This window comes from Uloborus diversus, chromosome 2 (assembly GCF_026930045.1).
Source record: "Uloborus diversus isolate 005 chromosome 2, Udiv.v.3.1, whole genome shotgun sequence".
In the NCBI taxonomy this organism is placed as follows: domain Eukaryota; kingdom Metazoa; phylum Arthropoda; class Arachnida; order Araneae; family Uloboridae; genus Uloborus; species Uloborus diversus.
In genome coordinates, this window is record NC_072732.1 from 96784573 (window position 1) to 96836076 (window position 51504).

The window sequence follows — 51504 nt, forward strand, 5'->3', positions numbered from 1 at the left end:
TTTTAAATTTACTTACAAATAATTTCCATGTTTTTACCTCCAAAAACTAAATAAATAATGATAATAATACGTTAGATGGCACCAGGCAGGTGCAACTAGTCGGGTCAGGGATCCGCACCCTTTAGTCAAGAGAAGAAAAGAACGTGTATTTGGAAAACGAAGTTACTTTATTAAGAAAAAATATATAATGTTGTGGGGAAAATCTTTCTTCTTTCAAGAAAAAGTCTTTAAAACGAAAACTTTCAACAGGCGCACATTATTGGGCAGCAAATAACGCTCCACTCTCGTTCTTTTATTTCCTCTTTTTTCTCGGCTGTCTGAAATTAAGAGTCTTCAAAACGCTAAGCCCTGTAGCTCTCTTCCACCGCAAGAAATTAAAAGGAATGCTTAATTGTTCGTTGGAGTAACAATGGGAAGTTGATATCATAAAAACGTCTTAAAAACTACATGTTTAGGAAATCGATTTTGAAACAATTCTGGACGAGAGTCCCTAAAACACCAGTCTTTCCCTAGCGTTACTACCAAAGATACTCTGAAATTTGAAATCGCATCTTTAAGATTTCAATTTTGAAATTTTTTGGAGGGAGATCCCTAACCGTCCCTTACTGCTTAATGCCTATAAAGATAAATTGAAATTGCGTTTTTGAATTTCGGAAACCCTTCAAGCTAGGATCCCCGAACTCTTCCTTCCCATCCCAAAGATAGTCTAAAATTGACTTCAGTTTAGAAAACACATTTAGAAGGGAACCGCCTCTCTTTCTCTTATCATTAACAAAAATGTCTTGAGTTGCGCTTCAGTGCTGAAATAATTCGGAAGAGTTGTCTCAAGTCATCCCAATTCCCTTAACGTCCCTAAAGATAACATAAATTCCTATTCAGAGTCATAACTGACTACAACTGTATTTATGTCGAGGACTGCATACTAAGTGCCTTGCCTCCATTATTTTATAAACCGATAGATGGCTGATAACATAAATAAATTGCTTATTTAGAACAGTTTCAGTTAGAGTTCAGTCTTGGTTCAGAGGAACCGCGATCCCCTAACGTCATCAAAGATAGCCTAAAATTAGCTTCAATTTTGAAAAAAGTTCCGAAAAGAAATCAAACCTCCCCTATTCCCTTACAAAACGTTACTATGTTTTACTTCAATTTTGAATATTTCTTCCAGGCAGCATCCTTCTTCCATACACACATCTCCTCCGCCGTTTTATACCTTGAACGATTGACTAAAAAGGTGTTTTTACAACTTCAATTTCCAAAAATTTTGAGAATTTCCATTGGGGCCCCCTATCTCCGTCCTTTTTTCCTCTGACGTAGCCAGAGGTAGATTAAAATAGGTGTATCCATTTTGCTTCAAATTGATAAGTTGGTCTGTTACAATGAAGATTAAACTTATTTTAGTTTTATGAATTCTCCCCTTTTCTACGTTTAAAAATAAATAAAGTGAGAGAGAAAACTTAATAAAAAATCATAAATAGGACTACAGTATCACGTTTTTGCCCTACCTTAGAAAAACTCAAGATCTTTCACTTGCTTCCACCTCTAAAAAATTCACATTACGAAAGAAAAATAGGGGAGTAGCCTAATTCCTTAATCTTGGCCCCTTCCAAAATAAAAACCTAATATATACGCCACTGTTGAATGACATTGCCCTGGAGAGGGGGTGGGGGCTCCTCCTCTGAAAAACTGAGGGATTACTCCACCTCTTACACCCTCTTTTTGTGAGAGCTCTACCGACAATTCTCTGTCTATAAAATGATTTTTAAATCTATGCAATTCGTCAAAATTACAAAAGAACTAACATCATTTAGTTCATACAATTTTCAGGCAACGACTGAGTTTAGAGTAAATGATCGGGAGGCTTCACGGTGCGCCCTCTTCATCTGTGAATAAAAGGCGCTTTTCTGTTACTCTTTTTTGCATTAAAAACAAGTGATGTAGAAACATTTTTTTATGAATACAAAGGAGCAATTTTACACATTAATTTTTTTATGGATGTTTTCCCACGATCGATTTATAAAGCGTTTTTTCTATACTTTTTAACGCCGACCCCCCCTCTCCTCCTATTCTCTTTGTGGAGAAACTTCGAAAACTGTTTTTGTCATGTATGAATTAGTTAATTTTTATTTTTAGGATTTTGCTTACTGATTTTTTCCCTCCTTTTCCCCCCTTCCTAAATTTTATTTTTACAGAAACTCAGTTGTGATACTTTATTACTTTGATTAGGTAATTTTGCGCCCCTCAAATTTTTCGCTCTGTGCCGAGGCACGGACTGACGGAGTGTTAGTCCGGCCCTGGGTGGACAAAAGTCTATGGTTGTATTTTTCAGATATTAATATAGAAAAATATCCGAAAGATCCGCCGAAGCTCCCCATTTTCGTTAACGTCACCAAAGATAGTATAAATTGTGCTTTTAGAAATATCCGCTTCGGAGCTCCAAAACCCTTCCTTCCCAAAAATAGCCTGAAATGGATTTTAGTTCCGAAAAATATTTCTATTAGGAATATTTTCACGTTTCCCTTATCGTTTTCAAATGTAGTTAAAAGTGGGTTTTTGAAACAATAGTCCCGAGAAATTACCGAAGGAAAGCAGCCAGATCCCCTTACCGTCACCAAAGATGGTCGAAATTTGCGTTTTAAACTTTAATTTCGAAAACTTTCGATGAGAGGCGATTGAATCTCCCTCCCTTTTATTAGAAACGTCAACAAAGATAGCTCAAAATTGCGTGTTTAAAACTCCAATTTTGGAAAACTTTTGGGAAGAGTGCCGATCCTTCCAAAGATACAGTCACAAAAAATGGCTTCAAATTGATTTCAATTTTGAAAGAAATTTAGGAAAGAACTCCAGCTTGCATTAGTACTTTCCCTGAAGTCTCTAAAAAGTTCCTGACATTGCGATATTTGGCGTCAATTTCGAAAATTTCTCCATGCACCTTGAATATACCCGACTCTTTAGTCATTGCAACCAAACACAACCAAAGGTTAACTAAAACAATTTTTCATATGCTAATTTCGATAATTTTCTGGGATAAATCCTTCCCCAACCCTACTTCCTCTCCTTCGTCCTTCTTCTGATGTCACCGAAGACAGACTATAAAATGGTACAGATAGACTAGTAAATTTTGGTATATCTATTACTATCTTCAAAGATACAAATTGTACCTAAGGAGTTTCTTACTATAAAACTTGTCTTCCTTTTAGTTCATCGTTTTTTTTTTTTTTTTTTTGTTATTTGAATCAAAATTTGGCATAGAAATTTGAAGAAAGATTTATATGGACGTTAAAGATTAGTCAAAATATGCAAATTACTCTTTGAGGGGCGGCACATTAGAGCTTCGCACACGGGCGGCCGACACCCTAGGATCGGCCCTGCCAAGCAGTAAAATCACATTGCAAGAAAAGATGAGCCGCTGCAAACTGCTACAGAAGTGGATGCAATGAGATTTAAAAATTCAGATTTGTTTTGGGGATCGTTCAATTTTTCAGCTTTAATAGCTTTTACTGTTACATCACTCAAGATTTCTGATGTCTTTGGGCTACTGTTACTTTCTTTGCCCAGAAAATTTTTCCATGACTCTAAATAAATTTCTGCGACTTCGAATGAAAATTTAAATTTTCCATGACTTTTCCAGGTCTAAAATTTGATCCCCCCCCCCCATGACTTTTAAGGATTTCCATGACCCGTATTGCTCTCGCTCTGGTTTTTAGATGTGAAAATGTGAGGAAAACGGGGGAGCGTGTAGCACCTCCAGTCCTTCCCCCACCACTCTATTGATGGGAGCTTTGTTTGAATATGGTAAACTTGAATAAGTAGTAATTTGCTGGGCTCTTACAGACAAACACATGTGATGGATTTCTTACTGATCGAGATTATTTTTTTCGTAGAATAACTAAGTTTTTTAAAGCATATTTTGAAAAATTTATTTCGTCCCTACCACCATAACATTCAAAAGAAAAATACTTTTTATAATCCTCATTTTGTGAGGGGAAAGACATATGACCAAAAATTTAAAAGAAAAAGAGCCTGAGAAGGAAGTGGGTGGAAGGCGATGAGTAAATTAAAATTTTACTTTGAAGATACATTATATAAAAATTATCTTTGATCTCCATCTTTATAGTACTTTGTCCTATGAAAAAACCCTTCCGCACTTTCCTCTTTCTTTTCTTAACTCGGTAAAAATGATTACTTGCACGCAAGCAACAGCAAACTAAGTCCAGTGATTAGAGAAGAAATACTAACTCCATCTCTCAGCAACATCTGAAGCGCTTCCATGTGCATTCGCTTTCGCAATTACCAGTTTAATAAAAGGGGGAAAGGGACACTTAGTCTACCTATCACCTGTTTTTCCAAAAAAATCTTTCGAAGAATCATCGAGTCTTGAACAAATCATTATGTTTGATCATTCCTGTTTTAAGAGGCGTTTCTTTTCCTATTCCACATGATCAGTGCCCAAATTCGACAGTCCTTTTCTCATCTCATCCGTCAACAAGAACTTGTGCTGCTAAAAGGTTTAATGCAAGAATCCCCCCTTCTCCCGTGCATTTTACAGAGGCGGTCAGTCTTTGTAATCCAGACAGTCTAGTTCATCAACAGTATATTAGGATCCTGTTAGTAAATTTACCTTGGAAGGATAAGAAAGTTGGCAAGCGCGTTTCTTCAACAAGAGAAAAAGGGGGAGGGGGATATTTGCGGCTTAAAATTGATAAAATTTATCCTTATTTTAAAAATAATTGAAGATTTAACACATTTTATTTCGGATACGAACTTCGATTAGAGAAAAAAATTGGAACGAGGGGGATGTGAGGCCGTGGGCTATCGTGCACGCCTTGATCCTCCTCTGTACCTGGATCTTACACTGCACTACTCTGACTAACTACAGCTGTGTCCCAAAGTTGTTGACCCGTTGCGATTAAAGTTATTAACCTCTAAACTTTGGCTTTCTAAAAGATCTTCGACGTCAAACGAAACGAAAGCTATTTTTTATTTTTCTTAGTACTATACTGTGGTGAGTAGTTAATCATATTTATTTCCGAAGGTTACTCTCGGCTTTAGTAGATATCCGGGCCTAAACAAGGCAAAAGTAAAAAAGCCGCAGTTTCAATTGACCTTTGCCCTCTAAGCCGTGAGTGATCCACCAAAGTATTTATGGTAGCTTGTACCTAGTATCAAGTAGTATACACATTTGAGAATTCGCTTGGTTCACTCATTTCTTTTTGAGGCAAAAGAAATCCCAGATATTTAATAAATATATTTAGCAAAAAGCAAACATATTTAGTTCTTTTTTTCGCGATCTTAAACTTTGACTTCTACTCACGGACAAACAAATCAGTTTTTTTTAGAAAAAGAAACTTTACTTTTTCTTCTAGTACCACTAACATCCTGAAATTTTTACGAAAATTGTAGACACCAACTATCAAAAGTGTCAAGCTTAAAAAAAAATGACAAACATTCAAATCTGTTAAATATTTGTGAACCAGTACAAAATAGTCAAGGAGAGCTAAACAGCGTATGCGACAGTGGCACGATCTTTGGAAAAGCTGGAAATGCAAAATACACAACAGCAAAAAGTGTTAGAATCATTCTTCGAAAATTTTATGTCCAGAGTAGTTAAAGATATTTTTGAAATTTTTTTATGAGATTTAGAAAAGTATAACAAATTTTGAAAATGATCAATACAAATTAATGTTATTAAAATTTTTAAATTTTTTTTCACTGAACGGAGAGATACTTTTATACCTCCGTTACTTTTTCCTTTATTTACTCAATACAAAAAAACAGATTTAATCGTGAAATTAAAATCATTTGATATTTTAAATAGGTTAAAAGAATTATGTTTTAGAAAAATATAGCATTCATAATATTTCGAATCTTTCTTGCATCCTCCGTTCAGGATTTAATTAATAGAATTTCCTATAGACTGCAGTTACTGGCAGCTCATTACAGAGGTTTAGAACCACAAGTTAGTTCTAACTATGAAGACCCAGAGTTGAAAAGGGGCTAAGTGTGAAAGAATTTCAGCATTCTCTTTGAAGTCAAATAGGTCCTTAACTCTGTGCATTCTCCGTTCTTTAGTTAAAAAAGGGAAGAATTGTTTGTGTACAAAAAATTTATAGTTGAAATTGAATCGCTTTTTTAAAAGTAAATTCTAAATAACATGTTGCGTTAACGCTAAATCAACACGATGACCATAGCAAAACATAAGTATTTGTATCCTCCGTTACAGTATAGATGTAATAGGGGTTATACAATCAGAAATAATGGAGCATACAACTTTCTTTAAAAACCCATTTTAAGATGTGTACATTTTGATCACTTCAAATACAGTGGCTCCCAAAAGTGTTCGTACACTTTGAAATGTTTTAGTAAAACCAAAGTAACTCGAAACTGAATTCGAATATGAAGTAATATATTTCTTCACATCATTCCTATGTCATTCTAAATACAAATCATTGGTTTCTTCAAAATATTGACGGATCTCCTTTTTGAAATGGGTCAGAAAACTAAGAGAAAGAAATAATGCCACAAAAGTCATCGTACACTGAAATATTTTCGAATAAATTCATGATTAAAATTATCATATGTCTTTTTATTTTTGCATTGTGTTGACCCTTAACTGTCATTTGGCTTTAATTTTTTGTTTTTTTATTCCTTCATATTGGGCTTATTACTTTAAAATGGCTGGTATTCGTAAAAACCACAAACACCATTCGAAAGTTGAATTTTTTCCTCACAGTAGCGGTAAATTGGTTTGAAATGTCTCTAAACTAGTTAATTTATTTCATTCTATAGTAAAGTGCTTGATAAAATGATTTAAAGAAAGGAATCGGATCGAAAACAAGGCAAGAAAAGGTCAACAGGCAAAGTTAACAAAGCGTGATCGGAGATTTGCAGTTAAAAAAATTATGAAAAGTATACATTTGAGTGCTGTAAAAGTTTCTGCAGAGTTAAATGAAAATTTTTAAATTTAATTTTCACTTAAAAGTTTTCTGATTAGCTGGATTACACGGGACCTCTTCCTGCAGAAATTTTCTAGGCCGTGCGAAAAGCAAAAAGCTTACGCTTTTCGCCGCAAAATCAATGATAAATAAGCTCAAAACGTTTTATAATTACGCCTTACTTACAGATAAAAATTACTTTAACATTTTTGGTTAAATTGTTGCATAATTTTAAGTAAAAGAAAAATTTAGGAACTTAATCTTAAGAACTTAGTTGGATCAGTTAATCACGACGGTGGAGGTGTTCTAGTGTGAGGGTGCATATCAGCATTAGGACTTTCTAGTTTGGAATTTTTTGATGAAATAATGAATCATACTTTTCCTTTAAATATTTTAAAAACCAATTTTGAACTCTTAACCAAAAATTTGGTTATTGGAAACAACTTTTTTTTTATCAAGATAACAATAAGAAACAGTTTTCAACGTTTGCGTCTAGTGCCTCGAAAATTGTCCTAACGTTTAGAAAATACCCCCTCAATCTCCAGATTTGAACTGAATGTAACGTATTTAGAGATATCTGGAGGCTAGATTACGAAAATAGGGCTTTAAAACGAAAATAGCCTGAAACAGTAACACTCGGAAATTACGCAAAAAAAAAAAGACAGAAAAAGAATAAAATTTATTCCTAGACGCATAAAAGGTGTTATGAATGCTGCATGATGTTCTACTAATTAATAACTTATAAGTTAGATTATTCAATAATAGACATTTTGTAAAGTGTACGAAGACTTGTGAGAAAATTTCCTGCACTTTTTGGTTTTCAATTTTTAAAAAATTAAGTTAATATTTTTTTAAGTAGTTTTGTTAAAAATTGATCGTACATCTTATAATTAAATACCTATTCCGAAATATTAATTCTAACCAATGGATTGGGGCCTATTTCGTTGAAAGTCGTAGGTGTACGAAGACTTTTGGGAGCCACTGTAGTGTTCCTCATACAAGATGCAATGTTTATTTAAATTAAAATTTTAAAAATAACGTTTAAAATTTATATTTACTATCCGCTACCCTCCGTTCACATCCAAAATTTTAACTACAAAAGAAAGTTACAAAATAACCAATAAAGAATGCGACGAACTATGCGAGAGTAAAAAGGTGCCTAAAAGGAACAATATAAAGTAACTTTAAAAAAAATTGAAGATTCTTCTTTCATGAATTCCAACTTCAAAAACCTACGTTTTGTGTATGACCCATTAGCATTTCTAAATCTTGTGTGTGTGGGGGGGGGGGGGGTGTTGAAATACAATCAAAGTTTTCCTTTCTTTAAATTACTTAAATTCCTGGGAATTTAAAAATTCGTTTTTAAAACTCTAGTTTATCAACGGGTATTAACATGGCCGTTAACTTTCTATGCAACACTAGCAAGGACCGACTCTTTTTTAGGAGAAATCCAAGGAGAATAGGATCCTCCTTGAGATAACCTCGTTCTTGTCAGGAAGAAAGTTGAGTTACGCGATTTGTGGATTGAGGAACTCGACTAAAATGACAAACTTCATAAGTTTATTAAATAGATATACAACAAATAACATTTGAAAATTTAACAGTTGAAGTATTTGTAACACTTAACAACTAAATCAAAGAAATGTTCATGGATTGGAGTACACAATAGTTACTGGGCCTTTAACTTGAAGACGAAGTGCTCATTGTTTCTTGGAAAGATACGATTCAGACCTAAAGGGGATAAATATCGGAAGAAAAACTTCATTCGAACATTCGAAAAAACTCTGCTGCAGACTATTTTTCAATTTAATACTTCATCTACACTTGAAATGTAAGAATTTAAAAACACATACCCTTTGTCTCCTCCCGGAAGTTTTCTAAAGAATAAAATCGAGCATCATACCCAACATAAAGCCTCCAGAATTTGCCCCTTTCCGCATCATCAGGTATGTTAGCAATGCTGTACAACCTCTTTGTGCCATCATTTGCCTCATCATATTGAAACCTAATAAAGATGAATATTGATGAATTTTCCATGTTCGGAATTTGAATTTTTACGATTTAGTTCGCAACCTTGAGAGCTTTGAAATAAACCCTTTCCTAAATTAAAATCTTAGCTGGAAGAGTTGTTACACGCTAACAATTTGCAAAATTTTTAATGGCCTGTGTTTAAATAGTGAAAGCTACGATGTAAAGTCACTGCAAGGAAGTTCATTTAATTATGTAAACAAGTTATCCCAGAATAAACGAGCCTACTTTCTTGCGTATCATTTAACTTTCTACTTCATAGATCCTCGTACCTACCACAATCTAACGGGCTGGATGGAGCTCTGAGCTTTTTTGATCCAGACCAGGAACCGAGAAACCCGCGTAATGCGTGATGTAAAACTATTCATAACTAAGTAATTGAGCAAGAGCGACAAAACTTCGAAATAATTTAAGGTTTTGAAATAGGCAGTAACAAATTCAAAAGTGATTTTCCTAATGTAATTTTAGCTCTAATCTGTCTTGCAGGTATTTTGTGCTGAATAAACCAAGGCTTCAAGCTCTGCTGTTTAAGATTGTTGAGCGATAATACCATAATCTGAAAATTATCAAAGATCAACACAGTAGACTCATTTTTCGCGTGCATCACGTTCCACAAAAATGCAGAAAAGATCACAACCGTATAAATTAAGACTTAGCAGTGTTAAAATATTGCACTTATTACATATGCACATCGTGAATAAAGAAAACAAGAATTAACTCGTGTTAACAAATAGTCTTGGCAGTCGAGAATTGTTCTTTGCACTGCTTTGCAGAGCATTAAAGCATCCACGATCACTCGCGTCACGGGAACTTCCTTCAACAACTGAGAAATATCGTTTGCTTTTGTCAATGGCTCAAAATTTTCAATGCGAAAGATTTCGGTTGCGTCCTCCATGTCTATCCTCATTGGTTCCGTCCTCTGTCACTTTAAAAACTTCTTTGAGTTTGAAATTGCTCAAGTTAAATGACTTCACTCCTTGGAAAGAGCTCCAAAAATAGACAGGAAAAACCTCCAATGACCCAAGCTTGCTTATCAGCACGTGAAAAATAAATTCATTGTACATAAGCTTAGGAGTTGTGATTTTAAAAAAGGAAAACTTCTGTTTGCAACGCCACATCCGCGTAAAATGGAAACTCATCCGGGTAAACAAAATAAAGACGGCAAAGACAAAAATCATGAAAGTTTAATACAGTGCTTCAAATATTGTAAAGAGTTGCTTTAAAGTATCTTTCAGGAAAGTCAAACTGAGTTAGGAGCACAAACATTGAATAGCGATGAACTTTCCAGTTTAGATGAGAATTTTTCCGAAACTTCAAAATGGTTTGAGTGATAATTTATTTACCTTTAAGAATTAAGTTAAACAGAAAATGACTATCTTCCTTCTTCAAACTAATTAACCTCAGTATGAGTAGTCTAACATAAGCCGAATTGAAGTGCTTTAGAAAAGCACTCCAGAGAACATTGAACAGCTGGAATTGCATTAAAAATAAGTTTTTTCAATTTTAAAGAAATTGCACCTATGAATGTTTGAATTAGCGTAAGTATGAAAGCTTAATTATTGTGAAAGCTAAAGTGACAAATTTTTAAACTTACTTGAACGTTTCTTCTCTGGGCTCCGCATTTTTCATAATATCGAACAAAGTTTTATTTCCTGTGAAAGTAACTTCTATGGAGTGAATGTTTTTGCCTGTGCTGCTATCTATCCAGACTGAGTAGTAAATCTTCGATGCATCTCTCGAGTCTTCCAAGTATGGAACATTGAGCTCTGAAATGAAAAGTCATATTGAACATGTGTCCAAATGAAGTGAAAATCTAGTTTTTATAGCAAAGTATTTAATATTACTAAAGACTTAAGGCTAGTTAATTTTTTATTGGCATTTTAAACAGCTGTTATTTCGCGAAGAGCGATTTCTTCCCCAAAATAGTTTCAGTCATCCAAGTAAATTAAGATCTTTGAGATTGACCAACAGGCGGGGTTCAGGGCATATGGTAGCTAACGTCCTAGTACTCGGGCATTGTGTTTGTGCCAAGACAAATTAGAGGCAATATATAGTTTACGAACCCTCGCGAGTCAACATTTGAGCAATATGTACCATTGAAGCTAAAAATAAACATTTGCGAAAGTAGCTGTAGAATCTCAAAATAATCATCCGAATAATGAGCAACATTTGAAAAACTTTAATTATTGAAGACTGACCATTTCCCAAAGAACTGCTTAATGCTAACGGCAGTTAAATATTTCCGAAAGTGAACATTTGCAGGTATTACTATAATACAATGCAACAAAATAGGTTTAGTAACACTAAAAGTTTCAGGGCGATTCTGGAAAAAATGTCCCATGCGTAACGCTAAGCCTTTTATTTTGTTCAAATAACTTAAATAAGGAGATTAACTGCGATGCTTTGATAGTATATTAAAGCATGTATTATTCCCCAACAGCATTTTTTGGAAACTGGTTAGCTGGAAAAAATAAACTTAACGTTACGCACGGGACATTTTTTCGAGAATCACCTTTCAGTGGTTTGATAAAAACTTCCTTAAGATTCGCAAGCTTATTTCAGGAAACTATTAGCGTATGTACAAAATAACCGGGCTGGAAGTCGGCGATAGGGATTTCTCTAATATCCCCAGCTTAAGTTACCATAAAGTTGACCAGTATCACTTCTGAATTAACTCTTGGCAGATGTAAAGGAGCAGGTTGACAATGTTACCTGCATTGAACAGCTTATTTTCCCTAACACGGAGAATTGTTACCACTGTTTGAAAAATCTACACAATGAGCTGGCTTTCCGGTCTATGTAAACAGGCTTAATGAAGCTAAATTACCCAGTTACAATCAAATTTACTAATCTGAAATCTTAAAGGTATCTAAGACAAAACTTACTTTGGAAAGTTTTGTTTTGACATCTTTCCAGCAAGTTTACCAAGCTGGAGTTCACTAAAGCAGGGATAACGTAATATGTAGATAGCAAGTCGCCAAAAGAGCCATCACTTTGTTGGTGCTTTAGTAAGAAATTCCCATCAATAGGGCGGTCCATGGAAACAGTTGCCTGAAATGAGAGTTGAAAATATAACCACTGGAAGGAAAAAAATACAATTACTGTTAAATCTGAAGACTGGTTTTACTGAAGAATTCTATTGAGAAAGCTAGTCTAAAACCAGAAGGAAAAAGTGAATTCGTTTGGCAAATTAAAATCGCTTCCGCAATCCGACAGAGTAGCGCAGCCTCGGGAGGGGGTTTAGGGTTAACAGCCCTCCCAGAACTCAAACACATTCATTTCCAAGTGCAAAGTAAGAACAGAAAACAGTATTTAAACTTCCCTAAACAAGATGTTTTTCAATGAAATATTTCTGCTTTTTAAACTCAAAAGCAAAGCAGCAAAAAAATTAATGATGAATATACTATGCTTTTCCCACTTTCCACGCTTTGAAGTCGTTGCTACATCAATAAAAAGATTGATTTTTTAATGTCGTAAATTACAAGTAATCCAGTCATACACAAAAAGGGGCTAAAATCGAAAAACACGATGTAGTTTTGATTCTGTAATATGTTGCTTGGGTCAGTTAGGGTAGTGTAAATCCAAGTTTGCAGTTTTTAAAAACTTGTGCTCTCTGCGTAATTCGCGAAAACCTGCAAAATTTTCGGACTTGCAGTTTGTCCTTTATAACTCTTAAACTATCGAACTGTTAACACTAAATGTTAATAACCGTTTTGAAGCACATTTAATTTTGAACAATAAGCTCAAGTGGCGTTCTGTGCGACAAATAGTTTAGGAGATATCGTACTTCAAAAATGGGCCATTTTTGGCGAAAAAAATTGTTTCGATCACTCTACGCCAAATATGGACATGAATTCTCTCTAATTGAAAAAACTGGGCATACTGTTACAGTACATTTAATTGGTTCTCATTTAACCCAAACACTAAGTCTGTACATTGAGTAGTTCTTTAACAATTGCAAAACTATCATAATCTAAAAATTGAATTTTATGAAACGAGACTAAACAATTTAAGACAATATGGACGATCCTATTCAAAAAAAGGAGGCAAAGAATGATATAATCAGACTAATGTGTGTCTATATAATTTATGTGTACTGGAAAAACAGCCGTTATAAAAAAATCAAATAGGCCAATAGTTGACAGCCCTATGCAGATAACGCAAAAATTCCTTCCCCTACGCGTCTAGGCCTTTAACATTGATGCATTTTCGGTCGTATTTCAGTTTTCGACTGGAAAGTTACCTACCGAGTTTTACTTTGAATAGAGAATAATTTTGGTTTCAGACGAATTTGTAGTGAGATTTAATTGTTCGAAGACAGACGAGCAGAGAAACAAAGAACAAATGAAAGTTCACTCATTCTTTTTGCAAAAACAAATGAAACCGACCAGGTTCATCATATCAAATGAAGGCTTCAGCTGGAAACCTAGAATGCAAAATGTACCCCCTGTACACTTTAAGCGCAATATTATCGAATGTTTACACTTGTTGAAAAATCATTCAAAAAGAAAGTATGGAAAATAGGGATACACCTAGAAAGATTAACCAAAATCCTTCCATTTTTTCACGTAGCAGGTGTCTAAGCAAAAAATGCTCGACTTCATGTACAAAAGATGTGAAAAACGGAATGAATTAAAAGGACGTACACTAAAAGGAACTTCAACGGTTTTACGAATCTATAAATTTTTGCCTCGTTTGTAAGCATACTTGTGTGATAAACAGTTTCTAATGAAACTAAAGGAGAGCCTGAAAGAACTAATCCGTGTGCTTTTTCGACGAGTTAAATGAATTATGTTCATTCTTTCGTCGAATGTCTTTTCATCCATAAGCTCATTTTTTGCATTGAAAAAAGGCGTTCCTTATAACTCCTAAACACGTGTCAGCAGTAATCTGCAATTTGTGTGTTTTGACGTTATTTCTTACCTTAGTTATGTTCATATTTAACTTTATTGGAGAACTGGAATGACTGGGACGTTTTAACTGTCTTCGGATACACCAGGACGATTGCGCGCTAGCGCAATATGATTTAGTATTAGACTTCTTAACATCAGACTGCTCCTTAAGAAACTGTTTCCAAATCGCGTAATAAACAACACCTCAATGGCGAGTTGCTCCCTAGGTTGGAACTTTAGGGCATTGAAGAAAAAAACTAGAGAAACTGAAACACTATCCGATAAGCCATCGAAAAGAGTACATTAACAGATCGTGACCTATGAAGATCATTTTTTGCGTCAATCATTGAAAATATTTCCATCCAGAAAAGTGCCAAGTCCAGTTAATTTGTATGCTTTATATTTTTTTCAACAGGAGAAATGGAACACCTCAGACTTAATTTTTCTTCACGCAGTTACTGGATGTGATATCACATCTTCTCATGTCTGGCTAAGAAAAACAGAACTGGCGGTGTTTTTCAAACGAACTGGTTTAAGGTTGACCAGACCATCATAGCTTTCCTTCCTGAAGCTTAAGTTAAAGCTGTAGAGATGGAGCTAGTTGCTATGTATGGAAATGAGCAACCCCCGGTAGCCTGCGACAGTACTCCGATCCATCTATTCCTCAAAGCAGCATGTAATGCAACTGTGAGCCCTCTTTGTTAGTCTTCAACCAAAAGAGTAGCTTCATTCCATTCGTATCGCAAGTATCGACAAGTAAACAAATGGTTGACAGAAGGATGCCTCAGAGCGGAGTTGATCGAAGACCGACATATTTTGTGACTGGTTCGTAACCAATTACTACATTAAACGATCCAACCTCGCGTCCTTTTGAGATTTCTCTCATTTTAGTGCAAGACGAGTTACATGGGAGTACGCTGTTGTTGCAGATCTGATCTTGGCAGATTACACAAAGGTGAACAGCCATTTGTAAAGACTGACGTCAACAAATGCCATTCTAATGGGCAAAAGTAAAAGAAATAACATGGTAAAAAATCGACCTATCACTACATTCTTTTTTTCAGTTCGGGAGTCTGATCATATTCAAATACACCATAAAAACCAGGATATAAGTGTAGTTAATTTGTAAGATAAAACATGTAAATACAGTTTCAACCTCTTGAAATCCTTTTCTTTTGTCCATATCTTACTCTAATGCGAAGTGTTTTGCACTGAAAGTCTTTTGTTCGAAAATGTTATCTATTCAAAACTCTGTAGATAACTTTCCAATCGAAAAATGAAATACGGCCGAAAATTCATCACTGTTAAAGGCATAGATGCGTAGCGGAAGGAATGTTTGCGTTACTTGCATAGAGCTGTTAATCATTGACCTATATTTAAGATTTCTACAACCGACGCGTTTTGTCAGCATACATAAACACACATTGGAGTCTTATCATTCTATGCCCTTTTTAGAATAGGATCTTCCATATATTCTTGAGGAGTGTTGTCTCATTTTATAAAATATCGAATTTTTTGATTATTTGTTTTGCAATTTTGAAAGAACTATTGAATCTACAGACTGTTTTTGACTTAAATGAAAGCCAATTAAGTTTACTGTATCAGTATGCCCAGTTTAAATTAGAGTCGGAATTTATGTCCATATTTGGCGTGGAATTTGATCGAAGCATTTTTTATTTTCCGCCAAAAATGGCCAATTTTTGAAGCACGATATCTCCTAAACTACTGGTCGTACAAATCACCACTTGAGCTTAAATTGTTCAAAGTTTAATTTGCTTTAAAATGGGTATCTACATTTAGCATCATAAGCTGGATAGTTTAGTAGTTATAAAAAAAACTAAAAGTTCGAAAATTTCGCAGTTTTTCGCGAATTGCGCAGTGAGCACAGGTTTTTAAAACTGCTAACTTAGATTTACACTACCCTAACATTAAAAATCAGAACTACATCGAACTTTGATTTTAATGTCTAATATGACTGGACTAAAATCAATCGAAACTGGTTAAATTTATAAATTTCGCATGACAGTGGACGCCGGTTAATTGAACCAGTGGTTAATCATCCGCTTTAATGATTTAAAAACAGAACAGAGTCTAGCTTTTTTGAATCGGCCGCTTTGTGGAATCTAAACTTAGAACAAACGTTACTTATAAAAGCACAAGAGAGCAACACTTTCCGATTTTGAAAAAACTAGAAAATTTTTCTGGCTGTACTAACTACTGAGCAGATGGAACTTTCCCGAGAAAGATGTGCAAATTTTCCTGTTATACGAATGCAGAGAACTGGAAGAAATGTAGGAGGGCGTAAATAACTGTCCTAAAATACAGACACTGGAATAAAGAATCTTCAAAACATGTCATTAGAAAATAGAGTTTATGGTCCAGTTCACCATTGTTCGAGCTTTGAAAAAAAAAAAAAACGAAAATATTAAAAGCATGATTATTTACGAAATTGTAAACAAGGAAACTTCACAAAGGAAACTTCGTTTTTTAAATGGTTGTTTTTAGAAATTTACTTTTATTTCCAATTTGTTTTGAAGTAGATTCTTATGTAAACTGCAAGCCGGATTTTACCAATTCCAAAAAAAAAAACAGCCGATATTTTCAAATAAACTAATTTCGTTTATATTTTCTCAAGTGAATGTTGACAAAACACCAGTAAATGCACGGAAGAATAAGATGCGAAAATACAATTTAAAGGCGAAAGCAAATTTTGCGGTCATTGGTCACAACGCGATAGATCACGTGATTTGCTACATGCATCACCAGACTGAGGAAAGTCGCGTTTCTGCGAAGCGAAGCCAATAAGCAATCATAATTGCTAAATAGCTTTTAGGATTCATTACTTTTCCCCAATTCGATTTGACACAATATATTGCTATAAGTTTTAAAATTTTACGTTTAGATTAACAAAAGTAGCACAAAATTCGATTCAATTTCCTTTAGAGGGAAACTTCAATCTACTGGTTGGAGGGAAGGGGGATTAACCTACCTTCCTCATCTCCATTTGTGATGAGAAAGAAAAATTATGAAATGCAGGTTTCCACTCAAGCATCTTGCGTAAACTACTTCAATTTAAGTCATTACGTCATTTTAACGTTTGATTAAAAGCCGGGCTGCGAATTCAGAGTCGTGGAGCTGTAGTCCCACTAATTATGATGTAAAGGAGTTTAAGTTGAAGGTATAAAATTTCAAGGGAGTCATTTTCCCTCTAAGTCCGCAACTCTGCCAGTTCTTGCGGGATCATTTACAGCACTCCATGCAAATTTTATCTGAAAACAAACTAAGATCACTTTTCATAAAAAGCATTTAAGTTTTTAAATGGGAGGGGGAGCTCCACCCCAAAGTACGGGCCTGGTTTCAGAAAACCAAAACATTGAAACATTCGAGAGTAATTTGAAAACATCTCGTTGGGAGTATTCAGTCGAGAAAATCAGTTATTCATGGAAAAATTTCAATTCAGTTTACTTTTCCCGGACTAGAGTTTTCCCCACAATGTGCTACATACAGATATTAAGTATTACTGCAGCAGTTATAACTTTCCGTAAAGACAATTTCAGAAAATAATTAGCTTATTATACATTAATTTAAGATGTGAAAAACTTAAAATTCATTAAAAGTTCCGATGTCTTTGTCCAGCTCAGTTTAACTTAAAAAAACCTTGAACCAACTTGAACTAAGTTTCAACCAAGTTCTTTAATAAATTAACTTCTGCCGTATAACCAAGAGAAACCTTCTACATTTCGGGAAATAACTGCCAAATTTAAGATTTCTTATTTGTACTGAAATCTGCAATAGTATCACCTACTTACTTGCAGGAAAAGCGCCTTTGTGTAAATATCAACATCGTTGTTCTTGACGGCCGTTTCGAACAAAGATTGAAAATCTCCGAAGACCCGCCTTTTCTCATTTTCTAGAGCTCTTAAATTAGGTAGTTTGAACAGACAAGATATGGCCATAACCGCTATAGCTTTGGAACCTGAAAGAAAATATTTAAATATTTCAAGTCTAATTTTGAAAATTCAGATGAAGAGGAAAAGAGACAGATTGAGAGGTTCCCTTATGAAAAAACATGAGCGGCAAATCGAACTGCCCCCTCCCCCAAATTATTTATACTCGTGGCTTTTAATGCTGTAACTCTACAGTACTAACAGAGTGAAACATACTATGCTTGATTTGTCAGTTTAAATTGAAAATAGATTTAAAGCTTACAGAACTTCGAATGTAGGTTTGCACAAAGAGTGGCATAAAAAGGACGCCAAAAATTTCCCCAGAAACTAAAATGTTGCAAGATTTAATCTAAATCCTATTATCAAGATTTAAGACCAGCAGAAGACTTCCGATTGACAACAGAATGTAAGTATTTATTCTCAGATTATGGTAAAAACTTATATCTATATTTTCATCACGAAGGGAGACTGAAGAAAATCTTTAGTCTTCTCTATGTAATCTTTTATCTTCTACAAATGTAATCTTATATACATTTGTAGAAAATGTATAAATTGAAAAATAACTTTAAATTAGAGAGAATGAGAATCATAACATTGGACTATTACAATAGTTCACCGTCAAGAATTTATAAGTAAGTAGTCTACAGGACAAGGTCAAAAAGAATGCTTCTTATGGGCAATACAATTCAAGCTGCACATTGTTTCACACTGTACTTTTAAATTTTCGGGTTTTTAAAATGCCGTGCAATTACGTGCTTAAATTTAAAATTTGACCGTAATGATTTAGTTAATTAGAACAAATAAGAAATCGCTTACCTATTTTGTCATTTCGCAAGCGCCAGTATAAATTGTGTAGCACATGCCAGTCGTTATGAATGGATAGTTGGTCCAAACCAGGTCTGTATCGGCGGGCTAAACAGAGGGTGAGCATATTGATCGGCAAACTGAAGTTTCCTTCCTTTATTGCCAAGTCTGTTTCGTGCCTCAGCACTGAGATCAAATCAATTCCTTGAAAGTTGGATGGATCTTGACAAGTGGCATACAAAGCATTTATATAAAGGGACAGCTTGCTTGACGGCAACGTTCTCGTAGTTCGGTTTCTACAGAAAAAGTAGAAACGATTTCGGATAATTTTATAGCCTTATTAGGAAGGAGACATGTATATCAAATGCTCAAAAAATGAAATTCCGCTCATAGAAACATTAAGATAGGATAATTTAGATTCAATAACTGAAGATTGCTTCATAGAGAAGCTTATTTCAAGGGCAGTAACAATCTGCCAACTTTCATTACTCCCGAGTTCCTCGGGAACTAATCTGTCAAAGGAGATAAAGGGCTTTTCCAACAATATGCGAAGCAAACTATTTTGAAAGATATGCCTAATCCGATTTTGAATATTTGCCAATGTCTTTCGAAGAGTAGAGCGTTAAAAGTTTAACACAAAGACGCCCTTTAAATCTCAACAACTCGTCAATCTGTAAACGACAAACGCTGTATCTCGAAGTTAAATAATGTTAGAAGTTCTCCATGCAATTGAATTGGAACTGCTCTAATATTTCTTGTTTTACCCTGAAGTAGTAAAACTCTAAATGGTGTTTAAAACTTAGAATCGCTGCAAAATTGCTCAATCTTGCTCAATTATCTAAAATTTAGGCTATTTAACGCTTCAGAAATTTTTAGAAACTAAATTTATCTTGTAATGTTTGAATTTAATATATTAACGAAACGTTCATACTTTACCTTACACTGAGCAATTTTGCGATAGATATTCGGACTTCTTGAAGGTAAAGGTCTCAAACTAGATATTTTACAGAGTGCCCTTTATTACATTTCATATACATCTATTAGAGATCTGTAAACATTTGATGCAGTTACTAAGAAGTTTGTAAAGAAATTATACGAAAGCACTTGCCTCATTAGGTCAAGAGCAAGATTGATGTTCAGTTGCTTCCTTAACAACTTTTTGTCGTCTTCCGACATCTTTCTTACGTCATCGGCAAAAGACAATGCCACGATTGCTCGCGAGGTTTCGTCATCCCAGCTGAAGTCTTTCCCGCGTTTATTCAAGATCCAATCTGATGCAAGTATTACAGCACTGCTTACTGCCGATGGCACTTGGGTGTGATAGGTGTATGACGGAGAATCGCTAAGATGCGTTAAAGGGCCAGGTTCTGAAATTTAAAAAGTGGAATTTTTCAGTTTAACTTTAGGTAGAAGTTAAAAATCTTGTATTAAAATTTCAGATCGATGGATACCAACCACAGTTTTCGTCTGAAGAATCGTTGCAGTCTATATGGTTATCGCATCGTGCAGAAAGAGGAATGCACGTGCCATCGTTGCATTTGAAGTGATGCTCTAAACAAGCATTACCTGTCAAAATAGCATGTTTTAAGCATTTGAAATTTAAATTTCATTTTAAAGAATGCAGATGATATTTAAAGTTTTAAGTGTTTATCTTCACAATAAAAATTCTTGTGAGCAATTCCAAGTATTCCAAATCAAAAGCAACTAGTTTCAGAACTTAAAATGTAGTTTATTTCAATTATAACAGACTAGCTGCATTGCCCGGCGTTGCACAGTCTACCTCGGAAAGACGTCAAGTGACGCATGTTCGACAAACAGATTTTTAAAAAGTAAAAATTCCGCTTCAACGTGTACACAAGAGCAAATTCATAACTCAAAAAAAAAGGTCTGGTCTACTTTTAAATTCCAGAAATTCAATCTTCGCTATTAATAGGTGTAAACATTGTTTCACGGATTTCCCGACAAAGAACCTTTAAGGAGGCTCATTGGAGGGGAAACCGTACGAGAATATCTGAGCATTAAAGGACTTCAGTACCAAATTCGGCAAAGATCCGTAAACTGGATTCTGGTAAGGAAAACCTATGGAGGAAGGGGGATAATATTGAAAACTCCATGACAACTTCTGTGCAAAGAACCTATGCGCTAAAGGTTGCAAAAATCCGGTATTAAATGGATTTGTATAACAAACATACAAATAAATTTCTATATTTTGATTATGGTCACGAGATTTAAAAACAATCGTTAAAGTAAGCAACTCAAAAAACAGAAGTCCAACATGAAAACCGAGTTTTCAGAAACTCTTCAGTGGAAGAAAATGAAGTTGCCTGCTTGAGGAACTTTTGCGTCCAAACCAATCTATGTGCAGTGCATGGTTCAATCCATTGAACTGAACTATAACTTGAACTTTGAAGATACGTAAATGACTTTCAAATTTGTGCATAATTAGCATTGCATTCATTCTTGTGCTCCTTTTGAGTGAAATAAATGTTTGTCCCTCAAGTAGGTACAAAGCCAAACCACTACTTTTTCGTTGCAGAGAGGACATTCTATGATAGATTCCACTTCTGCACTTGAAATTAATGTATTTTTAAAGTTTATTTTTATATTAGAGTAGTGCAGGCTTGAAACATTTCCAACTGAAGATTAAATAAGGCGAGCCGAAAAAAGGATACTTACGAGAAGCAATTTCTAATAGCAAAAAAAGTTGCTCATTGCTATCCTAAACATAGGAAAAAAATTAAAAAGTAGTATTTACGGCCTTAAATCGCGCACTGGCAGGAAAGTTTGGAAAAAAAGGTAAAAATCGGTCTAATTTCTATAAAAATCCAAATGTTCAAAATTTGTTCTAATCTCGCTTAAATGCTTCCTTTCAAGTCTTTAAATACATCTATGAAAATATTTACATTCCTGTACATTTTAGTTCTTTCATAAGCCGCAAAGTTGCGTGAAATCAACGTTTTAGCTTATTTTGTATATTGCAGTATTTATTCCTTCAGATCTCGGCTGTGCATTTTTTACAGCAAATGTACACTATAGGGCTCTTTGCTGGAACTGCAATTGTAGTGGCTCATTAACAACCCAGAACCCACCCCAGTTAGGTCTATGCACTTTGTGTTTCATCCTGCAATTCCCGAGAACACTGGACGTATTGACAAGACTTACATTTGTAAAGTAACTTTCATAATAACTATAGTTTTAAACAAGTTTCTACGTTTCGATCAAGGTGTGAAGTTGAACTTACTCAGTTTTGGCACTGATGTTTAAATAAAAATATAAAGGTTTTCATATAAATCCATCTCTTCCGTTTAATCCCTCAAATGAATTTCTGCAGATTCATTTAACAGTTCCACAATGCATTCCACTGCCCATGTGTGATATGGGAATTTTGAGAATACATACTTAAGCAAATTCATAGTTTCTAGAAAGGATAATATCCTTGTTTTTACATCATCACTGAAGCGGAGGAAGTAAGCACGTTGACCTGTCAACTGCTGTAGTTCGAAGCTTCAAATCTTAATATTCATTGAAGAAATTCTCTTATGTAGCTACCAGGGCCGGACTAATACTCCGTCAGTCCGTGCCCCGGCACGGAGTAAAGATTTTTGAGGGGCGCAAAATTGCCAAATCAAAATATGAAAAATATTTGCAACTGAGCTGCTGAAAAAAAAAAAAAAAACTTTCTCTGGAAAAAATACTGGCACCATCTACAAATGAAGAGGGCGCATCGCGATATCCCTTTATCTATTCTATAACCGTAGTCTGCACAAGTTTGAAGTAAAAAGTGTTAGTTCTTTTATACTAATTACAGAGATTTTAAAATCATTTTGTCATAAGTAGGATCAACACTAGCAGGGGCGCCTCGAACTTAAATTTTTAAGAGAGAACTTTTCTGCCGAACGGAGCTCTAAACTTTGCAGAATGATAAATTATGGATATTCATACATGTGCTTACATCTTTAGTAAATAATTACATTTAGGCATTTTATTATTTCAACTAGTGGTACCCGCACGGCTTTGCCTGTAATAGAAAAATTAAAAGGTCTTTTGGTTCGCCTGTATATTTACAAATAATGTATGGTGAATTTTCTCGCCACTTGGCTTGCACCCATGTTACGGTTCCACGTTATAATTTAGTATCTCGCCAATTGGCTTGTGTCCATGTTACGGTTCCACGCTATGATAATTTCGAAATTTACTCGTCTATCTTATGATATTTTTGTTCTTAAAATTGGAATAGAAAAAGACCACATCGAATTTTCGAAAAATCGCTTTGAGGTGCACACCTCCATGCTACAAACTAACTTTGTGCCAAATTTCATGAAAATCGGCCGAATGGTCTAGACGCTTTGCGCGTCACAGAGATCCAGACATCCTCCGGATATCCAGACAGAGAGACTTTCAGCTTTATTATTAGTAAAGATTGTCTCCAAATTTTCAGAATCATCAGGCAAAATGTCGCGAATTGTGAAATTTTTGGAAGATTACAGTGACTTCCCATCGGAAAACAAAATTTCGCGGTTTTTTTTTTGCAAACAGAAGCGAAAATTGAAAAATCCGACGTAAAAAGATTTTTTACAAGGTTTAAAAAATTTTATTATGACGGGGTTGCGAAAATTAAAGCCTCGCGAAAAAAATGCTCTTACAGTATTCAGTGCAATTTGGAAACTCATGATACGCTTTAGACTAAAAAATGTATAAATTTATAAATAAACAAGATAGCGTCTGGGGTGCTGATGTTTTTCTGTTTCTGTTTTTCATACTTTCATTTTTTTCTTACCATGAAAATCTCAAAGCTGAATGCTGAAAAATGTATATGCCGTTAAAATATGGTTCAAACAGATAAATCAAAGTAGAGAGAGATAGAGAGAAGTGAGATTTAAACGATTGATATGAAAAGTCGCACTAGAAGTTGTTAAATGGTTGAAGGGAAAAAACGAAGGTTAAAACAAGAACTCTGCAGGAGATTAATGAGACACGATATTTAAAATGAAACATAGTAGAAAAATGACCATAGTTATCACACAAAAGTCAAAAATAAAATAAAATAATAAATAAATAAAAACACCTCCGTCCAAATCAATAAAATATACTTCTGGGGATGTAAGCGTTTGAATTCAAACATGTTAAAATGTAAGGTAAGGGTGAAAATTAAAAGTTTTAATATTTCCGGTTTTAGGACTGTATTCTGAAATAGTTCCCAGGGTTAGGTGAAACCCTAGAACCCTAAAACCTGATCCCTATAACATCAAAGATTGTCTAAATTTGTTTTCGAAACTTTAATTTTGAAAAATTTCCGAGGAAGTCTCCGCAAATCTTACCCCTTACCCTAACGTCAAAGATTGCTTACAATTTGCGTAATTATAATTTAAATTGAAAAGTTTTCGCGGAAGTTTTTACAACCTTCCCTTTCCACCTTTAAAGGTCGACTTTTGTTTAAACGATTTCAATTTCGAAAAATTCCGAGGGGAGAGGCACTAAATTCTCCTCATCCTAACATCCCGAAGATCGTCTAAAACTGCGATTTTGGAAATTAAAACTTCTGACAATTTACTAATGAAGATTTCTCCAATCCCATTCCTTCTCTTACAATTACGTATTTTGGACGAAAAATGTATGGGGGATGATCCCAGATCCCATTCCGTTCCCTTACTTTAACAAGTGTTGACTGCCGACCGAGTGGTGTAATGGTTAGGCGTTGGCATCTTACGCCTGAAGACAAAGGTTCAAACCTGGCTTTAATCGATGGATTTTCAAGATGAATAAAATAGACAGCTCCCGGGTCGTATGATTTTGCGGCATGTGAAAGATCCTTCGATTATTCGTTTGGCTTGAAGTACTCTCGGGAAAATTAAATTCCCAGCTCAGTTTCGCATTGTAAGAGCCCAGGTACCTCCATCTGATACGGATGCTACATCGGGAGATCGCACTAGGTCTACAAAAGTCAAAGCATCTAACAGTCTCATTAGAAATAAATAAAAGACAAAGATTGCTAACAACTGCATTTTTCTTTTGGAAAATTTTCCTCTCTAGACGCTTTGACAACCTCTTCTTCCCTTTTTCAAATTTTGTGTACAGAATTAAAATTTTGAATCGTTTAAAATTTTGTTTTGAGCCTCAAGTTCGAAAAATTCCAAACTAAGGTCCCCTTAATATTCCTTCTCTTCCATCATCAAATCATCAAAGATTGTCTAAAATAGCGTTTTCAGAGCTACTATTCAGAAAACTTTCCAGGGTGTAACCCCTAGACCCCCTATTTAGGCGCAAAATTTACCCATTACGCAATGTTCACATTGCTTTTTTTTTGAGCAATCACGAATTGCTTATTGTTTTCACTTGACCGTTGAACGACGTCCCGTCCCTTGATTTTATTTTTCTATTATAATGCAGGCGTCCACGTGCCTCAGAATCGAATTATTTAGAAACGACCGTCGATTGTACACAATCTTTTTTTCGCGAAAAAAGTATTCAGCACACAACATTCAGCACATAACAACCAGCCCCTGGCATTCATTTGAATTTTAAAGTCTTAAATTCTAATTTTTGTTGCGATGAGAGCCATTAGTAGAACCCAAGGAGTAGAGTCCTATCGCAATTCGTGATTGCAGAAAAACATAATCTGATTTCAAAATCTCAAAATTCAAACTGTTTTATTTATTTATTTGCACATAGAAAAAGGATTAGTAATATGCATGTAACACACAAGCATAATTCTACTAATTCTAGATTCCACATAGATAACACAAGTCCCCTGATTTGTGAGCTCTTAGCGCTTCGCGCCCCCACGCCACAGGCCCGGATTTCTATTCCCGGGTGGAGCATGATGGTTGAACTCAGCCGTTCATCCCTTCAGTGGGTCGATAAAATGAGTACCAAGTGCACTTGGGAACCAAACACTGGGGGTTCCGCGTTAGGCTGACCACCTAACCGGGTCGTATGCCTTGCAACCCAGAACCCCTGGTCAGGAAAACTGAGTTGGGCACAGTAGGCCTCGGCCCTCATGGACTGTCGTGCCGCAGGGTTTGGCTTTTTTACTCCCACTTAAGCCACAGACGTTAGATCTACTCTCTCTCTCAGATCGCTGTCTTATGAATGGAGAATTTGAAATCACCAGAATCAAATCTGTCGACCGATTTGAAAATTGTTATTTACAATTTACATTAATTGCCAAGTTACTTTGACACATTTTATGTGTTTGCCAAAAAATGTAAAAAAGATCATGTGTTTTTTTCATTTATTGGGGGGGAGGGGGGCTCTTTATACATGCAGTTCAAAAGGGGCGCAATTTTTCCCTTTTGCACGGAGTGGTTCAAAAGCTAAATCCGGCCCTGTAGCTACAGACTACAGAAGTGATTCTTGATTGGTAGTCTTATGTGCATTGGTAGTCTTGTGCTGTATAGATACCCTACTGTAATCCAACTCTTATATTTCGCCTTTAGTGCATTGCAATGGCCAATAACAATTTCTCCAGAATAACAAAGTAAGCATGTCAAAGTAAGCGGATCCACGATGTTGCACTCTTAGTACATGTAAACTAAAGCTGACTGAAACTCCTTAGTTTTGTGGGAGCGAGATCAAAGTCATTTTCCTTTCTGTATTAGGGTAGACCGGGGGATTGCCGCCACCCCTGATATTAGAGTCGAGAAAACCGGATAGTCGGCTTCACAGCTCCTGACTTTTAGCAAACGATGCTGCAACCAATGCCCCAAGTAGGTGGCAGGCATTGCGCGTTGTTTCTTATAATGTCGAACGTTGTTTTGAAGAAGTTTGATCTTATTTTTCCACTTTAAATAAGTGGAAGTATGTACCTTTAGCTGCTACAACGGCAGCCTTTGCTGTGAATAATCTTTAACTAGATACTTTAGCATCTATTTTAATCAACACTATTGATCAACTCCGTTTGTTTTGATGCTTTTAATCTACATTTCTTCCATCTTGTTTGATCTGGGTTATGACGCCACCTCTACGGGGCTGATACCGCCATGGTGGCGGCATTACCCCCGGAAGCCTATTTTCACTGCATACAAGAGCGCATTTACGCAAGTTTAAAAAATTGCTTTTGACCTAAACTGTGCTTAGTAAAAAGGGTTACTGAACAGAAACTGGTGAAGAAAATATTGTAAATGCGAGCAATACGTCTGAAGGCGAGTTACTGGATGTAGTACCTTGCCGATCAAAGCCCGTTCATGAAATACCTCAAAATATTTCTTCAATTGCTGAAAAGTTTTCACCAATTAAAAAATTGGCAGCAGAAAGGGTAGAGGAAAGTTCTAAAAGTAAAGGCCACTCGCCAAATGTAACGGGAACCCAAATAAAGGCAGTTTGGAAGAAACAGTAGCTAAAAGGAAAATATATTGAAAAAGAAACAAACCAAAAGAAAATCTGCAGCAAGCTTTTGGGAATGCATATCAATACTGAATCCAAATGCAAAGAAAGAGAAAGCAGTGACAACACGGCAAAAGAAAAGTAATAAATCTGTTAAGAACAAGTGCAAGCGACTTTAGTTTGGGGGAAAACTCGTCAAATGAGGACATCGACGTCAAGAATTCGTGACTACGACGAAAATGACCTTTTCGATCTGAGCGATGACTGTGCTAGACGCCATAAATATGAAACGAATGACCTGTGATACAGATGCACTTGCTGTGGCAAGTGGGTGAAAAATCAGAGCCTAGCGATGCTGAAACAGCTGTAAACTACATTTGTTATTTGTGAATTTTAAGAAAAGCAGATGAATTCAAAGTACTGTTTTTTCACTCTTATAAACTAAAAGTATATTTCTTCTGCTTTTCAATTCCTATATTGCAAACCTTATTGCATATATAATTGTCAATAAATTTTCCTTCTTAGTCTTTTAGTTACATTGGCTAGTGACGGGATTACCCCAGCTCCCTGGGAAATACCGCCGTAGTGCAGGTTAACAAATTGATGTTTTATGACTATTTATTTTGTAGATTCATTAACAAATTTTGTATACATTAAGGTGGCACACAATTATTGATCTAGCTCATAAATACGATTATCGATGTCGATAAAAATTGAAGTTCCTTAAGGTGGCGGCATTGCCATGGTCTACCCTACATTAACAATATCCAATTACTTTTGTTAGTTTAAATCAGTTTCCAAAAGGGTCAAGTAGAAGTCTGAAACGAAGGTTTCAAAATTTTTAAACCCTCAGAATTTTTTTTGGCAACCACTTTTCAGTACTGATATTAACGCAGAGTAAAATTTGCAAGTAAGTGAATTTAAATATACGTTTAGTGTAAAAAGATAGTTTATACCACAAAACAGTATCTGATATAATGGGTAGAAAAAATTTTGCATTATGATTATTTCTTGGCGTGAAAATGTGATTTCAGACAACTTTAAAGCTCCATACTTCTAAAACTATTAAAGGATCAAATATAAATTTTTTACCATGTATTTACTACTATGAATGTTGTACAGTTAAATTCATAGAATTACGTTCAGTCCCTTTTCGGATATTGATTCTGAGAATAGTTCTATAAAAAATCTATTCAAAGGGGAAAAGCAAGAGCGAGTCTTACTTCCTTCTACTAATAGTTTTATGCTAAAAATATTAAATTTCACACAGAAAATTTAATTTGAGTCCATGTTACACAAATTCGTTAAAACTACAGAAAAAAACTATTACAGAAATATAGGTAACTTTCTTCTCAATCTAGTTTGAAATATTTTAACACATTCACAAATAAAAAAGTTCTAAGAGTTTTTGTAAAGTACTATTTTCATGAAAAGTAGACTCCGCAGTGACTGAAAAGTGGTTGCCAAAAATATTCCGAAGGTTTAAAAATTTTTAAACTACCGTTACAGACTCTATAATAGTTTATGAACGAGCAAGAAATTTTTTAAATCAAAAATATTAAGCAACATGGCCTGTATGATTTCACATGGATTGCCCCAAAACTTAAATTTCTTTATAAGCTCATGTTTAATTTTACGAACAGTTTGCTTTATCCAGAGCTGCCAACTTTTGAAAATCTAAATTCGTAGCAGAGTTTCGCGAGGGGGTAGGGAAGGGTTAAAACTACGCGTTTTATAACAATTGTTATAGACAAATTAGTTACATTAGTAAAATCTAGAAATAACCTCCCCCCCCCACTATTTTGAAAGCCAAACTCGTAAATTTAAGGGGGGGGGTTAATTATAAAGATGTTTTGAAAGCTGTTTTTAGTATTAGGTTTTTTCTAAGTTTTGCGACATTTGAGACAACGCGTTTTGCACATGGCGTCAATTTGGAGTTTGTTCACTTTTAGTTTACGTTCCGAATTTGTTCGTTCCAAGCAAGTTCCTTTTGTAACATGTGAACAAAAAGAAAAGAAAGGCGCCCTAGCATCAAAATGGGCTAAGACTGAATCTCTGGAACTGGCAATTTGTTCTTTTGCATGATATTTTAAATTCTTTTATGTGCGAAATTGTTTGCTTTACTTTTGTTTTAGAAAAGTAAACCTGCACATGGAGGGGGGGATTAAAATTCTAAAAACGTTCTGGCAAGCAGAGCTGAAAATGGTGTGTATGTTTTTTCTTTGAAGAAGCAAATTAAGATCAGTAAAAATTGCGAGGATGTACTGGGATTTACATTAGGACAAGTTCCAGTTAACTTGGAAAAACATTTAATTATTTTATCATTTAGTATGATAAATTTCTTGTTTATTTTTAAGCAAGAATTTGGATTAATTGGCACAAAAGCATTGACTAAATGTGGACAGTTTCTGAATTGAAAAATTTCTAGGGTTATAAAAAAGAAAAAATCGTAAATTTTGGAAGTGTTTTCGTAGCGTCGTAGTTCGAGGGTGTAGTTTGCAGAAACTACTATTTTTCGTAGCAGTTGGCAGCTCTGACTTTACCTTTAAAGCAGCAAATGTTGCTCGTATACACTCCGGCTGTGGAATGGGTTATTAAACTGGTTAGTGAGCAGGTTCTTTTGGGATGAGACTAAATACAAATATATACAAATACAAAAGTGACGACCAGCAACAGGCTCTAGGCCCAGCTAGACTGGTCCTAGTTAATTTACAATCCCCAGTGAAGATCAATGGTTCTCTTAAAACTATCCACTCCCTTGCTCATTACCACCTCTTCCGGTAAACTGTTCCAAGGTTCCACTATCCTGCTAAAATAATAATTTTCCTAACATCCATGTTAGCCTGAGATTTAAATAGCTTAAAACAATGAGCCCTTGTCCTGTTTTCAGTGCTAAACTTCAGCCCCGTAACATCTTTCATTTTAATAAACTTAAACAACTGAATCATGTCCCCTCGGTCTCTTTTCTCAAGACTGTACATTTTTAGCCTTCTAAGCCTGGAATCGTAGTCTAAGTGAGAAAGTCCACTTAGCCTTGTAGCCCGCCTTTGAAACCTTTCCAATACATTAATGGCTTTCTTAAGATTAGGAGACCAAAACTGAACAGCATACAACTAGATATGGATTAACGTGAAAACCGTTATGCTCGTGATCCTCAATGCAAAACCTTAGTCACAAGTCCAACTTCAAACCTTGATCAAAGTGTAGAAACTTGTTTAAAGCCGAATAGTTATTTTTAGTTACTTTACAAATGTGCGAGTCCTATCAATAACCATTCTTCGTGGAAATTGCAGGGTGGAACACAAAGTGAAACCACCTTGGGGTTGGTTCTGGGTTCAACATAATATAATTACAGTTCCATCAAAGAGCTGTATAGGGCACACTTATTGTAAAACATAACTGGAATCTAGAAGAAATACTGCCATACACAAAATCAAACAAAAATCGAAGTTTTTAGCTTATTTCACGTTACTTTGCGGCTTATGCGCTAACTAAACTAAAGTAATGCAAATATTTTCAAGGATATAAGACTAAAAAGAAAGCATTTAATAACTAACAAAAATTTTGAACATTTAGATTTTTATAAAAATCTAAAAATTTACCTTTTTAAAACTTTGTTGCCAATGCGCGACCTGAAGACATAAATATTAATTTTTTCCCCATGTTTACGATGGCAATACGCAACTTTTCTTTGCTATTACATATTTCTTATCAAAACTCTTTCAGGCCCACCCTATTAAACATTATTAAAACCGAAACTCACGAAAACTTCGAACGTTTCGGAGGGAACCGGAAAGTTCATCGCTCACAAGGTTTAGAACACGACTGGATAACACTGCATTAACAGGGTTGGAAAGTTTAATAAAAGGAAGCTTGACAGCAACCGTTTAAACCTTACTTCAAACTCATGCCAAAAAATCTTGTCAAAAAGTATTTGTAAGATAAGTTTACTGAGTAAAATTTAATTAGCAATCATAAAGGATTGCATTTGAGTATGTGCTGAAAAGCAAATATGATCTGTTAAGTAAATTTAAACTTAAAATTAAAATATACCGAGTCGCATATCACCATGATGGTATTGACAAAGAGCAAGATGTAGCTAAAAAGAAATAATTTTACCTAACATAATTTTAAAAACTAAAATTTAGAACAATACTGCCTTGTGCAGAAATGAGTTCGAGATATTTGAAGAAGCGTGTCTGATTCAATACTAACCATTGGGACACATTGGAATTACTTTTTTTTTAAAGAGGAAATCAAATAAGCAAGCTTGTACAACAAAGCTAACGTACAATAGCCGACAAAAATTCAAAAAATTTCAGTTACTGCACTTTACCTGCACACGACAGAAGAAACTACATAAGTGGAGAAAGAAATGAGAATTAGGGGATGACATATTCCCCTTATGATCCATTTAAAGTTGGAGACTTAAAAGCAGATTTTCCTTTAGGCTTTGGAGATACAGAATGTCAGCAAAGCAAAATTAACTTACACGCCGCCGTGCAAATACATCTGTTGTGCATAAGTGCATCACTCTATAATCGTTAGTAATCTGATTATTCTAATAGATAAATAGAAGTTCCTCTTTCTTTCAATGCTGATGCATGATTGAAAGCAGACTGCATCTTCTAAAAATTTATCTACCCATTAGAGTTTTTCCATATTTGCAGATAGTTTAATTGTGTACTCTGATACTTAGAATTTTTATCTTACTCTATATGTACTCGTACTGTGTCTGAATAACTAAGTTTTATATGACAATTTTTACTTTTAATTTACTGTTAGGATTCAAATAGATATTACTTATTTAGTTAATAAGCGAAAAAAAAAATAGATGAAAAAGTAGTTTATTTTACAAGGTGCATTAATTTTAAGTACTATTAATTTTAAGTACTATTAATTTTAAATGTACGGTAAATGGAAAATATAACATTAAAAATATCATGCTCTTCTCAAGTTAGCATTTAAAAAATTCTTTACATTTTACAGTTACTTCTATTGATAAAAAGTAAGACTGGTTAATTGAACCATATTGAACTTTGAAATTTCAGCATAATAAATGACGGTTATTCCGGGTTTGTAGTTTGTTTACTCAGCAAACTTTTGTTCACGAGCAGATTTTGACGCTGAGGTTCTCTATAATCTAAACCGTTATACTTTACCCTCGTCCCATAAAAAAACGACTTTATTGAAGTCAAAAACTCAGTTCTGAACAACTTATTTTAAGTTGTTAAAAATTAGAACTACCGTTTAACTTAAAATTATCTATGACGGACTGACTAGGCGACACATTAATAGCTGATAATTAGGAAGACCATCGTAAAATTTGGAAGATAAATTAGAATGAATAAGTTTGATTAAAAGAAAAATGGAGTGTTAAAAGGGCTTGAAAATATTTGAGATTTTAGACCCGTCTATGAACCGAAACTGCGTTTGGAAAACAGCGGCAGGATCCGAAAATTGAGAATTCATTGCTCCTTTAGATGTTAAAAACTGCAACTTTTAGATTTTAAATATATTTTAAGAGGCATTATCTAGTATTTCTTAGTGATAAACACTCCTTGCAACAGACAAGATTTTAGAAATTTAGAATAATCTAGAACTCTTTACCCCGGTTTGAGAATTACACATTTAACCCTAGAACCCCCTTTTTGACCCATTAACTACAAGCCGGGATAAATATTTACCCCTATGGGGTTTTTCAATCCTAAAATAGCTCTGAAAACTGTAATCCGACTCATTAGTATATTTTTATTTTGTTTGTGTTATCATGCGGAAGAGAAGTGAAGAGCAAGTTCAATTTTATCAAGGTTTAGTTGGTAAAAATACGATTTGAATAGCTCAAAAAAGGTGAAAACCCGGTTTAAGTATAGGGTAGATAACTACCACAGTTAGTTCTAGGGTTAAAACTAAGAAAAATGCAATAAACACTTACCAAGATCTCATCATACTCGTGAATGAAAAGGTTTCGATTGAGATCGAGAGCGTTTTACTGTAGGGGTTTTCTTAAATCATTTACAAATTTCTCTAGGGAATTCCATTGTTTCGAGAAAAATTCGTGGGTATATTTAGTTCAGTAGAAAGTTCGGGAAAGAGTATTGAAATTGGAGTCCTCTGAACGAATCCGGAGAGCTGGCAGCTTTGGTTAGAAGTATTAAGAGATTAGATGTAGTGTTTAGTCTGTCAAGATTAGTCTCATTCAAGAGAATATTCACTCCCATTAATTATGTCAGTTAATATTATTCTGTGGGGAATATTCTTGCAGCACTGTTTCTATAGAAAAGAAAGCTTGCCCTACTGATATATTCACATTCCAGCAGTGAATCGGACGTTTCTTGGGAAAACTATTAAAAAAAGATGAAACTCACGGCCATGGCAGTATGCTTCATCTGAACCGTCATCGCAGTCTTTTACAGAATCGCACCATCTCAAACGATCAATGCATCCATTGCTGTCACAAGGGAATTCGGTGTTTGCATCGCAAGGGCGTTCACCTAAAAATAGAAACTTCAATGAATGGAAAGTTTTAATAAGCTGACCCTTTAATCTTCTAAAATTAAGGTTTCTGCATTCATATCCAAATTCATAGAGGACTATTTAGATTTAGCATTAATGGCAATCTCTATTTAGTGTTCCGCGGAAACTTTAATAAATTCACTGTCAGACAGTTAAACTAGGACTGGTCCTCAATACTATACTGCCGTGTTAAGCACAAGAGTCCAGCTAGTTGCACTTTTCTCAAATTTTAATAAAAAGTGGTTGTTTGTAGCAATTTGCCAAAATAAAATCTCTCGCTATGTTATTGGAATGAGGATAGTTAAAAAATTCTGAAAAGGGGCCTCCGAATCATTTATATGAAGGTGTAAATCTTTAAAAAGCAAATTCTCCTTCAATCGCAGTCACTTTTATGTTCATGCTCCAGTACGAGAATTCAATTAGTCATTAAGGGTAATTCATCCACAACTTTTCTGCATTAAACTGCCTCATTTAGTGTTTTTGCATCTAGTTGCATAAAACTAGAAAACTCAACATGATTTAAAATTTTCCTCCCGAAGCAGCGCCGGTTCTATTTCTCGAAGCCGGGGCAAAACCATAAAGGAAGATGAATAAGGGTGGCAGTGTTTAGTTTTACAGAGTTTAAACGAAAAAACAGAAGTTAGGTAAATTTGGGGCCCTTCAGTAGTTGCAGCCCGGGGCAAAAGCCCCGGCTCTCATCTTAATCCGGCACTGATTTGGGACAGCTTTGACCCATACCAGAAGCAACATTGTCTGAAATTAGATTAAATTTAAGCCAAAAAATGAGAATTTTGAATACTTTAAAACACTATTTCATAGCACCACAAAACATTACAAACACAATACACAGCACATTTTACTGAATGTAAGAGGACCATCTCTCTCTGACAAGAGGTTTCAGTAACTTCAAATCTATATTAAAGAGTGGTTTCCAAGCAGTGACTTTAGAAACTTTGAATTACAATTAACTGCGCATAGTGTCAAATTAAAGTTAAAAGTATAACGATTCTATAATCCAGTCGAAGTGGAGCACTGGAAATTTCAGTTTCTGTCGAAATCAAATGCTCGTATTCTTAAGAAATACGTGGTGAACCGAGTTAATAGCACTTTTCAAAGTTACCCTGAACTACATTAAGCAGATATCTCACTCTGGCAAAAAAGTGACACCAATTTCTGTGAAGCGTTATAGCTATTTATTCAAAATCTAAATGTACTGTCCTTTGACATAAACTCGCACACAAATTGCTTGCGTAACTGGTGCGTGGTGTCGCATAAACTATATACAGTCGGACATCCATATATCGAAGTAGCAAATTGCTGAAAAATTAGATATTTAGAAATTTCTATATACAGAAAAAATCTTATTTTATCATAAAAATCGCCTAAAACATTAAAATTAAAGCTAATTTTCGTGCATGAAACCCAATTTCTAATTTATATGAGCATCGGATTAAACGAAAGTTAACAGAAAAATTAACAGAAATTACATTTTTGTGCCTTCATGCATCTTCATTCTTCGGCAGTTCAACTTGATTCGCAACATGAGGGGATTTTCATTTTGACAATATAATCGGGAGAAAAGTAAAAAATCAATCTACTTAATTTTAATGATTTTTACTGAAGCTGAAAAGACTAGGAATGATAATCAACAGACAAAAAGGATAACTTGAAACTGATTTTACAGTGTTACTGGTTACAACTAAGATTTGAAATAAACTCGAGGGAATTTAAGAACTCCAGAACGGAACAACGACCTATCTACACATCCCTCAAACCCAGATTTCTTATGAGTTTTTTAGCAACCTTTAGTAAACATAATTTTCTCCCCTAACCTTCATTTTTCATTAGACAAACAGTCTAAAGTGGAAAAAAAAATTTACTAATGTCTCGAAAAAACTTCGATAGAGATTTTTTCGATATATAGAAACAATTTTTCTATGTAATGAACATTGAAATTTGCTGAGCTTTCGATACATAGAAAATTTTGATATGTGGAAGTTCGATATATGGAGGCTCGACTGTAATCAGCGACACAAAATTTTATTTAGAAAATTTTTCGAACTTTAAGTATGCACTTTTCATTTAAGACAATAACTAACCAGTTGAAACCACAATGTAGTTTGTTGGCACGTTTTATAATATTAGAGCAGTGTTTCTTGAATTGTGTTCCGCAGAACCCCAGGGTTCCACGGAGCTTTCAGGGGTTCCAGACTTGGGCGTTTCCTTTCCACAACTTTCAAATTTGTTAGTTAAAAATAGATAAAATTAATGCTTTCATAATTAATAAATTTACTTTCGTATACTAATCCGAACGTTGTTACTCATCAGGTTTTGCTCACTATAGGAACAGTTTTATTTGGTGCCTAAAATAATGCAAATTAACTATCAAAAATAGGTTGAAATTGTACCTTCAAGATGAACTTTATTATTTCTAAGATCAACCCCAAAACACGTCCTTCTCGCCTAATGCCTCTAAAGATTAGAAGTTTAAAACCCAAATTTAGCCTAGTTCGAAAAATTTCCGTGAGGAACTTATGATCCCCTAACATCAGATATTTTAAAAGAGACTTCAATATTAAAGGTTTTGAGAGTACACCAAAAATTGCGATTTTTGTCGTCAATTTCATCTATTCTGCTCTTCATAACAGCTACTCTGTACAGGCGCGGATCCAGGATTCGACTCAGGAGGGGGCACTTTTTTGTTCCAATTTCGGCGCCCCTACACACCTGGCGCCCCCCCCCCTCACCAAATAAATTCATAAAGAGGAAAAATCACATTTTTGTTTGTTACCCACATCGTCTTTACTTTTGAACATTCAACTATTCTAGGGAAAAAAATATTTCGTAAAAATGCAATGTTACTGGAAGCGAAAAATTTAAATAAACTAATTTTATAGTGGAGTTCCCAGAACGGTTGACACCTAGGATATTAATCTGTGGGGCCCCCCTCCTCACTCGCCCCAGCAGAAAAAAAAACTTAGAACAAGGTATTGTGATTTGTTATTGCAATAAAAGTAATTGATACGCATAACGTTTTCAGTGGAAACAATTGTTTTAGTAAAGCCTTAAATAACAAAATGCAAAAATGCAAGCACGGATGCAAGGGAGAGGCGATGGGGGTGATAATTTGAGGGATTGTCCACCTGCCATAAAAGCAATTTCAGTCGATCTTCAAGGAAATTAGCGGAAGGAGGATGGAGTTTCTTCAAAAATAATTCAAAATTGTAGTCTTAAAAACGCGATTGCATTCCATCTGAAGTTCCAAGAAGAGCAAGTGCACAACTTGAAAATAGTTTCTTTTTCGTTTAAAAGGGGGGGGGGCACTTAAATTCCCCCAAGACAGATAGTATATATGTAATATATAACACACATACAAAAACTAACAGGACCGTTGGGAAATCAAAACTAGGAGATGATCTTTGGTAATGTTAAAGGAAGCAAATGTTCAGAGCCCTCCCCAGATTTTTTTTGAAATTTATGGCTTAAAAACGCGATAGGGGCCGTGGTAGCCCGATCGGTAGAGTGTCGGATTCGGGGCCCAAGGGTCCCGAGTTCGAACCTCGATGGTCGAAGACCCACCGTCGTCATTAAAGGGGACTGGGCGACGTTAAATATGCTCGTGGTCTCAATGTCCTCCAAGTGAAACGATACCTCTGGGGGTGCTAGCACCATGTAGCTATTAGCTCCTGGACTAGTTCTAAATTCTCATTAACTGTTCGATCCGGTGATGGTGCTGCCATCTATCGGTATATAAAATAATGGAGACAAGGCACTTAGTATGCAGTCCTGGACATAAATACTATTGTAGTCAGTTGTGATTCTGAATAGGAATAGGAAAAACGCGATTATAGACTGCACTTGTGAATGTTAAAGAAAGAACTATGGTTTAAGGAATGTTACCGATGCAAATAGGCTAGCATCAAACGGTAAAAAAGTCCTAGAATGCCAAGAATTATTGAACTACTAGAATACCCCGATTTTTTGAGTTGATTGATCACTTCCAGCCAATGTTTCAAAATTGAAGCTCCAAAAACGAAATTTTTGACAATCTGAAGGTATTAAGGAGAGGGGAGTTCCAGGGGGGACTCGTATCTGGATGTTTTTCGAAATTGATGTCCTTAAAACAAAGGTTTTTAGACTTTCTTCAATGATGTTGGAGAGAAAAATTCAGAGGTTCATCCCCTTAAAACTAGCAAAATTGTAGCTTATAAAACAATTTGTTATTCTTTATTGATATTAGAGGGACGGATTTCAAGGATCACTCCCCAGGAATTTTTCAAAATTGAACTCGTAAAAATGCGGTTGTAGGCTATATTTGATAAGGTTAAGGGCCTGGTAATTTTTCGAAATTGAAGATTCAAAATCGCTACTTGGACGATCTTCGGTGTTGTTAGATAGCGGGGTGTTCGGGGGCTCTTCTTCCTGAAGAATCTCTACAAAATTAAAGACCAGGAAACAAAATTTGAGACTATCTAATAATTTTCGATGGGGGGGGGGGGTAGCTTCACGCACAACATTCTTGTTTTCAGAAGGTAGATGGAACAAATTAGCTGACCAAGAATCTGCAACTGTTAAAAGTTTTTAATTTAAAGATTCCTTTTTTAAATAATTAAGGTTTTTTCCTAACATTTCTTTTCCTTGATAAAATAACTTTTCTTTCCCTAAGACATGTTCCGTTCTTCCTTCGGTAAGAAAGAATACTTCTTAAGGAAAAAATAAATCAACTCGGCATTCTGGGTAGGTACGGGTATGTGGACCCCTCCTCTGGTTGCACCACATAAAAAGAATGTAAAGACTGCACTAGCGCAGCCAGAAATACCTTCTGGAGGAGGTTTTTCGATGAAAAATATTTCCTGGAGGGACTTTTTTTTCTAATCAAAAATACCCTCGGGAGGAAGTTTTTTGATGAAGTGGATTTTTTGATCAAAATACCTTTTAAAGATGGTTTTTTGCTCAAAACAGCCCTTTCATGTGCATAAACTACTGTACTAGAATTGGCATTTATGTTAAAACCAATGGCTCTGAGGGGTGTTTTCATCTCCAAACCCCTACTTCTAGATATTTTTCAAAACTTAAGTCATAAAAACGCAATTGTAAACTATCTTTTGTAATGTTGAAAGAATGAAGGTTTATGCGTATTTTTTTGAAAAAGTTATGAACGCAATTTCAGACGATCTTCGATGATGCTTCGCAAAGAGAGGTTAGGAGGCTGAGGCTCTCCATTGGAAATTTTGTAGAAAATAAAATTCTAAGGATGTAATTGTAGTATCTCTTTGATGACGTTAGGCGTTAGTGGAAGGGTTTGGATTTGGAACTTACTCCCGAACATTTTTCGAAATTGAAGTTTCGAAAACGCAATTTTCGACGATCTTCGGTGATGGCAGAGAGGGGAGAAGTTCGCCTCTTTCGTCGGGCATTTTTGAAAACTAAAATCATAAATGAAAACACGATCGCAAGCGAGCTTTAACGGTAAACAAAGAAATTAAATTCTGAACTCTCCTGGAAATTTTTAGAAATTGAAGTCGATAATGGAATTTTTGAAGCTCTTGGATGGTGTTGGGAGGATAAAGACTCCCCCGCAGTTTTTTTTTTACTGAATGTTAAAAAACGCAATTTTAGATGATCTTCGATAATAATCGGGAAAGGGGATGGGGGATCAGAGTTCTCAAGCGGAAAATGTTTCAGAATTGAATACCTAAACCTGTGTTATTAACATGTGTAACCAGAATACGTAGTAAAGGTTAAATAATTAAAATAAATCGCTCCTCACTTGAAAAATTTCTGTATCCGCTGTTGAGAACGGGTAATTCTCATGATATTGCGCCCCTAAGCAGACGCGTCCCTCTCCGCAATGGTTGAGGAACGGTAATGAAGTAAAAAAAAAATTAAAATGTCTCGTTTGCACATAGTTCCAAAACTTCCCTAAATTTAGAGGGACACTCATAAAATGCAGATATTGCGCCTCTAGGGGGTGCGGGCGCTCCACACATTGAGAATCGGTAAATGAACCAAATAAATTTTCCAAATGTCTCTTTCGTAAACTTTCGCAGTAGATGTATAGGGAAACTCATAAGTTGCAGATATTGCGCCACCCAGGGGGCGCTTAGAACCGGTGAAAGAACCAAATAAATTTTCCAAATATCTTTCTTTTGTACCAAATTCCAAAACTTCCCCCTAAATGTAGAGCCAAAATTTATAAGTTGCGAATAGTGCGCCCCCTAGAGGGGCGCGGAAGCGGCTCGCTTCCCGCAGATTGAGAATAACTAAATAAAGATTTTACGGTTTGAAAACTTTTTCCATGTAAATTTAAGTGAACTAATAATGCTATTGCTTGCAGGTAAAAACACGAGAACTTTTAATTAAAAATGCTTTCAATCAAAAAAGCATGTATTGGTATTTTACAACAACTAGCAGTTACCAATAATTAGCATATCGTTAATGAGACACATAAATTTTCCAAGTATCTTTCTTTTGTACTTGATTCCAAAACTTCATCTCTAAATTTCAAAGGAAAACTCATTAGTTAGATATTTCACTCCCTAGGGGAACGCGCCCCGCTCCCCACAGATTGAGAACTGGTGAATGAACCAAATAACTTTTCTGAATGAACTAACTCTTTCTTCTGTACCCAATTTCAAAACTTTCCAACTAAATTTGGAGGGAAACTAACTGGCGGATATTGTCCCCCCTTCCCCCTAGAGAGGCACGGAAGCGAACCACTTCACACAGAATGAGAACTGGTGAATGAGACAAATAAAATTTCCAGCTATCTTTCGTTCTTTCTTTTTGGTATTTAAATATTCGTCCGGGGACGCCTTCGGCGCCCCCTTCCTACTGGCGCCCTTAATTTTCCCAGGCCCCCCCCCTTTGAATCCGCGCCTGACTCTGTATCTGATAGCATTTGAGAGGACAATTTCAACATTTAACGAGTAAGGACCAATTTAAGGAGCAGTACTGGTCAAATGCATCTAAATGTTGCAACTTTGACGTTAACACATAGTAAAAAAGTCCATGATTTAGAAATAACTAAATAAAGATTTTACGGTTTGAAAACTTTTTCCATGTAAATTTAAGTGAACTAATAATGCTATTGCTTGCAGGTAAAAACACGAGAACTTTTAATTAAAAATGCTTTCAATCAAAAAAGCATGTATTGGTATTTTACAACAACTAGCAGTTACCAATAATTAGCATATCGTTAATGAAATATATTTAATTGGCTATTTAATGATAAATGTATAAAGTTGATGTGACAGTTGGTTTGAGACTTGAACCTGCGGAGCCCCCTCCAAACAAAATCCTGGCTACGCCACTGCAAACTGGCGACGAAAAACCAGGGGTTCCACGAAAAGTAAGCATTAAAAAGTTTCCACAAAAAAAACTATTAGAGAATAAATCTCAAAAACTTCCTTTTGCATAAAACCTTTATTTCCTCCAATACTGTTGAGTCATTTTCCTCGCCGAGAAAACCCCTTTAGTTAAATCCGGTCTTTCAAAAAACTAAGAGGACAAAGGAAGCATTTCCTGTAGTATTAGATCAGTTAAAATAACTGCCCCTGAGTTACAAAAGCATACTAAAATAGTAAATTTAGTCTTAGTCCCGTGATTGTTCCAATTTTAAGTCGGACGATTTCTAACGTAAAATTTAACTAGCAGAAGTTGTGTCGGCGTTAGGTACGCTTTGCATACACTAATGCATCGTTGAATTCCTTACGTGAATCTTATTTCAGAAAGGATGTAAGTCGCATTTTTTTAAAAATGCGAGTTAGCCGAGGTATTCCCATATTTGTATGTAGAGACACCGACTGGTGAGGCATCGAAGCCTATCCTTTTAGAACAAGGCACTTTATTTAGGGGTAACATTTTTCGTTTAGTGCAGAAAGGGCGTAACTCCCAAACTTGTCCTTTCTGCACTAAACGCGAAGTAAGAAATAAGACACGTGTCAAGATCATAGATGATCTAGATTTTTTTTTTTTGGCGTAATGAAGTAAAAACAAACTCCTTCGATCTAGCATGATTTCGGTAATGGTAGGTTCGTCAGTTCGGGATTTGAAATCGCGGAATCTGAATAAAATTCGCTAATTTCTCAGGGGTTTTAAGTAACATTACTCGAGGAACTGCGAGAAAACTGCACGCTTTCAGTGAGATACGTTAGTCAAAATAAGAACACTGCACGACTTTCTAGAAATAACACTGAAGAAATTTAACAAGGTTGCTGATGACTTTCCTGAGAAAGGACATGTGTCCATTGCGACCGGGATTTTTGCATACTAAAACGAATGTTCAACAAATGACAGATTACCATGTCAAATCCAATCTCTTATGAGTGAAATTTCATCAAGGTTCACCCTCAAGTTTGTTGAAAACAATGAAATCTAACGACTAAAAAAATTTTGAAAAAAAAAATAGAACCGACTCAAAATTGCTCTAAAAAGTGAAAAATAATTTTATTCTTTAAACACCATCGATAATACTTTTAAACATAATTTTTGAAGTTGGCGCAAAAACAAAAAGTAAAATCCAGTGTAACCATGCTTCGTTCATATTTTTTTTCAGAAAAGCATCCAAAATTACGAACGAAACATTTATATCGCTATTCAAATATGCTGTCATCAATGCATAATGTATGTGATAGTGAAGAAACTGGTCCTGGTTAAATTTATAGTTGTATTTGAGTTATGGCTGTGAATGATTTTATCTATCGTTTTTGCGCCAACTTCAAAAATTATGTTTAAAAGCATTATCGATGGTGATTAAAGAATAAAATTATTTTTCACTTTTTAGAGCAATTTTGAAGTCGGTTCTATTTTTTTTCAAAATTTTTTTAGTGTAAATGTAAGTATTTCAGAAATAATAAGAAGTTACCATCACGAAACTTCACATTTTTTTTCTTAAAAATGCTCCATACTAAAAAAAATACTATTGACACGCGTTAAACTTTAAGCGATTGGCACTAAAAACTTATCTTTGTTCCTCTCTGGAAATCATGCGTAGTTAATTTAACTATAACCATTTAAGTATTACGTTTTTCCTACCTAATTTACATTCCACAGCATCTAAGTTGCTCATGATGCAATCCTGTATTTTCTTACTTAGCCCCGATCCTCTGTTATCGGCATAGATGATAACGATAAAAATACTACAGAGTAGTTGAGTCAAACCTAATGGAAGCATTGGGAAGGCTAGGCGGATCCTAATCACTGCATCACCTCGCTTCCAGGTTAGGTTTACCCCTACTATGGAGCAATATTACTGAAGAAAGATTTTGATAATTCACATAGGGTTACTATAAATCAACAGGATTACTAAAATAAAATTTACGCCAAAAATGAGACGACAACGCCAGATTACCTATGATCGAAATATCCCTCGAAGAAATTTGATGCTTGCTTCAGAGAAGCCTTCATTCAAAATTATCATTACAATTACCATTAATGTTAGTGTTATATGGCACCAAACTTTTATAACGATGAGTTTCATATTGTAGCGTAGATGAAGATAGTGAAGACCATGTGAAAACCAAATGAAGCAAATACTCGTTAGTCTCAACTCGAGATCGTTATTCAGAACCACGAATGAACGTTACATCTCCTTATATACAACTTGAGAAAGTGCTGGAACTTTCCAGACTTTAAAAGATACAGAAATTAATAGAAGATTCGAGAAAATACGGGAAACAGTAGAAACGAAATTTTAGTAAAATTCACTTTGTCCTAGTCGGGATTTGAACCCGGGTCGCTCGTGTGGGAGGCGAGAATTCTACCACTGAGCCACCGTTATCCACGGATGAAAAGTGCGAACTTCGCTACAATATCATTTAATAGGGAAATTGCATAAAATTTACTGTTTTTTGCCCATATTTTTTTTTTCTAAAGAACAAATATGGTCAAACAAAGTAATGGGACCTAAGTTGAGTCATCCCCTATCCATTAAAAAAGAATCAAAATCGGTTCACTAGGTGAGACGCTATGAGTGGACAAAAAAAAAAAAAACATACATACGGTATGAATTGATAACCGCCTCCTTTTTGAAGTCGGTTAAAAAGAGATGCCCTTCATTTATGGGAACATATAATCCAAAATTGAGATTTTGGAGAAAAAAATGTACTGAGCGACAAACGCTTTCAATCATCAACATTCATGATTTTGAAATATTCGATAGAACATCGAAGGAATGGTCTCTGGCCAACTATTCTATAGACTGTTTTCAAGAGAATATTGCAAAGTAACGCTTGTCGGCTAAACTACCTATGCCAATATTGAGTAAAGGGAAAATTTCTCATATTGTTGGAAGAAATAAAGACTATTCAGTGCAATTTTGTACATAGTCGCACAAATACATAGAACTAGGTACACAAAACTAGACAAAAGGATAGAAAGATTTCCATGGAGGATGTATTTGATGTATATGAATAGCACGGTTATACACATGTATAACTTGTTGTTTATCTCAGTTTTTGTATTTTTTACTTCAGACTTATTTCACTGAAGCAAGATGAGAGAGGAAAATACACGATGTATTTTCTTAAGATACAAGAATTTATGAATACGGACTTCACTAATTATTTGTCACTTCATCAGTATTTTTTACTATCATAAATCAGTCTGAAACAAACCCATTTCACTGTATTTACATAACTCTAAACTAGACCTTCCGGATTTTTTAACGGAAAATGTATAAGTCCAATTAAAAAAAAAATCTTAAATTCTGTTTAATTTCGTCACTGAAATTAAGGCGAGGTAATGATCCTAGTAGTGGCTAGATTAGTCAAATTTCGGAGAATTTTGTTCATTTCTAAATGAACACTTTATTGGATTCCTGAAAAGTTGCATTTGTTGGATTTATGCCCTTTCTGAAATAGAGTTATGTACAAAATCCAGCTTTGAGAAGTTTCTGATCAAAGCTCAGGATTTTATTTTCAAGATAGAAACTTAAGTTTTGCGGGCAACTACGAAAACCGAATTTGATTTCATCGATTTGACTCTTGCGTGAAGAGGTAGGTTATTTTATCTCTTTAAGATTTTGCCTTTTGCACCCTAGCAATTCAGCTATATTTACTGAATAAATACAAATAGTATAAATTTCCTACTTTGAGTTTCTAAATGCTGTTGCGCCCCTTTGAAGATTAACATTGTTGGAAGATCACAGGTCACTGCGACATCTATTTTCTTTATTCAAAAAAAAAAAAAAATTGCAAACGATTCGGCTAACTTGGAGGCAATATTTCAACCTCAAGGTTTTTTAATTTAAATATTTTACAAGGCCTAACGTTCCTTCTCATTAGAAGTTATGTTTGTGTATAACACATTGTATGCTCGTATTTAATCATTCGGTAAAATTTAAATATTCAAATTTAGAATTTCTTCTCCCTCCAAAAGTTTTAGTTAGAACGCACCTGAAAACTTTACAGAACACTTAACAAGAAGTTCCGTGTAGAACTAAACGAGCCTACTTTCCCGTATACCCATATCTACTTTCTAGTATCTGATCAATATTATCAAAAAGCTAAAATCGCAAATTCTTTCAAACATAATTTAATATTTTAAGCCGATTTCTAGGAATAAAATACGCCTCACCGATCTAAAACTAGTATGTTGTGGCTATCACGAAACTTTCTTCTATATTTCTTTTTTTCTGATCCCTCCCCATGATTGACGAGGAAGCAATATTCCCAACAAAATCAAAATTACACATGCAAAAACTTGACGACTATCCCAATGTCTGAATTATTACAAAAGCAAAGCAGAGAGCGAAAATTGAAAGTTATTTTAAAAGCCTTGCTTGAATTAATTACAAATATTTTATTTGTTAACAAACATAAGATGGCAACAGTTCAAAATTTTAAATCATTGAGATATGTCCAATCATTTCCATACAATTAAAGTCACGCGAAATACGCAGACGACAATCTATTACGATTTATCTTTCTTATTGTTGCATTAATAAAGCTATTTTTATTCGCAAAAAAAAAAAAAAAAACCAACACCTCTTGGAGCGATTGGCGTCAAAATAGAACCAAAGCCTGTTTACATATGGATTCACATATATTCCAAATTTCAACCAGAACGTAGCATTACTTCTTGAGATAGGCACTCACAATGGAAAAAAAGAACGGGCGATTACGCTACCCCCTTTTTAGCTGTTGACACCAAAATAAAATCAGCTCTTATACCTACTAAGGGCTACTTGCCGATAAATTTCTTTCATTCCGTTCATTTTTTGAGATACAGCCGTCACAATTGACGACAAAAAACGTTCTATAGCTCAATCCCCGTTTGAGTTATTGACACCAAAATTGAATCAGCACTTGTTCCTGTTGATGGCAACATTTGGACCAAATTTTGTTTGATTCCGCCAGTTACTTCCCGAGGAATAGCAAGCACGCGTAAGTCAAAAAACGTCCCATTGCTCCACCCCCTTGGAGGAATTCGCGCCAAAAACCAATGGGCACAAGTTTACATAGGGGCACATATGTGTACCAAATTTCGTTCGATTTCATGCGGTAGTTTTTGCTGTAGAGCGGCCACAAAAAACTCGTCACACACAGACGTGACACACATACATACAGACAGACATTTTCCAAAAACAGTCGAAAATTTGCACGAATCCAATACTTTCTTCTATATATTAGATATAGAAGAAAGTAAAAACACATTCTCATTAAGATAAATACATCCATGATCCCACTCAATACTGTAAGCGCCAGCGAGTGGGGCCATGATACATCATATCAAGAAAAAAAGTCTCCCCTGTTGCCAAAAAATATATTTTTTAAATGAATTAATGTACTTTCCAAAATGAAAACAATGAGGCAGTGAGGAGCAAAGGGATGCAAGTGGACGTTTTAAAGATTTAAGTAAACTAGTGTTCACCAAGTGGTCGAAATTCGACCATATTCATAAATGAATATTTGCGAAAACTTGCATGAATTTAATTTTTCCCGACACTTTTATTTCTACTCTTACTCATGTGTACTACATATCTGGAAACATACAATTTTTAGTGGATAGCGAATTTTAAATTTGTTACTGTATTTGTTTCTCACGTGATTCTTCGAGGCTTTTCTCAAGTCAAATAATAATCTTTCTGTCTTTTGTTTTCATTTTTTTTCAAAACTAGAAACGAAGTTTTTCAGAACATCATCACACGCGGACTATCCTTTTGAATTTAAAAGAGTGCAGTTTCCTGTAAAAGTTTGCTTTGCAATAACCGTTAATAAGTCACAAGGACAGACATTAAAAGTAGCAGGGATCAATTTAAGAGAAGACTTTTTCACACGGCCAATTTTATGTAGCTTGCTCCAAAGTCAGTTCATCAAGCAGCTTAATTTTAGCACCAGAAAAAAAAAAAAAAAGTTGTATACAAAGAAGTTCTTGCTTAAACATAGGTATAACAATAAAATGTGGATGGCCTGTGTTTGCAAAGATAAGATAATACTTGCAAGAATCGTTAATAAAAGTTAAAGATCGGTTAAGAACAAGGGCATGTATGTAAAGAGTCCAGGGGCCCCGGGATCCTCCCAAAATTAGAAAAATATAGGTAACGAGTAATTATAGGGGATTTTCGAAACTAGGTGTACCAAGCGCTGTTAACCCCTGCTAAATCCATTACCCGAGCAATGCCAGGTACGGGAATGCTAGTAACTTATAAAACGTCTACTGTTATTGAGTAAATAGATTTTTCGTCGTTAGAAATATAAATTTCCAAGTATCAAATGAACTAACTCTACTCGTGACAACATATAACTGTCCATTTGAAAACACTGGACGTCGCAAAAATAGTACAATTAAAAAAAATGTCTTTGAGATTTGTTTATGATTAAGGGTGGTGCATAACTGATCACACTTTTCAACATTTAAGACCACTTAATTTCACACTTCACCATACCCTTCTCCCCTTTGTCACATATCACGCTGTTTTTCATAAACGTTGCTATTAAAAAAGACTTGTCCCTTTTTATGTCCCTCTTGTCATTTCTTTCCTCTCCCTTGTCACAAACTGTTACTCTTTTGTGAACCTCACCTTAAAGCGGGAAGTCTTTCGCGGACTGCCCCCGTTTTGTGGTAACCGTATGCAAGTATATATTTCTCTACTTTGTTTATGTATGCAAAGAAAAAACTCTCGCGCTGCAATTGGTGCCAAAAATTTGACGCCAATAGATGAAAAGCGACAATTTCCCAATGGGGTCGTTTCCGAAATTTTAGAAGTATTTTTTTTCTGAAAGAGCGTGCTTAAAAACATGGGATATGACCATTTAAATTATTTAAGTTCAATATTTTTAAAAATTACTTGAATCGGTGCGCTTTTATTGTTTATGCCCGATGACATTACAAATGAAATGCCATTCAGTGTTGCCATTCACAGACCAAAATATTTAATTCGCATCTTTACTCACGTGTATTGGCAACGCGTAGATAGCAAGCTTAGAGCGCAATTTTTTGTTGATTATCATAACGTGGAACCGTGGTAGAAAGATGCGCTAAAATGCATTATTTGTGACGTCATCAAGACCACGCCTTGTTGGAAAAATTTGACATTTAAAAAATTAAACTGTTGGGGAAAATAGAAATATTTCTGTGCCTATGTTATTTTTTTGGCTTATTCTATCAATTTCAGTGACTAAAAGTAGTACTTTTGACTAAAGGAAACTACTTACTCCATTATCGAAATCGACCCGGATGAAACGATGCCGCAAAACTCGGATTATATGTAAAACTTCTGCGTGAAAAGAATTTGAGTAAGTTGCTTGACATCTTCCATTCAAAATATAAAATTTCGAACAGTCAAATGAACGAATCCTACTTGCTACATTAAAAATTGTCTATTCAAAAACACTGTACGTTGCAATAGTGCAATTTTATATAAAAAATTGTCTTTCTGATTTGTTTACCGTTTAGGGAATAACCGACTAATGCACTTTTCAAAAATTTTGACCCCTCTCCCCTTTGTCTAAGTTTCACACTTCACCATACCCCTGTTCCCTTTGCCACATGTCACTGTTTTTTATTAAACGTTCTTCTATAAAAAAGGCTTGATGTTACATTTTCCCCATTGTATGTCCCTCTTGTCATTTATTTCCTCCCCCTTGTCACGAACGGTTACAATTTAATGAATCTCGACTTCAAGAGGGACTTCATTCGTAGTCAACTCCTTGCAAATAGACATTTCTCTACGCTTTTTTAACGAATGAAAAAAATATTTCTCGCACTGGCGTCAAAAATTTGACCCCAATGGATAAGGTTTGCCAATTTCACAATTAAAAAATTCTTCCTGAATGAAATGATACCGAAAAGCTTCTTTAATAAGTAAAACTTCTGTACAAACAATATTCCAGTAAGCATGACCTTCGCCGTTAAATATAAAATTTCCAACAATCAAATAAACTAACTGTACTCGCGGCAACAAAAATTGTCCATGCGAAATCATTGAACGTCGTAATACGCAAATTTTAACAAAATTTTCATCTTGACATCTGTTGCTGGTGATAGCAAATGCAGGTATTATTGAGAGCCTTTTTTTTAAGAAAGGAAATTTTGTTGAAACTGAAAGTCTTCCGTAAAATGATTTGTTTAAATATTATAATCGCGAAAACATAATCAAAATGAAAATATTTTAAATAACCGTATAGTTGCCCAAAAAGCCTCAATAAAAAAAGCAAGAATTTCCTTTCTTTACGCTCAAGCGGGAATGGCAACATCACAATATTATCCAGCAATTTCTTCACGCTGATAATGTCGTGTGAAAAAGCAAATAAAATGAATTTTCACTTTTAATTGCTTCTAGCTCGTTTTCTAGTCATCGTAGCGGTTTGGCGTCTTCGAACGGTAAACCGAGTAGAACGTGTTTTAAAGTATTTTGCACGAGCTTTCCAACCATACCAAGCTCTAATCGCTAAAATGCATTTTTCGTGTAAAAAGAGCGGTTTCAAAAACCAATTAAAACTTAATGTTTCACGCTTCCAACAATGAATTTCAACAATAAAAAATTGTCAAAATTAAAATTAGAGTTTCGCTAACTAAAAAATGCTTATAACTTTTTTTTCTAGTTGATTTAGGTTATTGGACCTTGGGCGCCCTGACAATTTCTTCGATAGGAGTATTTTTTAGAGACCTTTCCAACCATATCAAATTCGAAAAAATTGGACCATCCGTTTGCGTAAAAAGGGCCCTGCAGGACGAAAATGCGTTTTTAATTAATATTCCCGTTAATTACCGCTTGATTTCAAAAATTTTTGTTGATGACACTAAAATTCGGTAATAGCTACCGAACAAAAAAAGAATGAAGGAAATCGGTTCACAAACAGAGGAAAAATCGATACCGAAAGAAAACGGCTTGCCTATTAATATATAAAGATTACGTTTAAAGATCAGACCCTAGGTAGGCTTTCATTGAAATTTTTCTAAATCAAGCTGTATACCGGAACCTACCAGGGCTACTAGTACTTGCCCCCAAGATAGAAGGGTACACCTACCATTTGTACTGGTTCTCCAAATTTTTAATTTTGCCACTTGCATCCCTTAGCTCCTACAATTAAAACCATGGCTGCGGAATCCGAGTCAATCTCATTTTGGGATAAAAGTGATTCGGAAGCCGAAGGTATTGAAATCCAAGACTCATTTCCCTTAGAGGCCGCAACTCTGCCAATGTTTGCGGAGTCTGACTTATTTTGGGATAAAGGAGTCAGAGTCTAATATCCAAGAATCAAAGTCAGCCACTTTTACCTCCCTGTATAGATTTTTGACAAAGCTACTAAGTCAGGGGAGTCCGACTAATTGTGGGGCACAGGAGTAGGAAGTTTGTCGGCAAGAATCATCTCCAACGAAACTTTAAGTAAATCCACCTTCAAGTGCGGAATCTACGTTGACTTTCAGTTTCCCCCGCAGGCACTACTGTTAACGGATTTGAACTGTTCAAAATTGAACGGAAAGTTGTTCAAAGCAAAAATATACACATGTTTTTCCATCAAAAGCTTTCTCCTACAAAGTTTGTTTGGAGGAAATTCGCTTTTAATCTCGGAATTACCTTGAATTTCCCCGTAGGCACTAATATTTTGGCGTGCGTATAAGTAGAGATCGCAATACCGACATTGAGCTATTTTGCAATACGGGTATTAGCAGAGGTAAAATACTGGTATTTTCGGTAGCAGCTGCAAAGAATAGTTTAGTTAAACAGTAACTGATATCGAGAGTTAATTTGTTTCTATAATAAATCTTTTGACGAGAAAGGACAAAAAATCAATCCATTAAACTGAAGACTTTGCAAAAACACGAGTTAATAGAATATCAATAAAAAGAACGTAAAATACTATAGTTGGGGAAACCTAACCTGGCAGTGTCTTAATGCTACAATTATGGTCGACTGCGACGTAGCTTTCACGATGCCGCCAGGTTAGGTTTGCCCCAACTATAGATTGGGTTGTTAATTGCATCTGAGTTTCGGTTCACCAATTTTTATTTCTTCATTTCCACGATCACTCACCATTTTTGTTAAAGCTAAATTCAAGCACTTGCAAATTCTATAAATATTAATCCCAAACTTCAATTGCATCAATACTTTATTATTTTTCTTAAATATTTGGCAACTCTACTAAATTACGAGAAAAATATTTTGTTTAATATTACAAATGGTATATTCCTTGTTACCTGAAAACATTGGAAAAGAACAGTCATTCGAAGATAAATTACATTTGATATTAAATATCCAAAACCAGCTCGCAAGAGACCGAATGTAATTTGAAATCAGACTTCGAGGCAATTAAAGTGTGTCTTGCATTAACGGTACCACCAGCCAGCGCGAATTCAGAAGATATTTTGAACTGCAGGAAATCTCGAAACAGTTCCGGTTTAATTGACAATTTAATAAATGCGCTAACTTCCTTACAATTACATACTTGTATCACAAAATGTGTTCCTTCGGGTTTTTTCCCACAATAAATTATCGTTATGCACTTTTCGCACAAAATACGAAATATGGCAATGAAACAAGTATGGTTTTAATCAGGGCATACTAGGCGGATTTAGGACTGAGTTCCTGGGGGGGGGGGCAGGATTTTTTTTTTT

At 35.1% G+C, this 51504-nt stretch overlaps 1 protein-coding gene and 1 long non-coding RNA gene across 2 annotated transcripts; both read right to left on the minus strand.

Annotated features, from left to right (window-relative positions):
• Positions 1–8582: 8582 nt before the first annotated feature.
• On the minus strand, positions 8583–18887 carry LOC129217639 (uncharacterized). Its single transcript, XM_054851970.1, has 6 exons — positions 18619–18887; positions 17665–17831; positions 11849–12014; positions 10558–10729; positions 8789–8940; positions 8583–8666 (listed from the first exon to the last, which is right to left on the minus strand). The coding sequence occupies exons 1-6, from the start codon at positions 18731–18733 to the stop codon at positions 8605–8607; spliced, it is 834 nt and encodes a 277-aa protein (XP_054707945.1). The 5' UTR covers positions 18734–18887; the 3' UTR covers positions 8583–8604.
• Positions 18888–19838: 951 nt separating this feature from the next.
• On the minus strand, positions 19839–33416 carry LOC129217640 (uncharacterized). The gene is made up of 3 exons (XR_008580238.1): positions 33297–33416; positions 20062–20172; positions 19839–19973 (listed from the first exon to the last, which is right to left on the minus strand). It is a non-coding gene; the product is annotated as an uncharacterized LOC129217640 (long non-coding RNA).
• Positions 33417–51504: the final 18088 nt, after the last annotated feature.

What these genes read in the sequence shown, in the direction of transcription:
- LOC129217639 (XM_054851970.1), bottom strand. Translation starts at nt 18,733, where the DNA reads ATGCTCACCCTCTGTTTAGCCCGCCGATACAGACCTGGTTTGGACCAA. An exon ending in CTTGCGAAATGACAAAATAG is followed by an intron (nt 17,832 to 18,618) that starts GTAAGCGATTTC and finishes ATTTTCTTTCAG; the next exon opens with GTTCCAAAGCTATAGCGGTT. An exon ending in CAAAGGCGCTTTTCCTGCAA is followed by an intron (nt 12,015 to 17,664) that starts GTAAGTAGGTGA and finishes CTCTCATTTCAG; the next exon opens with GCAACTGTTTCCATGGACCG.